Source organism: Nicotiana tabacum, chromosome 1 (assembly GCF_000715075.1).
Source record: "Nicotiana tabacum cultivar K326 chromosome 1, ASM71507v2, whole genome shotgun sequence".
Classification (NCBI taxonomy): Eukaryota; Viridiplantae; Streptophyta; class Magnoliopsida; order Solanales; family Solanaceae; genus Nicotiana; species Nicotiana tabacum.
The window spans coordinates 37,403,350-37,475,438 of record NC_134080.1 but is presented as its reverse complement, the minus strand read 5'-3'; the positions used below and the strand labels follow the sequence as shown (position 1 = coordinate 37,475,438).

The 72,089-nt window shown below is 37.5% G+C and overlaps 3 protein-coding genes across 3 annotated transcripts; 1 reads left to right on the top strand and 2 right to left on the bottom strand.

The window, feature by feature from the left end:
- The first annotated feature begins 3,336 nt into the window (after positions 1-3,336).
- Positions 3,337-5,775, top strand: LOC142162576 (uncharacterized). Its single transcript, XM_075218839.1, has 4 exons — positions 3,337-4,068; positions 4,249-4,488; positions 4,826-4,897; positions 4,957-5,775. The coding sequence occupies exons 1-4, from the start codon at positions 3,337-3,339 to the stop codon at positions 5,773-5,775; spliced, it is 1,863 nt and encodes a 620-aa protein (XP_075074940.1).
- Positions 5,776-32,677: 26,902 nt separating this feature from the next.
- LOC107810034 (cyclin-A2-2-like) lies at positions 32,678-41,380 on the bottom strand (the record flags this gene model as incomplete). Its single annotated transcript, NM_001325849.1, is given in 13 exon segments — positions 32,678-33,109; positions 33,333-33,467; positions 33,556-33,705; positions 33,779-33,812; positions 33,909-33,985; positions 34,419-34,494; positions 34,936-35,069; positions 35,794-35,886; positions 36,885-37,018; positions 37,894-38,173; positions 38,349-38,708; positions 40,090-40,169; positions 41,290-41,380. Coding segments are annotated over 11 exon segments (1,482 nt in total). The 3' UTR covers positions 32,678-33,055.
- Positions 41,381-68,069: 26,689 nt separating this feature from the next.
- Positions 68,070-70,622, bottom strand: LOC107827704 (photosynthetic NDH subunit of subcomplex B 3, chloroplastic-like). Its single transcript, XM_016654887.2, has 6 exons — positions 70,305-70,622; positions 70,085-70,198; positions 69,524-69,577; positions 69,036-69,098; positions 68,685-68,747; positions 68,070-68,412 (listed from the first exon to the last, which is right to left on the bottom strand). The coding sequence occupies exons 1-6, from the start codon at positions 70,503-70,505 to the stop codon at positions 68,377-68,379; spliced, it is 531 nt and encodes a 176-aa protein (XP_016510373.1). The 5' UTR covers positions 70,506-70,622; the 3' UTR covers positions 68,070-68,376.
- Positions 70,623-72,089: the final 1,467 nt, after the last annotated feature.

Here is a 72,089-nt window from a genome sequence, read left to right as displayed (position 1 = left end):
TTTAACCCCTGTGTATTACTGTTTTACCCTAAGCTTCAACAGCCTGAAATTTGAACTTATGGAAGTTCAAACTCAAACTGCCCTAAACTGAGTTCTAGCTATTGCACTGCAGCTACAAACCATTCACAGATAATTTCAAACAATCAGCTAAACGATAATGGTTCGATCAATCATATGAAGCTATACGAATCAGAATATTTGAACATTCAGTCCTGTAAAACTAATCGACGACGTTTATCTAATCGACTATACTAATTATAACATAGAACAATCAGTCGATTAAACAAATAACACGAACAGGGCCCCAAATGGCTTCAGACAGCTTTGCACAAAACAGAGGAACAACATGGATGAAACACTTGACGACACTGATCAAATCGAGTATGTATCTCACCATACGTATTTAACAATAAACAAAAGAATAGTCGACCAAATAAAAAGGTCTTACGAAGATGGAAAAAATTGAAAGAAAAATATCAGTAAAATCCACAAACTAACTAAACATGTTAACAAACTCAAACAACATTCAAACAAGAAACAGAAAAGAAAAGGAAAACTTACTTTGGAAGCTCAACAACAAACGACCCAGGCCTGACTGGATTTGACCATTTGAGGTCGAACGGACTTTAATCGAGGTGTTCTCAACCGAGAACACTTCGATTAAGGTCTATTAGACCCCAACCCTCCGTCTATTAAACTGGCCGGATTCCCAAAGTTCTTGTGTTCTAGGGTTTGAACAGTCCGATTTGGGGCTTGAGGGTTTGTGGGTAGATTCGGACCAAACCAAACTTGATTTGGTCATGAGTGAAGCCAGGGTAGTGACCAGTGTGAATCTAGGGTGGGTTGGTGTAGATCGGGGTTTTGCTCAAACCTTCAAACGAAGATTCGAGACGATGGGGAATGATTCGAGGCAAAGGGCTAATGGATTCGTGTTCAGGGTGGTTGGGTGAATCAGGGGTGTTATTTTGGTGGTCATCGGCGTCGTGGTTGCCGGATTTACGGTGAGAGTGCATAGTGGCGGCTAGGGTTTGGAACGGGGGGTTTGGGTTCGTCTCTGGGACGATGGTGCACAGTAGGCGAATGGGGGGGTTTGGTTTGGGGGCGTGGGTAAAGGGGTAAGGCCTTATATACGGAGGGGAAAAATGGATCCTGGCCATTGGATCAGGTGAAATCGATGGCCAGGATCCCTTCACTTAAAGGGAACGGTGCCGTTCCACTTAAAGGGAGGTCGGGCTAGTCCGGGGCCAAATGGGTCGGGCATCTGGGGGTGGTTTGAGTCCGTTGGATTAAATGAAATGAACGGCTCTAATTAGACGCACCTAAACGGCATCATTTCAATTTAGACGGGAGGTGAACTGGACCGTTAGATCTGTTTGATCAACGGTCCATATCTGATAGACTAGAGCGACGTCGTTTGGGGAGGTCCTGGAGATCTGGTTTGGACTGGGTCATTGTAATTGGTTTGGGCCTGATTTTCAGTTGAATTTCTGGCCCAAATTGGGTATTTTCTTTTCCTTATAATTAAACAAAAATTCCTAATCAAATAAAAACCAAAATTAAACTACACAAATATTAATTAACACCTAACAACAGTTATCACACGAATTAAAACATTTAATAAAATCACCATGACAACAAAATAGAATAAAAATACATATTTTTTGTGATTTTCATTCTTGTAAAACAAACTTAATTACTCCTAATTGTAGAATCAAATTCTAAATGCAAATATGACATATTTTTGTATTTTTAACAAATAAACATGCATGGACAGATACAAATAATTATCCTAAAAATGCTACGAAAATTCTCAAAATTGCACACAAAGAAAAATCATTTTATTTTGAATTTTTGGGAGTGATTCTTATATAGGGCAAAAATCACGTGCTTACAGGTGTCAATTGTTTATGCTAAATGCCAACACCAATTGAGACTACCACTATGGAATACTCTTAGGGGTATTGCAACTTCTTATAACCTTATATAGGCAGTAATTAGTGATTTTAATTGTATTACAGATGTAGTTGAGACGAAAGGTGGTCTTCCCCACAAAGCTTATAAAAGTATTCCTTTCCAGAATTGTATGGTAGACTGCTGCCTTACAGATGCCGGTTATAATAGTTCCACATATACTTGGTGCAATGGTAGGTCTCCAAAGTATAGAATCTGGAAGAGATTGGATAGAGCATTACTGAATCATGAATGGTTGGATATATTTCCTAAGACACAGGTGTCACATTTGAGTAGGGTTGGCTCTGATCATGCCCCCTTACTGGTTACTATTGAAAAACAGCGTAGGCAAGAAAAAAGATACTTCAAATTTTTGAATCTATGGACTAAACATCCTGAGTTCCTAGAGGTGGTAAACAATGCATGGAATAAGGAAGTACAAGGAGGGCCTTTTTAGAGCTTCTATTTGAAGATGAAGAATACCGCTGCAGCTCTGTCTATGTGGTCTAAAGACAGAATAGGGGACATCTTTTCCCGGACTAAAGAGCTGGAGCAACAAGTGCTGATATGTGAAGAGAGATGCTTAAACTTCAATACCATTCAAGATAGGGAAAACCTAAACAAGAAGAATGCTGAGATGATTAGACACTTGAAGTTAGAGGAGTCTTTCTGGAGGCAAAAAGCTGGTTTGAGATGGGCTGCTGAGTGTGATTTCAATAGCAAGTTTTTTCACTCCTCTATCAATAGGAGGAGGAGGAAACTTCTGCTAAATAGAATTCAAAAGGGTGATGGATCTTGGGCAATTGGGGAGGAGAAAATTGCTAAAGAAGCCACAGAATTCTATCAAAACCTTTTCAAGAAGGCCGATCAGAATATAAACCAAACATTATTCAATATTATCCCTAAATTGATTGAAGAGTCAGATAACAAGGCCCTGATTGTTTTACCTACTAAGGAGGAAATTAAAGAAGTAATTTTTTCTATGTATGCTGATTCATCTCTAGGACATGATAGCTTCTCTGTTAAGTTCTACCAAACATGTTGGGATATTATCAAAGAGGACCTTGTTAGGATGATTAGAGCTTTTTTCTCTGGGGATTCCATTCTTAAATCTATCACCCATATATGTCTTGTTCTCCTTCCTAAGATTGATAATCCCAAAACTATGTATGATCTTAGGCCTATTAGTTTAGGAAATGTGTCTTGTAAGATTATTTCTAAGCTTTTAAACAACAGACTTTCTCCACTGCTGCCTAAGCTCATCTCTTCTAACCAGTTTGGTTTTATAAAGGGTAGGTCTATTAGTGAAAATATTATGTTAGCTCAGGAGCTTGTTCATAACATCTCCAAACCTAATCTGGGGGGAATGTGGTTTTCAAATTAGATATGTCGAAAGCTTATGATAGGGTGTCATGGGAATTTTTATGTCTTTTTCTTAGAGCTATGGGATTCGGGGAGGGGTGGATAGATATAATATGGAGATTGGTATCAAATATCTGGTATTCAATCAACATAAATGGAACTAGGTCAGGTTTTTTTAACTCATCTAGAGGGCTGAGACAGGGTGACCCCCTGTCTCCCTCTTTGTTTGTTATTTGTGCAGAGCTTTTGTCAAGATTGATGAATAAGTTGCCTGAAAATGCTGATATCAGGTTGTATGCTGTTGACAAACATAGTCCAATGATAACGCACCTCTCATATGCTGATGATACCATTCTCTTCACATCTGGAGATTTGGAATCTATTAGATTGAAGATGATCAACTTGAAGATTTATGAAGAGACCTCTGGGCAACTCATAAATAAGGAGAAATCTTCTTTTTTGGTTGCTCCAAAGGCATCACAAAATTTCATAGAGGAGATTAAGATGATGAAAGGTTTTCAACATAAACATTTTCCTATGACATTTTTGGGGGCACCAATTAATGTAGGAAGGAAGAAAGTGTATTACTTCAATGATATGATTACCAAAGTGACCAATAGATTGCAGGGATGGAATAATAAACTTATATCTGCTGGAGGAAGAGCTATTTTGGTCAAATTAGTATTATATTCTCTCTCTATGCACATCATGGCTGCAACAGACCCTCCTATGACCACACTCAATCACATTGAAAAGGTGATCAGTAACTTTTTCTAGGGAGAGTTTGAAGGCAGACAAAAGCACCATTGGTTTTCATGGAAGTCATTATGCTACTCACAAGAAGAAGGTGGTGCTGGCTTTAGATCTATACATGATATTTGTATCACTTTTGCTGATAAAAATTGGTGGGGATTGAGAACACAACAATCTTTGTAGAGAGAGTGTATTGAGGCAAAGTACTGCAAAAGGATACATCCGGTGGCTAAGAAGTGGAGGCACGGACAGTCTCACATATGGAGGAGACTTATGGAGATTAAACATGTGGTGGAACCCCTTACCCTTTGGAAGCCCAATGCAGCAGAATGCTCTTTTTGGTGGGATGATTGGTCTGGAATGGGACTGCTAGCTAAATTTGAGGATCAAGGACCCAAGCCAGGCAAAATACAGTTAAAACAGGTCTATGATGGTGAGACATGAAACTTTTAGGAGGTTCGATAAGTTCTACCAAATCACATTTTGGAGCAGATCAAGAAAGTCCCAATTGGTGGAAATAACAAACTAGATAGGCCTATTTGGAAACCATCCAATGATGGTAAATTCTCTTGTAAAACTGCTTTTCATGCGCTGAGACAAATTGGAATCTCTTCTATGTCCTCACAAAGAACATGGCATAAAAAACTCCCCTTTAAAGTATCCTTCTTCATGATGAGGCTTTTAAGAGGGAGATTACCAACTGATGAAGTGATAAGAAGGTTCGACATTCAAGGACCTTCTAAATGTTATTGTTGTACAGATGCACAAGAAGACTATATTGCTCACATCTTTTTCTCGAGCTGGAAAGCTCAATATGTATGGAAACATTTCAGTCAGAGCGTAGGTATTACTATCTCAAGCAACTTAAAACAGACATTGATAAAATGGTAGTTCATTAAGCCTTTGAATGAGGCGCACAGTTTTGTTCTCCAATGTGTTCCTTCAATTATCTGTTGGGAGTTGTGGAAACAAAGGTGTGCAGCTAAATATGAAGGTTCATATGCTTCTGTACAAAGCTTGCTAGATCGAGTGCAATCACTGATAATCATGCTTCTTAAAGTTCACTACAAAGGAATCAAATGGCAAGACGACTGGGTTAAAATTTGCAGGTTCCTGGAAGGTTTTAAACCTCCAATGAAAGCTCTCAAGGTGATGTGGTCACTTCCTCCTTCAGATAGACTGGAGCTTAACACGGATGGGAGTAGTAATGTTATGAAAAGAGTGGTCGGTATTGGGGGTATTGTTAGGGATAGTAGTGGAAAGCTTGTCATGGCATATGCCAAGGCTCTTCACTTCTGCACTAACAATACGGCTGAAACACAAGCTGCACTTTTTGGAATTGAGTGGATTACCTTTAATAGGATTCACAATGTAATTCTAGAAATGGACTCTTTATTGATTGTTAATATACTTAATGGATCTTCTTCACCGTTTTTGGAGATTCATGATGATATTTTAAAGATAAAAAAGAGTATTCAGAGTCATCGAATTGAAGTTCAACATTGCTATAGAAAAGGAAATTCAGTGGCAGACACACTTTCAAAATATGGTGCTACATTGGATATTCTACCTATTGCTACCATCTTCCTCAATGTCCAAGATCTACCTAAGGAGACTGTTGGGGTATATCAAATGAATAGGAGGCAAATGCCTTCATTTAGATTCAGAAGATCAAAAATGAAGAACCTGCGCCTAGATGGAGTAGGATGATTATTGTATTTATGTTTGTGTTTGTACATTTTTGTCATAGCATCACATGTACATGGAAGACTCACTTCCTGCAATCACAGTAGTATTAACATAGCTGGCCTTTTTTGGTGTAAACTTATATTGGATTGGACATGTCCAGTCCTTTCTAATTCACATAGAACATAGGCATTTGGTTCCTTTTGTTGTATGTCTCTCATTTTGGTTATTAATCTACAGGTAGGGGTTTGCCTAACCCCCACCAAAATGGTGGTTTTTATTTATAAAAAAAAAACTAAGCCTAATTTCTTTCTTCTCCACCCATAAGCCCATACCTCTCCCCAACCTGACCCTTCATCTCCACATTAAAAGAAAAATTTAGAGGACCGAGCTAAGGGACATCAGCCGTTTTATTCGTTCACTTGGGAGCTAAGCTTGGTCTTCTTCGAAAACCTAGCAAAAAACACCAGCAGACCCCTAATTTTCTAAAGGAAGCAGTAACCATACACACACACGCACAGTAAGGAGAGGGAACGAAATGGACAAGCTTCTGACTGTCCTCAACACTTGGATTTTGTGTTTTCTTTGAGGAAGAAAAGTAGAAGGGAGGTGCGTAGAATAAGCAGTGTATGGACTCTGCAGTGGTGTAGTTTAAGGGCCTTTTTTGCTGCTTTTCTGGCGATGGCTCTTCTTTGTTTCTAGGCAGAAGCTTCAGGTTGAGAGACACTTAAAAAAGCTCAACAGACCTGCCATCAAAACCATTGAGATGGAGTTTCGTTTAAGTCGAGTTTGATTCCGGTTCGAGTTCGAGACTCCGTTCGCGTCCTTGTCTGTTATTCGAGCTTCAATTCAGTCCTGTAAAGGTCCATTTCTCACATTATTGCTCTGTTAAAATATGATTCATGAATATATACTAATTTATTTTTATTTTTATTTTTTTACTTTTTTTTCTTCTTATTTAACTTCATGAAGATTGAAATGATTTTCTCTGTTAATTGTTGGATCCCGTTAGCCTTGGTTAAATTTGTTAATTTCCTGTTTGGTTGACGTGAAGAGATTACTGAAAACGCGGTCCTTGGGCATATGTAGTGAACGTTTGAACTACAGTAATCATCTCGGCTAATTAAGATTGGAAAACCGTGTGGGGTAAGATATTTTGGATCAAGAAACATCACTTCCTTCAACAAATTTGCATGCTCACTTGATAAATAATTTAAGGGCATGCTTACCAATTTTTATGTAGCTTCCTACTCCTTTTGAACAAATTTTTAGCTTGTTTATAATGACACGGCAAATAATCTGTTCAAGAAGTCCGTGATTGTGTTTGGCCAACTTTACATTTGTTTGTCAAAGTTTTTTTTTCATTTCTTTTCCTCTTCCTTTCTTGAAAATCGATAATGTGATGTATCCCTTGGTTTTTAGCCTGTCAGCGCCTCTATGTTTCTTTTCGCCCCTCCATTATACTCAATTAATGAAATTATCTTGATTCTTTACACGTCTGCGTGACATAATTATGATCCTAAAAATAAAATCGGAGTATGCGTTCGCGCAACTTCGACTAAACGTTCTTAATAACAATAAAGCGTTACTAATTGTGGACACGTCCGCGTGACATGATTTTTGACGTGCCAAGCAAATGGGTACACGTGCGCGTGACTTATTTTAAGATAATTTCTTAATTAAAAGAGGCAAAAGCACATAGGTTCTAAAATAAGTATTCAAGCAAGTTGATTAAACCAAGTATAATCAAAGCGAACCGTGCTAGAACCACGGAACTCGGAAATGCCTAACACCTTCTCCTGGGTTAACATAATTCCTTATCCGGATTTTTGTGTTCGCAGACCGTAAATAGAGTCAACTTTCTCAATTCGGGATTTTAAACCGGTGACTTGGGACACCATAAACTATCCAAGTGGTGACTCTGAATATAATATAAATAATCCCGTTTCGATTATCACTTAAATTGGAAAAAACTCCCCTTTATACCCTTCCGGGTGTAGGAAAAAGGAGGTGTGTCAGTAATAAAGGTAAATAAAGACTGAGCAGTAGTGACGAGCAATAAAACATATACAGGTCATATTATGAAATCTCAATAGAATACAACATGCTTTTAAAATCAGGGTTCTGAATCAATTCAGCTCATTTAAGTCCAGTTTCAGTAAAACCATTTAAAACATCTTTCAATAGTTTTCAAACAAAGTGATGAAAAAGTGAATAAAAATGATGAAAACATAAACAGACCCTCGGATAAATTATCACTGAACAGTCCGTCGGGAAAATCATCACTTGTGAACAGCCCTTCGGGCAAACATGAATCATAAACAACCCCTGAGGCAAACCTCACAGTCACTTATATACAGCCCCTCGGGCATACCTCACAATCGCTCGTAAACAGCCCCTCGGGCACAACATGGATCAAGAACATCCCCTCGGGCAAAGCATCATATCACTCACTCAGGCTACCCACACTCACTGGGGGTGTGCAGACTCCGGAGGGGCTCCTACAGCCCAAACGCTATAATCCGCACTGACAACTCACGTGTTGCATGGACAACTCACCTGCTATAACATCAATATCAAAATCCACACGGACAGCTCACGTGTTGCATGGACCACTCACATGCCATAGTCTCAATATCTCACAATCAGGAACTCGGCCTCACTCAGTCATGAATCAGTAATAACATGTTGTTTCGTGCAACCCAATCCCATAAATATCCTCACAATTCAGGCCCTCAGTCTCATTCAGTCAAAAACCTCTCAAGCCACCCGGGCTCTCAGTAAGAACAGGGTACTCGGCCAAAACAACATTTATATGTATCAAAATAGAGTAATAAAGACTGAGTTATAAAATCAATAAGTATAACATGACTGAGTATAGATTTTCAATCAAAAACAGTGAGGGGATAATAAGAAAAAGGACCCTAAGGGCCCAAACCGCTCTGGCACACGGCCCAAATATGGTATTCATCCGAATTTATAGAAATTCTTTCTAAAACACACAAGTATCATATAGTTTCAACCAAATACACAACTTTTAGTTGCTACGGGACAGACCAAGTCACAATCCCCAACAGTGCACGCCCACATACCTGTCACCTAGCATGTGTGTCACCTCAAAATAGTAAAATAATGTGAAATCCGGGGTTTCATGGACTAGATTTAGAATCATTACTTACCTCAAACCGGTCAAATTCCTACTCTACGACGCTCTTTCCCTCGACTCGGTCTCCAATCACTCTGAGTCTATTCACAACCATAACAATACCATCAATATATGGTAATAGAATGAATTCCACAAGGAAAACTATCAAATTAGGCATAAATCCCAAAATCCACTCAACCCCCCTCTCTCCCGCCCGGGCCCACGGCTCGGAATCCAACAAAAATCACAAAACTAGAGACTCTTTTCACTCATGAGTCTATACATACCAAATTTATCAAAATCCGATATCAAATGATCCCTCAAATCCTCAAAACAAACTCTCCAATGTCCAAGCCCTAACCCCTCAATTTCATCCCTAATTTCTACTAATTACATGCTTAAACAACTGAAAATCACCATAATTATGAGTATTGAGCTCAAGCAACTTACCTCAATGGAAACCCCCTTGATTCCCTCTTCAAAACTCTCCAAAAGCTTCAAAATCCGGATAGAAATGGTGAAAATAACCCAAATTTCGCGAAGTCTCCAATTTATAGGTTCCACCCAGCAAAATCGCATGTGTGGTCGCATTACCGCATCTGCTGGACCGCTCCTGCGAAAACCTCTCCACTTCTGCGGAATTTCATTATAAGACCACTTCCGCTTCTGCGATTGCCTGACTGCATTTGCGGTCATCGTAGATGCGAGGACCAAACCGTACATGCAATCCCAACTGCGCACCTACGCCTCCGACCCGCTTCTGTGGACCTCTCACCTGCGGTTCCCACTCCGCTGGTGCGGTTAAGACAGAATCAGCAGCTTCAGCTGCATTACCAAATTTCCAAACTCTCCGTTAACCATCCGAAATCATCTCGAGGCCCTCGGGACCTCAACCAAAAATATCAAGAAGTCACATACCAACAGACGAACTTAGTCGAACCTTCGAAACACTCAAAACAACATTAAAATACCAAATTCCACTCGGATTCAAGCCTAAGAACTTCTAAATTTTCATATTTCACCAACGGTGCCGAAACCTATCAAACCTCATCCGAATGACCTCAAATTTTTCACACACGTCACTAATAATACCACGAACCTACCCCAACTTCCAAAATTCCATTTTGACCCTGATATCATAATTTCTACCGCCGATCGATAATCGCCAAATTTCCAATTTCGCCAATTCAAGCCTAATTCCACCACGGACCTCCAAATCACATTCCGAACGCGCTCTCAAGTCCAAAATCACCTAACGGAGCTAACCAAATCATAAAAATCTAAATTCGGGATCAAATACTAAAAGTCAAAACTTGGTCAAACCTTTCAAATTTAAAGCTTCAAGCTGAGAATCATTCTTCCATATCTCTTCCGATTAACCTGAAAACCAAAACCGACGATTTACATAAGTCATAATACATCATGTAGACGCGTGATTTTTGATCCTCCCCGGGATTTTCCACATTTTTAGCGTAAATATTTAATTTAGGCCTAATATAGCTATTTTGACTATTTTTACTTTATTTCGTCGCAAAAGAAAAAAATTACAAAAATATATATATAAATTTTAGTTTATGTATTTCTCATAAACTTGAAAAAATACAAAAATTGTACTTTATTTTTGTACTGTATATAATTTCGAAAATTACCAAAAAATATAGTTCTATTAATGTTTTGTAGTCATTTTAATTTTGAAAATATTACTTTATATTTTATCTTTATATAAAAAAACGAAAATTACAAAAATAGTTTTATTAATGTTTTGTAGCTATTTTAATCTTGAAAAAATATTAAAAAAATAAAAATAAAAAATATAGTTTTGTTTTAAATATTAGTCTTATTTTGGTAGCTATTTTGCTTACATAGGAGTAGTTGAGCAACGTCGTGTTCTTAATCTCGGGTCCGGGCAAAAGAATAATATTCGGGTTCAAACTACCCGTTTTTAGGCCTAATTTTCGGGCCTAGCCCATAATAATCCGAGTCCACCACACATGGGGGACACGCGTGGGGAATACGAACGGAACACGACACACGGGGAATCCCACCACGCATGGGGAACACATGTCTTGGACCCCTACACGCGTGGGGTCCATTTTTCTTGGCAAAAAGGGTACAAAATACACGGACAAACAGATTTTTGAGGAGGGACTTTAAAAAAAACGGGGCACTATTCATCATCTTGTTCAAAAGGAAGAACAAAGAGAAACCCTACTGTCAAAAACCCTCGTCAGAACCCCAGTAGCCCACGCCCTCCCGTCCAAACAAAACCAGAAAAACCTACCCAAAACCACCAGCTTCCAACCCCCCCAACGCCTGAACCACCAGCGAACACCTCCGTGAAACCACCATAGTCAGCCCCATCACCCTCGTCCCCAGCTGCTCGTCGCAGTTGCTTCTGCTTCACCTTCCCGTCGTAACCAAAAACCAGTCGCACCACCCTATCCCCCCAGCCAGCGAGCTCCTGCTCGTCGTCATTTTCCAGTCGACAACCAAACAACCCAGCTCCTTCCATCGCGTCTAGCCCCGACGACCACTATTGTTTCGCCTTCTCCATTCGCGACAGTCCCTCGCTGCCCAAACAACCACCCCTTCTCCCCCAATCTTCATCGCAGCTAGTTGTAGAACCAACCCCAGCTCGCCTCCTCCCCCAGCAACGAACCAGTGCGCCATACCAGGCGGTTATCCAGTCGCCATTAGCATGCCCAGTTACCGCTGTTTCTTCACTATCGTCGCGCAGTCCGTCTGAGGTCGTCGTTGGGTTGTGCTCGTGGCTTTCGGTCTGATATCGTTGAGCTTGACATCGAGGTTCCGTTGTTGGAGAGGTTTCCGATAGTCGTCGGTCCAGTTTGGTCGTTGTTCTTGCTTCAAACAGGTGCATACACATTTCCAAACTTGTGATATTTTGTTTAAATGGAATGGAAAAATGAAATGGATTTCCTATGAACTGTTTGTGTGTCGTCTTTGTTGAATTGCTTTCTCATTTTACCATGGATATTATTACCTATTAGAATTGTTTCTTTTGTTTAACCTCGGATGACTTCATTGGTAGAAAATCGTAGTTGTCTTAAGTTTGCCCTTAAATAATAAAATGAGACGAGCCTCGCCAAATAAAAATGTACAGGTTGCGGAGCCCTCACAAAATATATGCATTAAATACTTAGATTCCGGGACGGGCCGTTTAGCAAATTTCACGGCCCTACCCAAAATAATGATACGCTAGTCGCTTTAGGCGCATATTTAATAATGTTATCTCCTTAGACTCGGGTGCACATTTATGTGACCCAAATCCAAATCTCAACGGAATCGAAATGTGTCTCTAATCACGGGTGCATTGATTGTGACGTGGTTTGAGATGCATTTCCATGACGTTGCAAATCCCTTTTAAAATAAAGATGAGACGAGCCTCGACAAACAAAAATGCACAAGATGCGAGGCCCTCGTTAAATGTATATATTAAAGTACTTAGTTTCCAGGACGGGCCGTTTAGCAAATTTCGCGGCCTTCCCAGAATAATAACACGATAGTCGCTTTAGGCGCGTGCTTAATAATTTACTCTCTTAAACTTGGGTGTGCATTTCATGCGACCCAAATCCAAATCCTAAAATATTGAATAAAAATATGTTCCGGATCGCGGGTGCATTTCATGCGACGCAAGCCGAAAGCATGTTTTAAAACTATGTTCTCATTCCTTTAAAAAATATAATAAAAGCGGTAAAGAGTTAAAATTTGCACATAAATTCATATTTGTATAAAATCAGATAATCAAGCCGAATATAACAGTTGAGCGACCGTGCTAGAACCACGGAACGCGGGAATTCCTAACACCTTCTCCCGAGTTAACAGAATTCCTTATCCGGATTTCTGGTACGCAGACTGTAATATGGAGTCACTCTTTTCCTCGATTCGGGATTAAAATTGGTGACTTGGGACACCCTAAATCTCCCAAGTGGCGATTCTGAAATAAACAAATAAATCCCGTTTCGATTGTCCTTTAATTGGAAAAAACTCCTTGTACCCTCGCGGGTATGTAAAAAGGAGGTGTGACAGCTCTGACGACTCTGCTGGGGATTAGACCCAGAACCACTGGTTCAGGGTTAGAAATCGAGCTTAGAATAAATTGTTATGTTCAGCTTTATCTGATTTTGTTACATGATCTGTGCTTAATGTGCTAATTGGTTGCCTTTTACCGCTTTGATATTACGTGAACTGTATATAAACTGTGCCGAAACCCCTATCCTTTCTGAGTCTTCTAAATCATGAAGAAGGGTGTACTTTGTACGACTTCTTTTCTGTATAGTGTCAAATCCCAATTTAGAACGAGGTTCGGACAAGTTGCTAAGCCGGTGAAGCTTCTGTATTCCCGGTACGCTGCCCCCCTTGGCTCGAGCTGTCCGCTCGGGTAAGCCAGGTCTAGAACAAACACCCAGGTTCTGAACCTAGAATAACTCAACTTCATGTTGGATCCCTAGTAGGAACGCTTATTTGCATCATGTGTATTTGACTTAGGGGACTCAACACAGGGGTTGGGTCCGTCTAGGACAAGCAACCTGAAAATAATAGACCATTTTTTGGCATCCTATGTGCTACCTGTTGTATTTATTCAAGGGTGAATGGGTCATATTAGTTGGGGACAAATGACACTCCTTATCATGCTGATCACGTTAAATAAGAAAGTTGCACGATTTTTTAGATAATCATGCTATTATGTTAATTAAGCACATGGGGAACATTGTGGAATTCAAGAAGCCTTGGTATTCCATATGTCCCCCACACTTCATTTTTTGGGAAAAGCACATGGAGAACATTTGTGGAATCCGAGAAGTCTTGGAACTCCCTATGTCCCCCATGCCACATGTTTGAAAATAATAACAAAAATAATAATAGATAAAAAGGAGCATTGAAAATTCAAAAAGATTTTGTATGTTGTCATCATTCTCCACAAATTGGAAAATCGTGAAAAAGAGGAGAAAATAGCAGTGTAGAGATATAACTACTTATTTTTTAGAAAAAAAAAAACCAATGTCCAAGTAGCGTAGAAACTCTACCGAAATTTTGAAAAACAGAGAAAAAGAAGGAGTTTTATGTTTTACGTTAGTTTGTCTGTTGCGAATGAAAATAATAGTTTGTTTGTTTGTTGTGGAAAAAATAGAAAATGAAAAAGGGTCTTCTCAAAAATAGTTTATTTGCCCGAACTACACGGGTTTGATTCTCACCGGATGTGAGATACGTAGGCAACCCTCATCGGGTCCAACCCCACCTTTTGCTAAAAAAGCCAAAAACAAATAAATAAATAAAAAAATGTCAAAATTTTAATTTTGTCATAAAGAAGTCGGGTGACGTTGTTTTATCAAGACATAGCCGAATGTTCTCGAAGGGGACACCGGAAGGCTGACTTTGCATAAACAGCCACCTTTGGGTCATTTTTAAGATTTGGTCCAGTAGACCCACACAGCCTTAAAAATCTTCGTCCCCGAGACGTTGAAAGGGCGTGTTTGCAATATTGAGTTTTCTAATTTGGAAAACGATAAAAAGAGTCATGAATAAGTCAGGTGATGTTGTTTTGTCATAAATAGCCGAATGTTCCCGAAAGGGACGCCGGAAGGCTGACTTTGCATAAACAACCACCTTTTGGGTCATGTTTAGGATTTTGGTCCAGTCGACCCACACAGCCTTAAAAAATCTTCGTCCCCGAGGCGCTGAAGGGCCGTGTTTGCAACACCCGGTTTTTATTGTAATTTGAAAAACAAAGAGTCAACGGTCATGTGAATACCGTTTGGATTTTTGGTCAAAATAAGCCGAGCCAGCTTCAGCCGCGTTTTAAACCGCTCTTGCCGAAATAGCCTTAGAGTATCTTTCAATTGTCAAAAGGTTATTTTCGTAAAAGAATGGACAAGTTTGTAAAGTGTCAAAATAATCCTCCCCGGCCTCAAAATTCATGTAAAATTTGGAAGGGGCCACATTTGCAAAAATAACCATTGGGTTGCATTTGTCAAACGGGAAAAGGAACTGGCCGTTTGTTTTTGAGTTTGTAAATATTTTGATTAGAGTATGCGGGTTGTTTGATTTTTAATTTTGTAGGTCATCTTTAAACCTTCGAAACCCAATTTGTTTTATTATGAAAATTGATAAAGAAAAAATGTTTCATTGCTTTTACTTTTCATTTTGTCCGAACTACGCAAGGTCTGATTCATGTGGGGTCATGATACGTAGGCAATCTCCATAAGATTCGACCACAACAAAAAGCAAAAAGAGAATGAAAAGAAAAAGGAAAAATGAAAAAAAAATGATGAAAAAAAAATCGAAAAAAAGAAAAAAAAAGAAATAAAAAAAAAGATCGAAAAAAAAGAAAAAAAAGAGTTGTTGTCAATAATGAGGACCGACTGAGTCCATTCTAACTTGTTTTGTTTTGAATCACAAAGAAAGAAGGTGGTTGGTTTGTGGTAAGCCGGAAATACAAGATCCAAAAGCACACTTTGCGGGGATCAGGCATGATAGCAGAAGCACTCGAATCCTGTTGGGAACTTGTTGGCGGAGGTTGATGATATTGAAACCGGTAATGGTCTTGGCAGTATTGATGCAAAGCTCAGTGGCTAAGATGTCAGTTTTGATAAGCTTGTGGTGGCTTATTTTGTTGTCATTCCTGTTGTTCGGATTATTAGGATTGTAATTCGGATATTGTTTTGTGTCTATATCTTTCCGCTTATCTTTCCGTTTTGTCATAGCGGTTTGTTTAAGTTTTGTACAAGTTGTTTTAGGATTTTATTCTGGTTTGTTTTTGTTTGTTTTGTTATTCAAACCATTTCACCGGTAGTCTAATGGAAAATCCGGTCTTTGATTATTTCTAGTCATTTTTGTTTAGTCCTTTTTATCATTTTTTGTTCAGCACCGATTCTAGTGACATGACATGTGCACACATTTTGGGCCTAATCTTAAAAGTTAATCATAAGACCCTGGGAAGGTGATCAAAGCATTTAAAGGAAATGAGAACGGTTTTGAGATTATTCAGAGCTCGAGTCATGTGGCACTGGGGCAAGTAAAACATAAAGAAAACCGTTAAAGCCAGATTCACCTTTCATGATAATAAGAGTGAGAGTGTCGTCCAACGGTGCTTTAGAAGTGACAAATGAACAAGCAGATGTTGAATATAATTGTCAAGTCCAGCACCATCAGAAGAGGCTACAAATCTTTGTTGTGTTGTTTGCATTTGGCATGTTTTGAAGACTGGAATGACGAAGGCATTTTGTTCTGCTACCTAAACACTTTATCCTTCGTTAACCCCTTTTGAGCCTTATTGTTTTTCTTTCGTACCCCTCGTTCGGAATCAGTAGAAACGACTAGAAAACGCAAGCATGGCAGGTAAAGAAAAAAAACAACAAAATGAAAAAAACAAAAGAGAAAAGAAGAGAAAAATGATAACAAAAACAAAAAAAAACAAAAGAAAGTCAAATTGAAAAGAGGAATTGGGAACTACGTTTGACCTGATTCCTCAAAGAGGATACGTAGGCGCTTCACGGCTCGGTCATAGTTTTGAAAAATGAAAAAAAATCAATCAATTAAGATATCCCCAAGCAAGAAACTGGGGCAGAGGTTGCGTTTGTTGTAAATAAATCTGGTTCCGAAGGTTGTAATTAATAACCCAAAATCGATGCACTTTTGAGCCTTTAATACCCTTTCTTTCTAGCCCTATCCAAAACCCACATTACGGTCCAAAGAAAGACCTTCTGATCAATCTTCAAAAGATGCCAAGTCAGACAAATGAGAGTCTTACCGGCAAATATAACATTTTGTTCCACAGCAGAAAGGACTCTAATCTCCAGCAGAGAGAGTCATACCGGCAACACTCCAAATCCCCAGCTGGAAAGTGATACAAATGAGAGAGTCTTATCGGTGAAAATCTTTACGGACACCATAAGGCGATGAAAGCTGAGAGAAAAACCAAAATGAGAGAGGCTTGATAGTGAAAACCCTTCGGGCACTACAAGTCGAATAAGATTGAGAATTAGATGGGGAATTGCCAAATGAAGATCTTGAAAGATGATTGACGGTAGAGGATAGGCCACATGTGCGTGTCATGATCATTAGAGTCGGTATCTGCGTTTGATAGGTTTTTATTTATAGTTTCTTTTGTTAAAGAGTCATCTTTTTCCTTTGTCCTTTTATTCTGTTCCCTTTTATCTTTTCCCTTTCATAGAAAAATTCCCCAATAGAGTCTGTTTGGTCAGAACAAGTGAGAATTGACTTCAAAATATGCCATCAGCTTTCCAATTATGCCAGATGAGATCTGACTAGTACATCCAAGTGGTTTAGTCAGCAAGGAACAAGCGCGAGACCAGTGTCAACAAAAATATCCCAAGCAAAAGGGAATTGACAAAAGGATTGACGAGTGTCAAGAGGGATACCCTTGCCGAAATCAAAGGTTATAAACCTCAAGGCCAAGGCCCGTTGAAAAAAGCAAGGAGAGCAGTGAGCATGATTTGGGGAAATTCATACTAGACTAAAAGGTCAGGGAAATGCCAGTTTCCGAGCTATGCCACAAAAGAAGAGGGATATCCCCAGCAGAAAGGGATTATCCCCAGCAAATAATATCATCCCCAACAAGTTGTGGAGCGCAGAGCAAGGAAGGAGAAAAGGAAAAGTCATCCCAGTAGGAGTATCACAACCAACCACCGCATTTTAAACTAACAGATTTTGTTTGATTTGAAGCAGGTAAAGGAAATGGCATTGAGGCCAGAAATGCATGCCACAAGGGATATTATCAAACTGGGGCAGAAAATTTTCCTTCCATTTAGAAAATTTTCTGGAAGTCAGGTATCCATTCGGGGAAGAATAAAGATAACGCCAGTCTCAAGGGAAGTGGTCCTAGAACCAGTGTTGCCCCCAACATAATAAGTTCCAATGGAGGAAGTTGTTCCCCAACGGACAGAACAAAGGGATGAAACTTATGCTCAGAAGAGCAAAAGGCTAGTATCATTCCCAGCAGCCTTCCGAAGAGTGAGGCACCAATTTTGAAGGAATGAAAATCCCCCAGCAGTGTTATCCTCAATAGCGTTATCCCCAGCTGATAACATTTTATCCCCCAACAGGTAAGTAAATAATTCCTCAGCAGTGTTAACCCCAACAAGTTTTGAGGTAAGAAATTTTCAAGTTTTAATGATAGTTGGGTTCATCCGCCCCCGAACAGGATATGTTGGGTTCATCCGCCCTCAAATAGGATAGTTCGGGTTCATCCGCCCTCGAATAGGATATGTGGGGTTCATCCGCCCTCGAATAGGATATTTCGGGTTCATCCGCCCTCAAATAGGATATGTCGGGTTCATCCTCCCTCGAATAGGATATGTCTGGGTTCATCCGCCCTCAAATAGGATATGTCGGGTTCATCCACCCTCAAATAGGATATGTCGGGTTCATCCGCCCTCGAATAGGATATGTCTGGGTTCATCCGCCCTCAAATAGGATATGTCGGGTTCATCCGCTCTCAAATAGGATAGTTCGGGTTCATCCACCCTCAAACAGGATATATCGGGTTCATCCGCCCTCGAATAGGATATGTCGGGTCCATCCGCCCTCGAATAGGATATGTCTGGGTTCATCCGCCCTCAAATAGGATATTTTGGGTTCATCCGCCCTCGAATAGGATATTTTGGGTTCATCCGCCCTCGAATAGGATATTTTGGGTTCATCCGCCCTCGAATAGGATATTTCGGGTTCATCCGCCCTCAAATAGGATATGTTGGGTTCATCCGCCCTCAAACAGGATATGTCGGGTTCATCGGCCCTCAAACAGGATATGTTGGGTTCGTCCGCCCGCAAATAGGATATGTTGGGTTCATCCGCCCTCAAATAGGATAGTTCGGGTTCATCCGCCCTCAAACAGGATATGTCGGGTTCATCCGCCCTCAAACAGGATATGTTGGGTTCGTCCGCCCGCAAATAGGATATGTTGGGTTCATCCGCCCTCAAACAGGATATGTTTGGTTCGTCCGCCCGCAAATAGGATATGTTGGGTTCGTCCGCCCTCAAACAGGATATGTTGGATTCATCCGCCCTCAAATAGGATATGTCGGGTTCATACGCCCTCGAATAGGATATGTCGGGTTCATCCGCCCTCAAATAGGATACGTTGGGTTCATCCGCCCTCAAATAGGATTTTATTTTTCAAAGTTGTTGTTGAAAACAGGCACCCACCTGTATAACAAGAGGAACACATTTCTGTCTTTTCATTTCTGTTCTAGGTCGCCCACCAGTATAATGCGGGAATACATTTTTGTTCTAGGTCGCCCACCAGTATAATGCGGGAATACATTTTTGTTCTAGGTCGCCCACCAGTATAATGCGGGAATACATTTTGTTCTAGGTCGCCCACCAGTATAATGCGGGAATACATTTTTGTTCTAGGTCGCCCACCAGTATAATGCGGGAATACATTTCTGTTCTAGGTCGCCCACCAGTATAATGCGGGAATACATTTTTGTTCTAGGTCGCCCACCAGTATAATGCGGGAATACATTTCTGTTTTAGGTCGCCCACCAGTATAATGCGGGAATACATTTTTGTTCTAGGTTGCCCACCAGTATAATGCGGGAATACATTTCATGTTCTAGGTCGCCCACCAGTATAATGCGAGAATACATTTCTGTTCTAGGTCGCCCACCAGTATAATGCGGGAATACATTTCATGTTCTAGGTCGCCCACCAGTATAATGCGGGAATACATTTCATGTTCTAGGTCGCCCACCAGTATAATGCGGGAATACATTTCATGTTCTAGGTCGCCCACCAGTATAATGCAGGAATACATTTCTGTTCTAGGTCGCCCACCAGTATAATGCGGGAATACATTTCATGTTCTAGGTCGCCCACCAGTATAATGCGGGAATACATTTCATGTTCTAGGTCGCCCACCAGTATAATGCGGGAATACATTTTTGTTCTAGGTCGCCCACCAGTATAATGCGGGAATACATTTCTGTTCTAGGTCGCCCACCTGTATAATGCGGGAATACATTTTTGTTCTAGGTCGCCCACCAGTATAATGCGGGAATACATTTCTGTTCTAGGTCGCCCACCAGTATAATGCGGGCATACATTTTTGTTCTAGGTCGCCCACCAGTATAATGCGGGAATACATTCATGTTCTAGGTCGCCCACCAGTATAACACGGGAATAAATTCATGTTCTAGGTCGCTCACCAGTATAATGCGGGAATACATTCTGTTCTAGGTCGCCCACCAGTATAATGCGGGAATACTTTCTGTCCTTTCATTTTGTTCTAGGTCGCCCACCAGTATAATGCGGGAATACATTCTGTTCTACGTCGTCCACCAGTATAATGCGGGAATACATTCATGTTGTAGGTCGCCCACCAGTATAATGCGGGAATACATTCTGTTCTAGGTCGCCCACCAGTATAATGCGGGAATACTTTCTGTCCTTTCATTTTGTTCTAGGTCGCCCACCAGTATAATGCGGGTATACATATCATATTTTTGCATTCAGGCGCCCACCTGTATAACGAGAGGAATACTTTTGAGTCTTATTTTGAAATCAGTAACCCCATCAGAAGGCAGAAGGTTACAACAGGAGACGCACTTCCTGAGTTTAGTTTTTAACCATAGGAGAGGCATTTCCTCCTAAGTTCATTTTACCCAATAGGAGACGCACTTCCTAAGTTTAGTTTTACCAATAGGAGACGCACTTCCTAAGTTTATTTTATCCTTAGGAGACGCACTTCCTAAGTTTAATTTCATGCATAGGAAATGCACTTCATGAATTAAGTTTTCATTATTAGGAGACGCACTTCCTAGTTCAAAATCATTAAAATTCCACCCATAGGAGACGCACTTCCTAGTCTGGTTCATTCGTAGGAGACGCATTTCCTAGTTTGAGTCATTGAGATTTTACCTATAGGAGGCACACTTCCTGAAATTGATAGTTCATTTATAGGAGACGCACTTCCTAGTTTGGCTTTTTCGGGTTATATTTTATTTCAGGAGACGCACTTCCGGGATTGAGATTTCACCCTTAGGAGATGCACCTCCTAGTTTGATTCATTTTAAGTTCGACCATAGGAGACGCACTTCCTAGTCTAGTTTATTGAAGTTTTACCTATAGGAGACACACTTCCTAATCAAGATCTTTCAAGTTTTTTAGGAGACACACTTCTCAAATTGAGATTTTATTCATAGGAGACGCGCTTCTTAGTTTTAACCACCGAAGTTTTCCCCCTAGGAGACACACTTCCTAGTTTAGTCTTTAGTTTACTCTCATCATTGCATCAGTAGTATCAGTGGGTTACAATTTTGCTAACGACTCACAAATTTTCCCAGTGCAAACTGGGTTAGGAAATTTCATTTGTTTTGTTTGTTTTGGTTGTCAGGAGTCCGCCTGTAGAACAGAGGAACATTTTTCAAGATTAAGCAGTGACCCACTAGAAAGCAGAAGGTTACAACAGAAATCCCCAGCATTCAATCCAAGTTAGAAATAGTAGAAGCTCGCCTCAAGAATGCGAGTCAACAGTCTAGGATGATCAACAGAAGCTGGTCACAAAAACAAAAACAAGAAGAGAAAAAAAAGCAAGCATAGAAAAAAAAAGAACCCAAAGTACGGAAGTGGAGAACAGATGTGGTCTGCTCAAGAACTAGCACCTACAACTAGCAAGTATCAAGGTTCAAATCCAAAGTCTGTATGAAGCACCATTCAAGACTCAAGACCAAGTTTCAGAAGACTTAAAGATAGGAATCCTTGTAACTAGTAGCTGATAGGCTTAGTTAGTCTTTTTCAGTTTTCATTTTTTTTGATGTAATGACAGGACCGCGGATCGGAACCTCAACGGAACGGCACCTCGATCGGCTCTTCACCTCGGTACACTCTACCATCTCTCTCATTTCCGAACTACACGTGGCTTGATTCCTTTATAACCAAGGATATGTAGGCAGCTCAGATACCAAGGTTCGGTCACATTTCCTTCCTTTCCTTAGTGTAGTCCCTCCAAATAATGGTCGGGTCAAAAACATGTCTAGTCGTTCTTTGTCGGAAAACTCTTCGTGTTTCCAGTCAAAGAGGGGCAGCTGTAGACGCGTGATTTTTGACCCTCCCCGGGAATTTCCACATTTTTAGCGTAAATATTTAATTTAGGTCTAATATAGCTATTTTGACTATTTTTACTTTATTTCGTCGCAAAAGAAAAAAATTACAAAAATATATATATAAATTTTAGTTTATATATTTCTCATAAACTTGAAAAAATACAAAAATTGTACTTTATTTTTGTACTGTATATAATTTCGAAAATTACCAAAAAATATAGTTCTATTAATGTTTTGTAGTCATTTTAATTTTGAAAATATTACTTTATATTTTATCTTTATATAAAAAAAACGAAAATTACAAAAATAGTTTTATTAATGTTTTGTAGCTATTTTAATCTTGAAAAAATATTAAAAAAATAAAAATAAAAAATATAGTTTTGTTTTAAATATTAGTCTTATTTTGGTAGCTATTTTGCTTACATAGGAGTAGTTGAGCAACGTCGTGTTCTTAATCTCGGGTCCGGGCAAAAGAATAATATTCGGGTTCAAACTACCCGTTTTTAGGCCTAATTTTTGGACCTGGTCCACCACACATGGGGGACACGCGTGGGGAATACGGACGGAACACGACACACGGGGAACCCCACCATGCATGGGGAACACATGTCTTAGACCCCTACACGCGTGGGGTCCATTTTTCTTGGCAAAAGGGGTACAAAATACACAGACAAACAGATTTTTGAGGAGGGACTTTAAAAAAAACGGGGCACTATTCATCATCTTGTTCAAAAGGAAGAACAAAGAGAAACCCTACTGTCAAAAACCCTCGTCAGAACCCCAGTAGCCCACGCCCTCCCGTCCAAACAAAACCAGAAAAACCTACCCAAAACCACCAGCTTCCAACCCCCCCAACGCCTGAACCACCAGCGAACACCTCCGTGAAACCACCATAGTCAGCCCCATCACCCTCGTCCCCAGCTGCTCGTCGCAGTTGCTTCTGCGTCACCTTCCCGTCGTAACCAAAAACCAGTCGCACCACCCTATCCCCCCAGCCAGCGAGCTCCTGCTCGTCGTCATTTTCCAGTCGACAACCAAACAACCCAGCTCCTTCCATCGCGTCTAGCCCCGACGACTACTATTGTTTCGCCTTCTCCATTCGCAACAGTCCCTCGCTGCCCAAACAACCACCCCTTCTCCCCCAATCTTCATCGCAGCTAGTTGTAGAACCAACCCCAGCTCGCCTCCTCCCCCAGCAACGAACCAGTGCGCCATACCAGGCAGTTATCCAGTCGCCATTAGCATGCCCAGTTACCGCTGTTTCTTCACTATCGTCGCGCAGTCCGTCTGAGGTCGTCGTTGGGTTGTGCTCGTGGCTTTCGGTCTGATATCGTTGAGCTTGACATCGAGGTTCCGTTGTTGGAGAGGTTTCCGATAGTCGTCGGTCCAGTTTGGTCGTTGTTCTTGCTTCAAACAGGTGCATACACATTTCCAAACTTGTGATATTTTGTTTAAATGGAATGGAAAAATGAAATGGATTTCCTATGAACTGTTTGTGTGTCGTCTTTGTTGAATTGCTTTCTCATTTTACCATGGATATTATTACCTATTAGAATTGTTTCTTTTGTTTAACCTCAGATGACTTCATTGGTAGAAAATCGTAGTTGTCTTAAGTTTGCCCTTAAATAATAAAATGAGACGAGCCTCGCCAAATAAAAATGTACAGGTTGCGGAGCCCTCACAAAATATATGCATTAAATACTTAGATTCCGGGACGGGCCGTTTAGCAAATTTCACGGCCCTACCCAAAATAATGATACGCTAGTCGCTTTAGGCGCATATTTAATAATGTTATCTCCTTAGACTCGGGTGCACATTTATGTGACCCAAATCCAAATCTCAACGGAATCGAAATGTGTCTCTAATCACGGGTGCATTGATTGTGACGTGGTTTGAGATGCATTTCCATGACGTTGCAAATCCCTTTTAAAATAAAGATGAGACGAGCCTCGACAAACAAAAATGCACAAGATGCGAGGCCCTCGTTAAATGTATATATTAAAGTACTTAGTTTCCAGGACGGGCCGTTTAGCAAATTTCGCGGCCTTCCCAGAATAATAACACGATAGTCGCTTTAGGCGCGTGCTTAATAATTTACTCTCTTAAACTTGGGTGTGCATTTCATGCGACCCAAATCCAAATCCTAAAATATTGAATAAAAATATGTTCCGGATCGCGGGTGCATTTCATGCGACGCAAGCCGAAAGCATGTTTTAAAACTATGTTCTCATTCCTTTAAAAAATATAATAAAAGCGGTAAAGAGTTAAAATTTGCACATAAATTCATATTTGTATAAAATCAGATAATCAAGCCGAATATAACAGTTGAGTGACCGTGCTAGAACCACGGAATGTGGGAATGCCTAACACCTTCTCCCGGGTTAACAGAATTCCTTATCCGGATTTCTTGTATGCAGACTGTAATATGGAGTCACTCTTTTCCTCGATTCGGGATTAAAATTGGTGACTTGGGACACCCTAAATCTCCCAAGTGGCGACTCTGAAATAAACAAATAAATCCCGTTTCGATTGTCCTTTAATTGGAAAAAACTCCTTATACCCTCGCGGGTATGTAAAAAGGAGGTGTGACACATCATACGGGGCTAGTCATGACCGAGAACTGGCGAGCGAAGTGCAAATGCTCAAAACGACTGATCGGGTCGTTACAATTAGCCTCTTAATAATCTTTGAATCAGTTACTTATAAAGTATTTTCTCTTCTTATGGAGCGGGCCGAACGCCTCGGTAATAGAATAGATGCATCTATGGTTCGCGCCGTTCGACCCTCGGCATTGCACAATTTATATATTTGTATGTTGAATCGGGCCGTCCGACCTCGGCATAATTCGTGCATAATAATTCTTGAAGCCTAACTATAATTGATATTGTTTCATTGGCTTGAGAGATTAATTTGTTAAATGATGGAAATTAATTGGGACTTACTATTAGTGAAAGAATTTTTCATTTATTCTTGTTATTGCATTTTTAGTTGTATTTATATAGTCCATGCTTAGTTATAATTCCATTATTTTATTGTTAGCACATAGTAAGTGTCGGAGTCGACCTCTCGTCACTACTTCTTCGAGGTTAGACTGGATACTTATTGGGTACATGTTGTTTATGTACTCACACTATACTTCTGCACTAATCATGCAGGATCTGAGGCAGGTGCATCTGGCTATCAATCTGGCGCCCATCCTTGATTACTACGAGACTTAGCGGTGAGCTGCCTTCCGAGCTCGTTCTGCAGCAGCCGAAGTCTTCCTTTTGCTTTATTTTCTGTCTATTTCATTTCAGACAGTAGTGTAGTATTCTTTTGTATATTCTACTAGTGGCTCATACACTTGTGACACCAGGTCCTGAAGATTTATGCTAGTAGACATTTTTTGGTTTTTGAGTAATTACTTCATCCCATTGCTTTTAAAATTGTTTACTTTCTCTTTACTAACTTTTTCACTTCTTGAATTCGGAATAATTAAAAATCAACTATTTCAAATTTCTAAAAGAAAAGATCACAGAGTTAGTTCACTATTGGTTTACCTAGCAGAGCGTTGGGCGCCATCTTCTATAGGAGAAATTGGGTCGTGAAAAAATCCCCTTAGGATTTGGTATTTTTGTAACAATTTGAGATATATGAGGTCGTATACGCGAGGTGACGAGTGCGTACACGGGCTAAATATTAAAATTCCGGTCTTTTCTAAGTAGTTTCCTGTTATGTCTTAATTGAGTTATTCTAGCACGTGTAGTCATTATGTTTAGCCTAATTTCACATGTCTATGTGTTACATCTCTTAATTGCAAATTTGTACAACGGGATTAGTTGAATTACCTGCTTCCTTGATTTTCGTATTCGTTCTTTAACTATAGGATTCCTTGCTTGTAATATCATTATTTCATTTATTACATGTTGACTTTCGTGAATCCTGTTGAGATGACTGTTTGGTTGCGGCACGAGGTTTCTTCCGTGCGGAGTGTTATTGGCATGAGGTTTCTTCGGTGCAGAGTGTTATTGGAACGAGATTTCTTCCTTGCGGAGTATTATTGGCACGCGGGTTCTTCCGTGCGGAGTATATTTGGCACGAGGTTTCTTCCGTGCATAGTGTATTTGGCACAAGGTTTCTTTCATACGGGTTGTTATTGTGGTACGAGGTTTCTGCCGTGCGGATTGTTGTTGTGGCACGAGGTTTCTGTCATGCGGTTATTGTTTTCCTCTATTTGATGTATTGTTTGTTGTTGTTGTTCCTTATCTTGTAAGATGTTTGTTCCTTTACATGTTGTAATTGTCTTCTTGTTTTCTCATGTTGTTGCTTTTCCGTACATTCTTATTGTTTCATGAACCTGCCATTTATTTTTATCATTTTCCTTCTGCCTTAATTCTTATATTCCAGTAGGGCCCTGACCTGACCTCGTCACTACTCTACCGAGGTTAGGCTTGGCACTTATTAGGTAATGTTGTGGTGTACTCATACTACACTTCTGCACATATTTTTGTGCAGACCCAGGTACATCCTATCAGCTCGATAGAAGAGCATTGGGCTGCTGCTTGGAGACTTCAAGGTATATATGCATGTATCCGTAGACCTCGGAGTCCCCCTCTATCCATATTATGTTGTCTTTTCTTTATTCTCTTAGACTCTGATGTATAGAGATATTTGGTATTTCTTTAAAGCTTGTGGCTTGTAACTACCGGGTTTTGGGAGTTGTTCTTACTCTGAGTTGCAGATTTACTTGTACATGCCGAGCGACAGTTTTCAGTTATATATATTTCTGTTGATGTTGAGATTTTAGTCCTTATTTCCTTTATACTTCGCATATTGTTAGGCTTACCTAGTCTTAGAGACTAAATTCCGTTACGACATCCTACGGAGTAAAATTGGGGTCGCGATATATTATTAAGTAAATACAAACGCATAAGTATTATGAAAATTAATGTACAAATTATTATATTTATGTTATATAGCACATATAAGTAAATGAGTTATATAAAGTAAAATCTTAACTAATTTTAAAGTTTTAGATTCTAGAACTTCCTACCTAAATCAATAAGAAAATATTTAATAACTAAAATTTTAGTTGATTTTAAAGTCATAATATTAGAAAATTAAATCAAATTATAATTTTATTCGATGTGAAATTTACTTTTAAAGGGTAAAAAAGACGAACGATATTTCGCTAAGAGGCTTCGTTTTTAATATGATATAGATATAGATATAGATAATATAATTAATGACGTAGTTTTCTGATATTTGGAAAAAGAAAAAGACATCGCTTAATTTATGGTCTTCTAACTTTATAGAAATCCTCAATTCCTAATTTCAAAACCCATTTCATACATATAAATAAATAAATAAAAGGCCTCTCCCACCATTTTTTGTGAGTATGTCTGAAGGATTTGTGAATTCGTATAAAAGTCGAGATGTGAGAAGATGCGCTTGTCGACTAATTGCTTTACATTTGACTGCATGAAATAATGCCAATGCTGGGAGGAGGTTCTAGAAATGTCCAAAACCAAAAGTAAGCTGTGTTCATTTTTGTTTTTGGTGGATTAAATAATAACATTTTCTTTTGTTGGGTTTAGGTACCAATTTGCTGGGATTTTTTGAAGTAATATTTGATTATTAGTGAGCTTAGTCGATAATGCCTAATTATTTTCTATTGAATATTTTGATTTTTTCTAGGTTAGTCCATGTGGATTTTAGGAATGGCATGACAAACACTAAGAGCGATGATTATGCTCAAAGACTTAAAAATAAAATTAGATGCTCTCGTCGAGAGCACCTTCACACGCCTTTTTTCTTATTTCTCCCAACCAGTTGTAATGACCGACTGATTGTTTTGAGTTCTGGCACTTTGTTATGTGATTTGAGATACTGGGTAGCTTCATATGATATTTAATGACTTTCGAGTATGATTGGTTGATTTTCGAGAGTTTCAGGAGTGATTTAAAAGAATAATTCTTATTATGGAAGCTTTAATTTGGAAGAGTTGACCAATGTTAGACTTTTGGGTATACGGACTCGGAATCTATTTTGTAGTTCCAATAGGTCATATGATGATTTTGGACTTGTACGTATATTTGAATTTCGTTTTGGAGGTTCCTAGAAGAATTCGACACTATTTATTGAAAGTTGGCAATTTGAAGAACTTAAGAGTTCATAACTTTTACCAAGAGTTTCAATAACAAACTAGATAAGTTGGTACTAAAATATTGTGTATAGTATTATACGTAATATGCTTATAAAGTAAAAATGATATGATCTATAAGAGCTTTCAAGAACAAACTAGATTCGGATTGAATTGCTCAGCTAACTCAATCTACTATGATTGTTTTTATTAGAAGAATTAATTCTTAAAGTAGGATTTTTCCTTTCCCTTTAATCATAAAAGAAAAGGGTCTTAAAGTTTCCGAAACTATGATCATAAAATTGAATCAAATTTTCTCTAAACACGCAATTACTTTACTATAGGAGATAGGAAAACATGCCAAACATTTCCTATTTAATCTAAAAGAGAAGGTCTTCAAATTTCCAAAACAATGGTCGTAAAATTGAATCATATTTTCTCCAACACACACAACTGCATTCCTATGGAAGATCGAAAAGCGTGTCAACCACTTAATCGTTGCCTATATATATTTTTCTATTCACCTAATTAGCTCGACACAAAAGTTGCTCCTCGGTATTAAATTGCTCTTCCTATACTATCCTAGCAAAAACTTATCAATTTATACATCATTCAAGAAGAAGGAGATGCGGAAAGAGGAATTGTGTGAAGAGATAAAACAAGCCAAGTTGAAGTTACAGGATAAAAATGACTTTGGATATAGAAACAGAAAGAGAGATTTCAGTGTTGATGAGTAAAGAATTTGATGAACAAGAAAAACAGACATGGGAAAAGGAATTGTGTGAAGAGATAAAAAAAAAGTCAAGTTGAAGTTACAGGGCCAAAGAGAAAACATAAACAAGATGGATCTGAAAATAGAGAGAGAACTTTCATTGATGATGGGTGAAAATTTTGTGAGCAACAAATCAACAAGAAAAAACAAATCGAAAAAGCCAAGTCGAAGAAACATTTGGCTACTGTCAAGTGTAGTACTTCGCCGAAGATTATGGCCAAGCGACTCGTTGGTCGATCCAGTATTTTTTGGATCAAATCACTAAAGTGTTTATTGATTTCTTGCAGCTTCTCGTCATGACATTATGCATTCCTTAAATTCTTAGTATTCAATTATCGCACTCTAGTTTGATGAATTCTTAGTATTGAATTATCATCAAAGACGTCTCAATAATACTCGTGGCCTAAAGCCAAATTTTAATAAGAGACCTTAATTTATTTATTTTTTTGTTTATGGTATAATTATCTTGCAAAATATAATATTAATATTACATTGGTTTCTTTTTTCTTTCTTTATCTTACAAAATATAATATTAAAATTCACATTGGTAAGAAAATTCAAGTTAGTTATAGGATAGCCAAGTATTTACAATTCGTTACTTTGGATCTTATCATAAAAACGTTATTTATCAATATGAAGGTGTGAGTATCTTAATTCAAAGTTCTAAAATATTTCTATTATTAAAAAATATATAGTCTTTCTTTTCATTTTTATAAGAATTTTGTACTTTTCCTTTTCTTTTTCTATAAACTTCAATATTGTCTAAGCGAAAATAAGATAGTAAATCCGTAACTAAAAATATTTTTGAGGCCCCAAAATTTAGGGGATTTGCTTTAGTAGCCTCCCCTTGAGCCACCTCTAATTATCGTATATTAGTTTGAAGGTGTGTTCTTGTCTTTGTTTGATGTGTATCCGATTTTACTATTGTATTATGGGATTGATCGCCGACTTTTTTTTGTGGTCAAAATAAAAAGAATTTTATTTAACCAATTGTATATATGTACATCCGCTAGTTGTGTTTGGACTCTAAAACTAGCCACCTCTGTTCCTACCTATCTAAGAAGCATCTCTAACTGTGAGAGCTTATATACATGATATTATTAGCTAGGATAACTATTTAAACACTCTAATATCTTCCTCCAATTCTTGTAGTTCTGCTCTCGAGTGTGCAATTGGAATACAATTTAGCTAAGTCAGTGACCACTCTCATGTTTAGGGAAGGAAAGTTATACTAGTGAAATTTGTGATATAGAAGTAGTTGGCTGAAGGAAGTTAAAGAGTTTTATTAACGTTTTCATGGTGATCATCAAGTGTTCCGTGTCATTATAAGTCGGATAATGATATCATAAGTCAAATAGAACTAATGCTGAAGTGGCTGATTCATGATGGAGCCTACATTATCACTTAGCTGGTGCGGTCTGTAAGAGTCTTTCACAGCTTCAAGAACGAATGCATTAATATAGTCAATTGTAAGCAAAAAATGGTCACATTTTGTGGATGTTTACATTGTAGATGTTACTCCCTCCGGTCCTAAATAAGTGATTTTTTGGTTTTTTTCTTGTGGTCCAAAATAAGTGATTTTTCCAGATTTCAAGAATGAATTAATTATTTTTTTCTCACGTTGCCCTTGGAGTAAATAATGTTGGAGTATGTGCTAGGAGTGTTTATGTAAAGAGATAGTAAAGGTTAATAGGGTCAGTTTCATTGCTAATTAATGTTAAAAGGTGAATTTCTTACAATGTGTGAAAACAACCAAAAAAATCACTTATTTTGGACCGGAGGGAGTAGGTGAGGATTTCAAAAATAACCAGATTTACAAGTGGTCATTCAAAAATAGCTACAGTTTCAAAAGTAATCGAAATTTAGCAATTTTTCATATCAAGATAAATCTGAATGAAAACACTGTTCAAAATCCGGAAACTCTAGCATAATATACTGGAATTCCAGTATAATATACTGGTCCAGCATAATATGCTGGAAGTTCACACACAGGTGCTCCAATCTCCAGTATATTATGCTGGTACTTTCCGCGTGTTGGAGTTCCAGCATAATATGTTGGAAGTTCATAAACAGGTGCATCGATCCCCAGTATATTATGCTGGAACTTTCCGTGTTGCAGCAAAATAGTGGTTATTTTTCAATGACTTTGCAAACGCTGGCTATTTTTAAATGATCAGTTCGAAAATTGCCTAGCCCGTGCTATTTTACTGTAAGATCGGATCAACGCAAACAAAAGCTGAGCTAGAAAATCATCAAACTTTTCTTTGGATTTTCTTCTTTTCTCTATTATCTTGTCCAACAACCTCATAATTTTTTTTTATGGCATGCAATTAAATATTAAGGGCTTTAGTTGTTGAGTACGAACTTTAATAAAATAGTTCCCGCAAATAAGGAATCTTGAAAGAGAACCTCAAGTGGTGAAATAGAGATTCAAACTCCAAAAGAATATCCTTAGTTTTGTGTGGCAGTAATAATATTTGTGGGTATGGCATTTACAGAAGTCTCGGCAATTTACGTCTCTGGTCCCATGCTAATATCATCCTTTGAGAATCTTTCCATTATCCACCATTGTTGGGCTTGAAGCTCAATTTTATTTTTGAAGATTTCTTGTTTGATTCAAAGTGGGTGATGTTAAATATTGCTTATAGTACCTTCTAGAAGTTCATACTGAAATTTGATAGCATTTGGAGCTGATTTGAGGTGATTGAGATCGAAATTTTCAGTTGAAAATCGAAGAAGAACACAGCTACAGTATACCGCTACGGTATACAATATGCTGTAGGAGTATATAGCTATACTACAACACTATACTATTATAGTTTACAAAACAGTATACCGCTACAGTATATTAATATACTATAGGAGTATATAGTTATACTGCAACAATATACCATTATAGTATACAATATATTATTATGGTATACTGTAATAATATACAAGATACTGTAACAATATGCTGTAATAGTATACAATATACTATAATAGTATACTTATTACTCGTAAATTCACTTGCCTTTTCCCTTTTAATTTATTTTAAGCTTTGACCCAGCGTGAGAGCAATTTGAAAATGCAAAAAAAAAAAAAAAATTATAGTATGCTATATAACATAACAATATACTCTTACAATTAGATCCTTTTAGAATTTTTTGAATTTTTTATTGACAACTGAAATTATTTTAGTTTAATAATTGAATTGAATTTTTTTTAACTCTTAGCGTACAATTGTATACCCTATTGGTATAGTTATATACTATACTTGTATCATATGTTAGTTAATATTTATTTGATTGTATTAGCTACATTTAATTGGTACACAATTTGATTTTTATTTAGTAATAATATATAAAAAAAAAGAATAACAAAAAATTATGAAAACAGTAAATGAAACTAGATTATGAAGAGAAAAAGAATATAAAAAAAGAAGTTAAATGAAATTAGAAAATGAAAAAAGAAAAAAATAAGAAGAAAATGAGAAAAAAGAAAAGGAGAAAAGAAAAAAAATAAAAAAGAAAAGAAAAGAAGCATAGAAATAAAAAAGAATTGGAGAATAAAGAAAAAAATTCCCTACAAGAACCTACTATGGGCAGGAAATGTAATTAGTTTATGGGTAGGAAAACAAATGAGTAGACAAGAGTAAATAGTTTTGTTTTTGTGGGTAACTTTGTCAAAACCCCAAAAAAAAATCAACAAACGTTTAGGGTCAGGAAGCTAAAAATGGAGTACCACATTTCAACCCAATTTCTTATATTTAAAAGTAGATCCAACAGACCAACACTAGTCAAGTATTTAACATGAACAAATTTATTGACTAAAAGAATAGAAATGTCTGTTTCAGAACGATTTTACAACTGGAGCTTTCAGTAAGCTCGAAAGTCATACTACAAGATAGCAAGTAGCTATCGGTTACTGTTAACTTCTTTTCTACTAATGTTCTGTTAAATTAACAGCTTTACTTCAACTAAGCCTTCACATTTCCACCTAATAATCTATTAGTACCTTGAACTCATTAGAATCTAGAATGATACAGCAGTTAAACCTTGGAAGAGGAATAAACAAAATGAGGGCTCTTTTGGCGATTGACAGATTATGGGATACTTCCATGCAAGTCTGACTTAATATGAGAGATTTAGGATGGATTCACAACATTTGAACTGGCCAAGCAGATGGAATACGAGCTCTTCTTAGAACAGTGATTGGACTGGTTTTGAAGCTGCTAAAGTAGCCACGGACTTGAACTGTCAACATGACAAGAAGTTTAGTTATATGCATAAAACATTGAACAGCTGATATTTGAGGTATAATCCGAAAGGTTGTGTTTGAAATGTATCCTCATAACTATCATGAGGTTTGTTTCTGAATTGGTGCAGACATTCCACTACAGATATCTTGTCCGTTAGGCAGTTTGAATTTCTTAGCATAAGCTGGTGATTAGCAAAATGTGACTTAGTAGTTGTTTACCTTTGGTTGTCTATATTTTTCACGTATGGCATTGAGGGTGCAGCCACTGGTGTTCATCTGTAACTCTTGCAGTGCAAAAACTGTAGTTCTAAGCTCTGATACCTTGTATCTGGTATAGTGTTCCAAAGTTGGATTCTGTGATACATCACCAGAGTCATTTCATGGTTGCATTCAAATGCAGAACGGAAGACGAATAGTATCAAGGAGATTAAAAGATGCATACCCATGGGTGGTTAGATTGATCAAGCGTCCATCTAGCTAGAAATACAGCTGATGCAGCAGTAAGAGATGGAAGAAACTTAAGAAACCCATAGTCAACAAGTGTTAACTCTGCTAAATAATTTGCCATGAATTCCAGTTCGACAGAGGGAACCTGCCGGTTGGAGCAATTATTTACATATAAGCATCCTTATCATGATGTCGGGCAAAATAGTGCTATCTCATACCTTGTAAGAAGCTTGAGCTGCTTGAATGAATCTCCTAAAAGCGAGGATGAACAATGCCAGAATGAAAAGCTTACTTTCAATGTACCATACTAAAGTAAAAATTACTAGCAGATGATACAAATTGTATTACCTCAGGAATTTCTTAGTGGTTGGAGAAGCAAGTTGAAAGCTCAAAAGGTTCAAGACTCTGCTTTCCATTTTTATTACCTGCAATACGATGTAATTATGGCCTTTACACATCCACATGACAAAGTTTATGTCAGTCGACTGAAGATGGACAGCGCAAATAAGCTGAAACCTAGGAAGTTTAAGTCCTTAGGAAGAAGTATATCCAAGTGGGAAAAATCAAGAAGGCAACTAGATAATTTTGCCTTGTGGAAGATCAGCTTAATATGGAAAAATTAAGCAATACAGACAAGTTTAATAGAAAAGAATGTTAGGTTGACTTTGCAAGTAACAACAAACATACTGACAAATGGTTACAATGTTGCATAAGGATCAGCTTTTACTAGGAAACTTGATCAGTACTCAGTAGGACTAACTCTGGAACACAATATCATTGGGTTGTATAAATGACCTGCGCAAATCACAGACCAAAGAGATGATGACGATAAAGTATATTAACATAAAAAATGGATACCTCTTCCTTCGAGTAAGTGTTATCTGTAATGAAGCAAAATTCTTCAACACGAGGTGCACAAATCTCTTCAAATTTGCTGCAACATTAAGTGCAATGACACAGAAAATCTTAGTACTACAGAAAAGAGCCACTGAATAAATGCAGATTCAGTTAGTTTCTCTTTTGCTGAAGGTAGGTACATTTATATGTTGGGACACTATTTATCTTCTTGAGAAAAATGAGAAAAAGAACTCAGTTTAACCACAATCCATGCTCAGAAGTTTGTGGCATGTTTATGAAATCAACTAAGCTCTTGAAAGTAAATCCTATACTTTCTACCCTATAATCTGACAATATTTCAATCATCTTCCACAAGCTAGATAACACAAAAGTGCAGCAAGAATTTACACAGGCAGGCAACCAGAAGATAGCCCATTCCAAGGGCCTACTCTTGATGCCCGGTCATCTTAAATATGAATGTCAGAAGCAAGTGGGGCCAGATGTTCAAATTGTCATAATGTCAGAAACAAGAACTTACGAAGCTATTAGCATGCAGGTAACTCCAAGTAGTTGCAGCTTTTGTTTTTCAATGTAATTTTCAGATAGGAACCGGTCAATAAGATTAACAGTTAGGTAAAGTGTGTCAGGAACCAGCCTATATTCTTCTGAAACCTGCAAATGATATTGATGATCAACATGTAATGATATTGTAAGATAGTGAAAATAAAGTAGAACTGATTTGGACTTGCAAAGGGCAGCCCGGTGCACTAAGCTCCCGCTATGCGCGGGGGGTCCGGTTGTTAATAATAAGATATTTGAATTTATTGTATTGAAGTTGGCAAAAAAGTGCTCAAGAAGTGAGATAGTTGATAAGATGTTATATCATGTCTTTAGACAAAATAAAATTAATACTAGTTATAATAGTTCGAATTGTTGAAGATAGAAAAACTTTGCAATAAAGAAAGAGATCAAGTTTTTTGGGTTGGACCAAATATGAAAGAAAATCAGGGAGGGAGAAACTGATAAAACTATCAAACTATGAATCCCATATGCCAGTCCTACTAAAAACATGCACAAATGATACTGCAGTCTAATTGCATGCTGTTTCTCAAATACTAGAATTTTGGTCAAGGAAAGCTTCTTCTGTAAATATCTCAAAATGGGAAAAAAAAGATGGGTAGTAAAAAGGAAATATTAAACAAAGATGATGAAACTTGGATATGAAGCAAACATTTCAGTTGATAATGCCTGTTCAGTAAAGACTGATCAATCTAAGGCTAGAGAACAAAAAGGTCCAAGAAAAAGTAGTAAACTATTAAAAAAGATAGTGCTTGGTAAGAGATGTGAGAAGAAAATTTTAAATCATTGGTAATACATCCAAAGTAAGTTAACTGACCTCCACAAGCCAATCAATCAGAATACCTCGCATACCCTTGTTAATGTCCAGCTGCAGCTTTTCCAGGTAATCAACAGAAGGCCTACGGTCAAACTGCAGGAAAGAAAAATCCATCAATGCTTTAAAGTGGAGAAGAGAGAATTTGGGCTCACTAGTAAAACGATATAGCTCTTCCTTTGTTTGGCAAAGAAAAGGACAGCTACATCTTTTAAAATTGTTCAAAGTGAAAAATTATTGTTTTTTTTATCCATGATGTGTACAGGGTATGTCATTTTAATCCCTTTAATTATCCATGATATCATTGCACTAGAACCAAGATAAGTTATAGTAACTGATTGTAGGTTACAGAACATTGATTTTATTTGTACCACCAGAGTGGCATGATGCTGTGTATGATCACATATCAGCAGGGACGTACGCAGGATTTTTCATAAGTGGTGTTGACATTTAAAGTAGATAAAGAAACAAATATAGTAACGACATCATATTTAAAAAATAATTACCTTACTACAACTCTCCTCGCCGAGTTTTCATATTTTGGAAGGTATTCATAATAACCGAATTAGCAATAAGACTAAATACATCCTTTTTTATATAAGGCACCAAACAACTACTCAAAAACTCATCATCCATTCGACTCCGCAAATCGGTCTTAATCAACTTCATTGTCGAAAAAGCTCTCTCAACTGTAGCAGTAGCAACGTCCAAAAAAGCTCTCATTGAGTAATTGTATCCTACAATGCATCTAACTCTAATTAATATAAAAAGTACGCTGCTTCTGGAAAAAGAGAAACTTGTTGCTCAAAAATTTAAAGCAAACGTGTTGCTCAAAAATTTAAAAGGAAAGGAACGAAGCTGCTGGGCTTCGTACTCCCGACCCCTGCCTCACATTTCAGGTAATTAACCAGTGAACCAATTAGCTTGCTTTGAGTAAGTGGTGTCATTTTATTTTACTTGTACATGTTTTTTCTTTAGCAAATTACTGCTATATATATATTTAATAAAAAAATTCGACGAAGCGCTTTAACCAGGGTAAATCCGCCCCTGCATATCAGCAGTATAACAGTCATTGAAGAAACATTCGTATGTACCTCAATGGCATGCAAGTTGTTATAAATATCAGGAGCATACAGACTACACATCAGTGGATCCTTGTGTCTTGAATCAATATCAGCAATTCCTAGATTAGCAAAGCCTTCTTGTTTCTGGCAAACTTTGCTTTCATCTGCATGATGCAACAGAAAGAAACTTAGCAGCTTCACAAAAGGATATGATAGAGTAAAGTTTCACCTGATGAACAGATGATTAGAGTTTTTTGGAGGTCATTGCAGAAGATAAGGCAGACTAACAAGTTTCTTTCCCTTTTTTACCAGCTATTCAATCTCTTATTCATCCAAGTGTCATTTTACCATACACTACAGAACAAGTGGGCATGAGAACAGGAAAGTTCAACGAATTAACATATTGAGACTTCAATTCAATGCAAAGGCTAAAAAGGAGCAAACTGGAGGGAAAGTTCTATCTATCTATTGCAAAAAACTCAGTAGCCCAAGGGGAAATATAAATAGCTTCCTACAGCTGGTACACAAAATTTTGGCTTATAATTAGAATCCATCAAATATGATAATGAGATGCCAGAACGAGACCAGGAAGCATAACCCGTTGGATTACTTTGTTACTGAACCTAGTTTTCGCAGGATATGCATGCTTTGTTCACTTTTGGAGAATAGAACCTGATCTAACAAGCTAGTAGGCTTCTCACGATAATAAAAGACTCTAATGCATCAAGGATCAAACATAAATATATTACATATAAACCTGTTGCAGCAGGACAGATAGTGGTAAATTTCCCTATTCAGAATGAGACAATTTCCAGCAAAAGTTGGCTGATTAAGTACTTAACTTCTGATCCATGTCACAGAACAGAGAGCAACTATAATAATTTGAAGACAGCCCAGCATTTGTTAAACTAAAAATAAGCTGGCATTTTAGCCCCACCATGGCTGTATCACATTAATCTATTTAAAAAGCTAAAAGGATAGACAATGTATTAAATTTTCAATGCTTTTATATCTTGCACGATGACAGACAACATCAAACCTTTTTTCATTACATTCTGAAGTGGGAAGGCCTTGCAGGAACTTCTGTTCACAGGCACTAGATGGACTAAACCACATTGTGCTGGAGTGACATATCTACTTAGCTGTGGTAACATATCCTCCTTGCAGTTTGCCCCCGAACTGATTTCTTGTGATCCCTCAACCTTCACTTTCTTTACTTTATCAGCTATATCCTCTTTTCCTTTCTCTTGGAGCTGTGACAATTTTAGAGAAACAGCAGGTTTCGCCTTATTGTTCCTTTTATCGGAGCCTTTCTTAACCTATCACCAATATGAACATATTTGACCACAAGCCGGTGGTAATTTTGAGACAGAGTAAGATTAAGCACAAGATCCAGTCTAAGACGCAGAAAACACCACTTAGATAAGCAATTCATATAACACAATTATTTTTATTTCCAAATGGGGAACATTGTGTGTCAACAAAAATGAAAACCTGAATTTTGCTTCCGTTGATGCAATTCATGTGAGAGTTCTCATGAAGTACATTCTTCATGTCTTTAAGAACAGCCCTTCTCTTAGGCTGAACACCAGTAGCAATACTAGAGGTACCAGGTCTGTTCTCATCTGAGGCAGATCTTTTCGATCTTTTGGACTCTGCTCCCAATGCCTGCTTCTTATCCTGTTTTGTGGATGGGTGTAGGGGTGGTAATCGTCCTGATGAACCCGACACTCTTGCTCGTGCTCGTGTGATTCGCATATTGTGCTCTTCAAGATGAAAAGATCCATGTTTTATATTTGCATGCCTCATCGAGCAGAAAGTGCGTTGAACTCGATGACACACCTAATATCAAAACTACAATTGCAGAATCAACATCCCGTTACCAAAAATACACATGAAATAAATATGGCACAATGAAAAAGAATTTAAGAAAAGAAGACCATCTAGAAGCAAATACAGATACCACGGACCGAAAACATCAAGACCATGGCCAGAAAAACTTGATTAATATAAACATGTACCAGAAAGATTTCCTTTTGGAATTAGCCCCAATAAAGGACCATAAAAGTATGATAGAGATAAGCATTATCTCCTAGCGAATTCAGATACACCAAAGTAAAGCTAAAAGAGTATCATTGACATATAAGAAGAGAACCAGGAATGCATGATCAGTTTAAAATGCTCGACTATTTAATATACCATGGCCACTGTCAACCACAAGCTGAATTTGGGAGCTCGTAATTGAGAAGATCAATCAATGGAAACATAATCGACTGCTTTGATAGATTCAAATAGGAGCTATCATAGTTAGCTAACTATATGCAGCCTATGCTAAATGGAGCAATTGGTATTGAAGCACCAAGTCTACCCTAAAATAGAAACCTGAAATAGAAACCACGATCAGTGCAATTTTTAGAAATTTTAAACCCCAAAATCAGTTCTAATTTAGGATCCATAATCTGATAAAAGGACAATGTTGAAGTTGAGCTAGAAAAGAAGTGAAGAACCAGTGAAATACTTAGAGAAGTTCATCATGAACGAGATTTGGATGCTAATATTCTCAAGAGCACATAATGAAATATGAACCACTTACCAAAAGGCAGTACTGGTAATTAGCTCTCGAACTTTACTCAACTTCTGCCATCATACCACATAGGATGCAATATTTGTTTTTCTTTTTGTAATAAAATGACTTGTTCCAACCGTCATCAAGCAGTCATATGCTGTTTCTTCATAATGATTATATTTTTCCAATATAATGATCAATCACACAATAACAAGGACCAACTAGCAATCTACTTAAGAAGACATTAAGAATACAAAGGTCCAAGCCTGTAACAGAGCTCAAATGGAAAAAAAATTTATATCTCTAGATAGTACCATGGGCTAAATTCACAATCGCATCTGCCAATTAGGCAAAAGAACCCTTTCTTTCTCTCTTTTGATCGACCAGGAGCCAACTAGGAAAGAAATATATTATTATATATCCATATTCAAAACGGAATGGAATTATCTGAAGAGAAGCAATAAAGGGAAAGCGTTACAAACACAACAACCGACATATCCTTTCATCAAAAATACCAACTATACAACAAACTGTCAAGTGAGGTGACGCTATTTCATATCTGCTTTTTCAGTTCTTTATGGCTCAAGATCATCAAAATAGTACGAATATCACAAAAAATGACAGCACATACACAGCATACGTATTCACTTTTGAAAGAGTGGAACTCACCTGTATTACATTCCGATGCAGTTCTAGAGGTATAAATAAATAAGCAGCAATCATGTTCTTCTCGCCAGAGAAAATCAAGCCTGCATTAAACTCTTCATTAAATTAAAATAGAACTCGGATCTTGAGCAGTAAAAGAGCTATGTTTCAAATATACAATGCAAATTATTTAATGATAATTATAGTAGCATATTTAGTTGTGCATAGAGATTTTCTTTTTCTTCACCAGTTGTCATAGAGTTCATTTCAAAAATTAGCATGTTTCCACATCAAGTTGAATGGATCACATATGACATATGGAGACAGACAGTAAGATACCATTATTATTATTTTTATTTTTATTTAAGAATTTTATTAGAATCAAAACAGCACAAAGATTGTGCTGTTGAAAGAGTTTTACAATTCGTGCATTGCACTAATCAAGATGATAATGTCCATCTATGCCTTGTACAAAGACTTGATAACACCAAAAATTCAGAAAGAGAAATGACATACATACTTAACATATTTCATTAATCGTTATCCATAAATCAAATATATTTTCAGATAACTGAATAAAACAAGAGATCTTATTCACCTAAGGTTCTAAGCTGTGTCACCGGGTACAATTTATTAACCTTTGGAACAAAGCTAAAATGATACTAGAAAAATCTTCAGTTAATGTAATATTTGGTGGATTATCTTATAAACCAAAAGTAATTTTTAAATTGGAAAATTTCCTATATTTTTTGACAGTAGCAGGATAAATCTCTCCGAACACAACCGGATAACTCCTCCATCAGAAATGACAATCTCAAAACTAAAACGGAAAATTATGTTTTTTTGGCCAGGATTAAAGAGAACACAAAATTTTCAAGAGAAAACTTGCCTACCTCAAGAAAATGAAAAAAAACAATAAAACTAAACCAAAAAAAATTGAAGTTGCTGAATCCAAAGACTGAAACTCCGAAAAACAAAAACATGAAGAAAAAAAAACTGAATTAAATTGCAAATAAGACAGATCGAAGCAATTCTCGAGGAATCCGCACCTGGAGCTCAAAATTTCAACAAAAAAGAGTACAATGCAAGTGGTACGTTGCACCTAGTCTGCTTGATTATATACATAACAGAATACATGTCCGTATATAAGCACAAGCACATAGGAACATGTAATGTATGTATGTGTTAAATTGCAAATAATGTATGCATGGGAGCTGAGCTTACTTTGCATTAACAAATAAATTATGAGCTCTGAGAGAGCGTTCTAATGGCTGTTCCTCGGTAACAGAGCTAGGGTTTCTCTCAACACCGATCGGCCATTAAAATGAAATTTGCAGCTGTGGTCCAGTGGAGGAGAGTGGAAGTGTGTAGAGTGAGTAATGTTTAGATATATAACACCACTAGGACTGTACACATGTAGGTGGTGTGGTGGGGTAGGGGGTGGGGTTTGGAGCGTGAGAGCGGGATAGAGCCAAGTTTAAACTTCTAAATATCTGCCAAATGACAAAAAATAAAAAAGAAGAAAAAGGCCTTCTTTTACTAATTCCACTCCTGATTAATTTATCCGACAATAGACTTCTTTTTTTTCTTTTTACTTTTTTACCTCTTCCTTTCTTCTTAGCTTTTAATTTTACAGCTCACTTTTTGGTGGGCATTTCGACAAACAAATTGTAAAATTCCGAAAAAAAGTAAAATAAATAAATAAAAAATAAGTGAAAATGGTATTTTAGAATTAGAGTTGTATTTGGACATGATATGAATATAATTTTGGGTTGTTTTTAAATTTTTGTGAGTGCTATGGATGAAAATTTAAAAAAAAAACAACTTTTTGGAGTTTTTCAAGTTTTCAAAAAATTACAAATTCATCTTCAAGTGAAAATTGAAAATTTTATGGCTAAACACTAATTTTCGAAAAAATGTGAAAAAATTTGCATGACCAAACGGGCTCTTAATTTCAAACTTTTTTGTGCTTAGACATTAAAAATTTTATTTTCAAATTTTATTATCATGCTTCGTTGAATTAATACTCTCCTTGAGATGAAATATATCCTAAGTGGCAATGGTTTATAGAAAACTTCACTTTCTAATTTTAATGTTTTTGCGCTTAGATATTAAAATGTTACTTTTAAATTTTATTTTCATGCTTTGTTATATTAACACTCTCTATTTGAGTTGAAACATTTATTTGATAAAATATATACTAGTAGTTTATTGATAATGTTTTTTTGAGATGGAGTAGTTTTTTTATAATCTCACTTTTTAATTTAAACTTTTTTTGTGTTAATGTTCTAATTTTATTTTCGCACGTTATTTAATTAATACTCTCTCTTTTGCGATGAAATGTGCCATAGGGTTGAAAAATGCAATGGTTTACTGATAAGTTCACTTTTGAATTGTAAATTTTTTTTGTGCTTCGAAATTAAATATTATCGTTCAATTTTTTTTATTTATTTTTGGAATTGAGTTATATAGGAGGCTGTGTTTGTTGGTATATACAAATTTAATTAAATAAAGGATCAAGTAGGGAAAAAAACATTTAAGGGATTATTAATGACAACTATAAGTGAAGAGAAAATTGTGTAAGGTCAATGAACCTGTCCAAGCCCCTAAATGGAAATAGGAATAATAATAATAGCAAAATAATAAAAGGAATGGATAGCAAAAAAACGATTGATGTTCCTAATTAAGATTTAAACCTACAAATTTATGACTAAGGTTTTATTACCGCTTTATAATGTTCTAAACTTTAATGTTTTTGCGCTTAGACATTGAAATATTACTTTTAAATTTTATTTTCATGCTTTGTTAAATTAAACACTCTCTCTATCACATGTAAACATGCATTCGATAAAATATAGAGTTATTGATAATCTCACTTTTAAATTTCAAACTTTTTTTTTTTGCGTTAATGTTCTAATTTTATTTTCACGCTTTAATCAGAGGCGAATGCAGCATATTGTTGTCGGGTTCATCTGAACCCAGTACTTTCGAAAATACAATGAGTTTAATGCTAGTAACGTAAAAGTTGAACCCATAGAATTTAAATTTTGTATACGCCTCTCGTTTTAATGAATTAACACTCGCTCATTGAGATGAAATGTGCCATAGGGTTGAAAAAGGCAATGGTTTATTATAAGTTCACTTTCAATTTCATTTTTTTTTTTTTGGGCGATTGACATTAAATATTATTATTCAAATTTTATTTTTCTGTTATATTGAATTATCACTCGCCCTTTGAGATGAAATATACCCCGGGATTCAATGAAAGGCTGTGTTTATTGGTAAATATAAACTTAATTAAATAAATGATGAAATAGAAGAAAAAAAATGTTTAAGGGATTACTAATGACAAACAAGCGAAGAGGAAATTGTGTAAAGTCAATGAACCCATCCAAGCCCCTAAAACTTAAAAGGAAATAGGAGTACTAAAATAATAAAAGGAGTGGATAACAAGAAACGATTGTTGTTCTTAATTAAGAATTAAACCTACAAATTTATGACTCAGGTTCTATTACCAATTTATGAGACCTGCAATATGATCAAACCAACAAAAAAAAAAAAAAAAAAAAAAGAGACCTGCAATATGCCTGGACGCAACGCAATTGAATATTTGAATGACGGCATTTATTTCAAAAACTGGAAAAAAAAATATTTCAGAAATATTTTAATAAATTTTTAGCCCTATAAATGAACATGCATTCTCAGTTTTTTCATAAATTTATTTCAATTTTCTTTTGGAGTTGGGGTGGAAACATTTGTTAGAATGAACGATGATTCCAAATTTCAAGGACATATTGGAAAATAATTGACAATCAATAGAGTAAATTCAACTTGTGCATGAACTGCATAAACAATTTGTGAGGTTTTTTAGGCAATTTTTTATGGAACAGCAAACACTTAGCCCTTACTAATAGGGATTAGTCTCTTTTGAAACTACTAATCACATTCATCTGGACATTCTAAATCACCATTTATGGTCTACTTTGATGGTAAATACCCTCTTGAGTTGTGGTTATCCCATTAATTAAACAAAGAAATCGACCCAAAAATTAGTCAAATATTTAAACAGTTTATGACTATTGCATTCATTCCTTTCTGGACCAATATCGAATGCACAACTTCAAGGTGTCCTTTTAGTTGATTTTAGGTTTGAATTAGCGGACTGTGAATAGTCGATAAGCTTGGAGTGTTGAAAAGTATTTTTAAGTACCGAAACTGATTTGTTAAATAAGTATTTACGTGTTTGAATAGAAGTGTTGAACTGATATTAAGCAATTTGTAGACAATAAATTTGCGTCAAGAAAATAAAATCAAGACCGAAAAATATCGCAACAATCGTAGTATTTTATTTCGAATATTTGAGTGTACAATCTCTACGATTCCTCTGATTCTACTTTTCTAGTATAAATTCAAGGGCCTTTGAGCTTGATCTTGAATTGTAATTTGATTTATCCGTCGCGAACACTTTGATTGTTGCCACGAATTTTATCACAAACAAGTAGCCTTGATCTTGAACGCCTTGTATTTGATTTGACTTCGTTCTTGATTCTTGAATACTTGAATTGTTCTTGGTTCTTGAGCTTGAACTTGATTGCTTGAACTTGAACTTGATTTCTTGAACTTGAACTTGGTTGCTTGAAGCCTGAAACTTGTAGAGAAATTTGCGGCGTTTGATCCACGAGCTCTCTCTTGCTTCTTGTTATAACTTCTGGTCCCTTTTCTGAGTTATGAAGACCCTTATTTATAGTTGTGGAAGGGAGGAGTTATGATAAGAACAAACTCTTTCCGACCAATCAAATTGCAGTGTGACATGGCCGCATTCGATTGGCCAGAACATGTCACTTGCACACGTGGCGTGATTTCATTGGCCTTTTAGTGTGACTTGGTATGCCTTGTCATTTTGACACGTGGCATGATCCTATTGGCTCTTCCATTTGACTTGGCGCGCCACGTCATTTGACATGTGGCACCAAACTGGGCCTCTAGGAAGATGTCATCTTGGGCTTAATGAAGTGGACTCATCACTTTAGCCCAATTAAATGGGCTAGTCCAATGGATTAAGACCTATTTATTTAATCCATATATATTTGATTTATATAATTAATTCAATTATATTAGCCCATAATATTTATTTGGACCAATATTATCTTGAATTTAAAATATAATCCAAATTATTTTATGGATTTAATTTTAAGTAAAATTCATATGCCTACAAATGCCCCTTACTTCAAGACTTGTCGGGCATAAATATGTCGAGTTTCGAAGACCAGACTTGAAGTATCACGAACTAATATATTATATATAATTTAAAGTTCACTGTAGATGTACTCATGCATTACTTCAAAAAATTGAGATAGTAGATTCTGCATGAATGAGCTTTCAATACATATGGCCAAATATCCAAACACTTGGTTCGTTTCTAGAAGGGTTCACGTGGACTTTGGCAGAATGTCAATAAAAGTCATGTTCTGACTTGTAGGCCAACGTAGAAATCGCAATCCATCTAGCCAAAGATATTGCATTCCTTATTTAAGGAAGTATATACTTATAAAGCTATATTCATGCACAGTGTCTCGTGCAAACATGGAAGACCGAATCGTTTGCTAGCAGCAACCAATTAAATTGGAGATAGAGAGCCAAATCCTATTCCAATTGAAATTATAACAAGAAAAGGATTCTACTCTGCCTAGGAAAAGGAGCGCCACCTCAATAGACTTCAAATTCGTTTCGGGGATGGATTACTAATATCCCACATCGAAACAAATCCTTGACTGCCGACCTCCGTCATCTATAAATACCATACACCTTTCATTCCATCAGTATCAATTTCAGCGTTTGCAAATTGGTTTGAGTCTACTTTTGATGATTTAGAGGCACTGACGCGAAGGTAATTTCTTCTTCCTTTTTTGTGCTTTTCTTCCTTTGTTATTCTTTTTTTTTTGTAGGTCAAGCGAGAAAGATATGCTCTTGTTCAACAAGATGATCTACGCATGAAGAAGACAATCTTGGGGTGTGAGGGGATGGGTACTCATCCTTGACCGATTCTTGGAGAGATTACTCTCAATGTGGCCTCAATTCTTGGAGAGATTACTCTCAAAATGGCCCGATTCTTGGAGAGATTACTCTCAATGTGGCCCAATTCTTGGAGAGATTACTCTCAAAATGGCCCGATTCTTGGAGAGATTACTCTCAATGTGGCCCAATTCTTGGAGGAGATTACTCTCAAAATGGCCAGATTCTTGGAGAGATTACTCTCAACGTGGCCCAATTCTTGGAGAGATTACTCTCAAAATGGCCCGATTCTTGGAGAGATTACTCTCAAAATGACCCGATTCTTGGAGAGATTACTCTCAATGTGGCCCAATTTTTGGAGAGATTACTCTCAAAATGGACCGATTCTTGGAGAGATTACTCTCAATGCGACCCAATTCTTGGAGAGATTACTCTCAAAATGGCCTAACTACCGGAGAGATTACTCTCAAAATGGCCCCACTACCGGAGAGATTACTCTCAATGTGGCCCAAACTATCGGCGAGGCCAACTTAAGGTGCAAAGGGACTCATATGTCCACCTTAAGATTGGAATGTTATAGTCCCTTTTAAGGACAAACCCACGAAGAGACCAACTTAAGGTGCAAAGGGACTTATATGTCCACCTTAAGATTGGAAAGTTATAGTTCCTTTTAAGGACAAACCCACGAAGAGGACAACTTAAAGTGCAAAGGGACTTATATGTCCACCTTAAGATTGGAAAGTTATAAAGCTTCAACTTGAAGACGACATCGACTTGAACACTTGGAAAACTTTGAAGATTTGGCAGACTTCGACTCGAAGATTCAGAGGGCTTAAACAATTCAACCTTAAGATCGGCGAATTTGAAGACTGAAACTTGAAGACCGACGAATTTGAAGACTTCAACTTGGGGGGTTAAATATTTTAACTTTAAGACCGGCGAATTTGAAGACTGAAACTTGAAGACCGACGAACTTGAAGACTTCAACTTGGGGGGTTAAATATTTTAACTTTAAGACCGACGAATTTGAAGACTTCAACTTGAAGAGCAACGGACTTGAAGACTTCAACTTTGAGACTTGGAGGGCCTAAATATTTCAACTTGAAGATCAGCGAATTTGAAGACTTCAACTTGAAGATCAACGGAGTTGAAGATTTCAACTTGGGGACTTCAACTTGAGTACCGACGGACTTGAAGATATCAATTTACCATGGAGGGTTGCCCTTTTTAAATCAAATGAGATCAAAGTTCCACAAGAGGATGGCATTTCAGCTTGATTTTGCATTCCTCCATACTTCACTCGGACAACAATTGGGGTAATATGTATCTTTTGAACTTGTGCGACTGAACTTAGAATGAAACTCTAAGCTGCCTACGTACCTCGGTGAAGAGGATCAAGTCATTCCGTAGTTCAGACTGGGTGATTTTTTATGTCCTAACTTTTGCCTAGGCCACCTCTTTCGAAGTTTTCAACCTAGCGGACTCTTTTTTTTTACGTCCTAACTTTTGCCTAGGCCGACTCTTTCGAGATTTTCAACCTAGCGAACTTTTTTTTTTGGGTCGTACACAGTTTATACTCTTGCGGGCCAGGAGTGTAGCAACATACAGTTTAGGCTCGTGTGTCGAGGAGCATCATGACTTGCAGTTTAGGCTCGTACGTCGAGGAGCGTCATGACTTGCAGTTTAGGCTCATACGTCGAGGAGCATCATGACTTGCAGTTTAGGCTTGTACGTCGAGGAGAATCATGACTTGCAGTTTAGGCCCGTACATCAAGGAGCATCATGACTTGCAGTTTAGGCTCGTACGTCGAGGAGCGTCATGACTTGCAGTTTAGGCTCGTACGTCGAGAAATGTCATGACTTGCAGTTTAGGCTCATACATCGAGGAGCGTCATGACTTGCAGTTTACGTTCGTATGTCGAGGAGCGTCATGACTTTCAACTTCATGGATAATACTTCTTCAAAAACTTGCCGTTGATAGGGCCGATTCTCATACCATCTGCATCAACCAGCTTGTAAGCCCCACTTGAATAAGCTTCTTGTACGACATATAGCCCATCCCATTTTGAAGTGAACTTCCCTACAGGTGTATGAGAAGTAATTATGGGTCTTCATACGGCAAGGACTTGATCTCCCACTTGAAAGGATCTCGGACGAACTCTTTTATTGAAGGCGCGAGACAACCGAGCTTGATAACATTCAAGACTTTGTTGAGCTTCCAATCTCTTTTCATCAAGAGCTTCCAACTCTGCTATTCGAAGTCGAGCATTTTCTTCATCAGTGATCCCTTTTTGAATAGCCAGTCGTAATGAAGGTATTTGACGCTCAAGTGACAAGACGACTTTAACTCCATAAATAAGTGAATAAGGAGTTGTCTGTGTTGGCGTGCAGTGAGTCGTCCTATATGCCCATAAAGCTTCTTCCATACGTTCATTCCAATCTCGTTTGGATTTGGAGATGACTTTCTTTAACAAGTTGCATAGAGTCTTGTTGAATGCCTCAGCTAGACCATTGGCGGCAGCATTGTACATCGAAGAGTTACGTTGCTTGAAGCCAAAGAGCTCACAAATCTTATTCATTAGCCTGTTGTCGAACGACTTGTCATTATCCGTTATTATGTAACGGGGAATGCCAAAGCGATAGATGATGTTTACTCGGATGAAACTTGCAACATTTTCCTTCTTTACCTTTTTAAGAGCAACAGCTTCAGCCCATTTTGAGAAGTAATCAGTTGCAGCCAAGATGTATAGGTGGCCACCAGAGGACTTTGGCAGTGGTCCAACAACATTCAATCCCCAAGCGTCAAATGGCCAGGATGCAACAGTCGGGTATAACACTTCAGGAGGTTAATGAATAAAATTCGCATGGAATTGACAAGCCTTGCATCTTCGGGCGTAGTCCAAGCAATCTTTTACCATCGTTGGCCAATAATATCCCATCCTTTTTATATGGAAGTGGAGCTTTGGTCCAGACTGGTGTGACCCACATACTCCAGAATGTGCCTCTTGCAAAGCTTGGAGTGCTTCTTCTTCTCCTAGGCATCGCAAGAGTACTCCCTCGAATGACCTTATGTATAGAGTATCCTTGTAGTGAAGGAAGCGAGGTGCGCGACGACGGATTTCAGTTCTTTTCCTCGAATTTTCTGGAAGTATCCCACAGCATAAGTAGTCGATAATGGGTTGTCGCCATTCTTCTTTCTCAACTTTAGAAATAGCAACAAGATGCTTGAGTTCGTTTTCTTCACCTTCAGCCTCATTTGGCGGCGGTACTACCCATTTTTGGCAGACGGTAACTTGCGCTTGGTCAGGCAGGGGTAATGATGAAGCTAGAGTAGCTAAAGCATCAGCCTTCTTATTTTCTTTCCTTGGCACATGCTGAATAGTCACATCGCTAAGCCACCCCATCAACTTTTTTGCGTAATCATGATATGGGCGTAGTTCAGGCTTCTTGACCTCATAACTACCCAAAAGCTGATTGACCACTAACTGGGAGTCACCAAAGACTTGCAATTGCAATTGCTTCATATCAACAGCCATTTCAAGCCCAAGTATTAATGCTTGATATTCAGCAACATTGTTGGAACAGAGTTATGTCAAGGTGAAGGAGTAGGGCAAGACTTCACCTTGAGGAGTGACAAATACTACGCCAGCCCCGACTCCCCCATGATGCGCAGCACCATCAAAGTATATCTTCCATGGAGGTTGAACTTCAACGACCATTGTGTCCTCATCAGGTAGTTCATCAGTTAACTCCCAGTCATCAGGTATCGGATGATCTGCTAAGAAGTCCGCTAACGCTTGTCCTTTTATAGCCTTTTGAGGAATGTACACGATTTCAAATTGTTGAAACTGGAGGTACCACCTTGCTAGTCGATCACTAAGGACAGGTTTTAACATCACGAACTTGATGGGATTTGCTCTAGAAACCAAACGAACGACATGAGCTTGAAAGTAGTGCTTCAACTTTTTGAATTGAGAATACTAGCGCCAAACATAACTTTTCAATTGGCGAATAATTCAGCTCATTTGGTGTCATCATCCTGCTCAAGTAGTAAAGAGAGTTTTCTTTCCCCTCACTATTTTCTTGGGCCAATAGTGCTCCAACAGACCTTTCATGCGCCGCAATGTATAGTATCAACGACTTTCCAGGTATAGGAGCTGCTAAAATTGGAGGCTTCATCAAGTAGGTTTTGATACTTTCGAAGGCATTGCTACAAGCTTGGTCCCACTTGAAAGGAACGCCTTTCTTCATGAGGTGACTAAACGGTTGGCACCTCCCAGCTAGGTTTGATATGAATCTTCTAAGGTATGCTAGCTTTCCTTGCAGACTTTTCAATTCATGGATATCTCGAGGCTCAGGCATTTTCAAAATGGCATCCACTTTGGCTTGATCAACTTCGATCCCTCGATGTCGGACAATGAAACCAAGGAACTTTCAGAAGTAACTCCAAAGGCACATTTCAACGGATTCATCCTAAGTTGGTACCTCCGGAGCAATTCAAATATCATCCTCAAGTCTTTCATGTGGTAGCCCTTCTCTCTTGATTTCACCACCAAGTCGTCAACATAGCATTCGACATTCTTGTGGATAAGATCGTCGAAAATATTCTGCATAGCCTTTTGGTAAGTAGCACCAGCATGCTTCAAGCCAAAAGGCATTATCTTGTAGCAATAAATACCCTTGGGGGTGCGAAACGCAGTAAGCTCTTCATCTTTTGGTGCCATGCGAATTTGGTTATAGCCCGACGAACCGTCCATGAAAGACATTGCCTCGTAACCAGTAGTAGCATCGATCATTAGCTCTGGAATAGGAAGCGGGAATTCATCTTTGGGACATGCATTATTGAGGTCCCTGAAATTAACGCATACTCGAATCTGGCCATTCTTCTTCCTTACAGGGACAATACTTGAAACCCATGTCGGGTATTTAACTTCCCGAATAAATCTAGCTTCAATGAGCTTGTTAACTTCAGTTTCAATCAGGGGAACCAAGTCCGGCCTAAAATGCCTTTGAGCTTGTTTAACAGGGCAAGCACCATTTTTGACTGCGAGGTGATGGACTGCTACTTTCGGGTCCAAGCCAGGCATCTCTTTGTAACTCCAAGCAAAGACATCCCTGAATTCTTTGAGTAACTCAATATAAGTGCTCTCTTCATCCGCTTCTAGTAAAGCACTTAGGTAGGTGGGTCTTGGTTCCTCATCGGTGCCAAGGTTAACTTCTTTTAAGGCATCAACTGTCATCTTCACTCCTTCTTCAAGTTCAGGTGGAACATCTTTCGCATCTTCATCTTCTTGAGGGTCCCCATCATTGAAGGATATGTGATAACACGGCGAAACATCCTCCAATTCCGCATTATCTTCCATCAAAGACGAAACACCATTCTCGCCTTGTACAGTGACATGATACGAAGAACTTACACTTTCTTCATCTTCGTCACGTTCCTTAGTATAGACCACAGTATATGGCTTTACCTTCAGTACTTCTTCACATGAAACCACCAGTTTTGTTTATTGCCTCATTCTAGAAGGAACCAAACTTTGGAAATCCTTAGAGATCTCCTGGATTTTGGGTGAAGTGGGTGTTCTTATGCTTTGAAAGTTTCTCCGGAACTTGTTCCCTTTCTTTAGTGGACCCAATCTTTCAAACACAGAGGTCCTCACAGGTGATTTTCCAAGTCGATCAAAGACAGAAGGCTTGTTAGAAGTGGCTGATTCATCTTCTACAGTGATATAATTGTTGCTCGCCCTTCTTATTGAGATGCGCACTGGTGACGGTTGCTTGTATCCCAAACCTTCACGTGGTTACCTCGTTGCAGCTTCTGATGGGAGCTTCCCTAACTTTAATGGCTCATTGGGATTGTATCCAGATTTTGCAAATAGCTTGTAAGCGTTATGGTCAAAACCTTCATCTGTTCGCTTTGTAGGGAGTGCCACATTCTGCAAACGATTTTGGGCTACAAACCCTGAAAGCGGCATTGAGGACGACTTTACTGCCTCAATTCGTTTGACCGGAAGCGTTAACTCCTTTAGCATGTTGGATTGGCGATTAGATGATACTTTCATCTTTCTTCCTTTTAGGGATATATTGGAGTGCCGGACTCACTTTCTTGCTATAAGACGTAACATTCCCTCTATAAGACTTATTCACGTTGGGTTGTACCTCCTTACTAGCAGCTTTGGCTTCACCAGTAGTCACCTCTTCTATTTTAGTTGAGGGCTCTTTATTCTTGCTTTTCATGCCATCATCAGCTTTCAGCTCCTTCACAATACAGTTCTTCAAGTAGAACTTTGCATCGGCGAAGTGTGACTCAGCCTCGGTGAATGGCTCATCATCAGCAACTACCGTCTTCTCGACTTTACCCTCGTAGTATTTTAAACATTGATGGTAGGTAGATGGAACTACTTTATTCTCATGTATACAAGGCCTCCCAAGCAAAACATTGTATGAAGTCTTCGTGTCGATCACATGCAGCCATGCACTTGATTGCATATCTTCAATAGTGATTCCCAGCCTGATCGCACCTATGGCTCTTTGCCCCCCTTGGTTGAATCCTTGGATCATCACACGACTTTCTGAGAGTTCGTTCATGGGAATACCAAGTTCTTTCACAGTGTGGATTGACAAAAATGTTCACTGAGGATCCTCCATCAACCAAAATCTGATTTACCCTTTCATCGCACATATAGCCAACCAGGTACAATGGGCGGTTATGAGGAGTGTCACCTAGCAAAAGATCGTCATTTGTGAACGTGACCTTTTCCTTACAAGCATTAATTTCTTGAGGAGTGGACTCGATGGGCTTTTCCGAAGATGGTGCCAACGGTAGGTCATCACTCTTTTCTTCCCTTTTGTCAGCATGGCAACAAGAGGCATCAATGCCCTCATGGGAAATCTTCGTGCGGAACCAACTTGGTAAAAACTCCTCCAAGGTCACTGGATTTCGTGGCTTTTAAGAATGGTGCATCTCCACTTTTGCTTTCTTCAAATGCCTAACTGGATTTTTTTTCGTTGGTCTTTTTACCATCATCTTCCTTGTCGGTTGTTCTATTGATTCTTTTCATGGGCTCCTTTTGTGGTGCCTACGACGAGTCACCAGTGTCAAACCTTTATCATCATCAGGTTGATTGACTTCAGCTTTGTCGCTCTCCAGTAATTCTTCATCTTTACTTTCTTTAAAACCATATAAGTCATCCTGACTGAATGAGCCAAAGGTGATAGAGACTTGGTTTGTGCTTGCTTTCTCATCTTCAAGCACGATCTTCTTTTCGCGAGCCAAATCCATGACTTTATCCTTGAAAACAAAGCACTTCTCCAGAGGGTGACTTACAAGTCGGTGATATTTGCAGTAGTTTGGATCATTTGTTTTCCCATCTTTATTTGGTCGCTTCATCTCCGGAAGCTCAATGAGATTTAACTCGAGGAGTTCTTCGAAAATGGCTGGCACATCAGAATCCAGGAATGGGTACTCTTTTTCCTGCATTTCTTTTAAAGTCAACTTTCCACTTGGCTTGTCTTGAAAATAAGTGGATTTCATACTCTGATTCTTGATCACCTTCGTCGTGAACTTCATAGGTGACATATTGACATTCATAGCTTCTTTGCTTTCAGACTTGGGTACGAACTTGTTCCACTTCCTGACTTCTTGCTTGTCATTCGCATTGCGAGGTTCATAGATGGGTAGTCTTTCATTTCCAGCGGAGGCCATGCTCAATTCCATGTCATGGGCACGAGTTGCAAGTTCTTCAAAGGCGCTAGTCTTGATACCTTGCAAGATGTAGCGCAATCCCCAATGCATGCCTTGGATGCACATCTCTATGCCTGAAGCTCCACTAAGCCTGTCTTTGCAGTTGAGGCTTGCGTTCCTCCAACGATTGATAAAGTCGATGACTGGTTCCCCCTTTCGTTGACGAGTATTTGTAAGCTCTATCATACTCACCATGCGTCTTGTGCTATAAAAGCGATTGAGGAATTCTTGCTCTAGTTGATCCCAGCTGTCGATAGATCTAGCCTCGAGGTCCGTGTACCAGTCAAAAGCATTTCATTTTAGCGAGCGGACAAACTGCTTGATGAGGTAATCTCCATAAGTCCCAGCATTGTTGCACGTCTCCATGAAGTGTGCAATATATTGCTTTGGATTACCTTTACCATCAAACTGTTGAAACTTCGGATGTTGATAGCCAACATGCATCTTCAACATATCGATCCTTGCAGTGTACGACTTTGCATACGTAAGGGAGGATTTGGCAGCAACTTCATATTTGTTCTTAATGGTTCCTTCGATGAACTCCTTCAGTTGATCGATTGGAATCATCCCTTCAGATGAGACAGGGATAGCCTTAGTGGATGCTGCTTGTCTTGGGGGAGAGTCACTCTCTAGAACTTCTGGGAGCTTGTCGGGTGCATGGGTAGATTCTTCTTCCATCAAGATTCCCACCCTGTCTGTTAGCTTGTCAATTCTGGCCTCTTGATTTTGCATGCATTTGGTCAAGCCAGCGATTGCTTCCGTCAAGTTTGCCAACTGCTCCTCTACGGATGAAGTATTTGTTACCATAGCTTGCATGATTGTCGTGGACGACGGAGAGTAGCATGGATTTTCACACAGATTGATCCTTGATCGGCTTACGCTATGTGGTGTAAGTGGGGAGGATCCATCACTTGAAGCATCATCATCTTCCTTCATAGCAGAGTGCTTGGATCCGGAGAGTTCAAGCAGAGCAAGAATTTTCTTGATCTTTTCAGCAACATCGCTTCCTCCTTCAGATGCGTTTGTGGAAGATCTTGCTCCTTTTAAGGATGAAAATCCGAAAACAGGGGTTGATGCGGACGACACTTGGGGTGCTTGTTGTCCTAAAGAGCTTGCTTTGCTCCTCGTAACTGGTCCGAAGCTTCCAAAGGTGACATCGAGGATGTTTTCCACTTCAACATAGAACCTGAAGTTAGCAGCCTTGGTGGATGTTGATCTGGAGTTGATTTTCTTCGAAGCCATTTCAATGTTCTTGAACTTTGGTGATTGAAAAGTTGAGATGAGAGGTAGAGATTGTCCCATTGGGCGTGCCAGAATTTGTAAACAATAAATTTGCGTCAAGAAAATAAAATCAAGACCGAAAAATATCGCAACAATCGTAGTATTTTATTTCGAATATTTGAGTGTACAATCTCTACGATTCCTCTGATTCTACTTTTCTAGTATAAATTCAAGGGCCTTTGAGCTTGATCTTGAATTGTAATTTGATTTATCCGTCGCGAACACTTTGATTGTTGCCACGAATTTTATCACAAACAAGTAGCCTTGATCTTGAACGCCTTGTATTTGATTTGACTTCGTTCTTGATTCTTGAATACTTGAATTGTTCTTGGTTCTTGAGCTTGAACTTGATTGCTTGAACTTGAACTTGATTTCTTGAACTTGAACTTGGTTGAAGCCTGAAACTTGTAGAGAAATTTGCGGCGTTTGATCCACGAGCTCTCTCTTGCTTCTTGTTATAACTTCTGGTCCCTTTTCTGAGTTATGAAGACCCTTATTTATAGTTGTGGAAGGGAGGAGTTATGATAAGAAAAAACTCTTTCCGACCAATCAAATTGCAGTGTGACATGGCCGCATTCGATTGGCCAGAACATGTCACTTGCACACGTGGCGCGATTTCGTTGGCCTTTTAGTGTGACTTGGTATGCCTTGTCATTTTGACACGTGGCATGATTCTATTGGCTCTTCCATTTGACTTGGCGCGCCACGTCATTTGACATGTGGCACCAAACTGGGCCTCTAGGAAGATGTCATCTTGGGCTTAATAAAGTGGATTCATCACTTTAGCCCAATTAAATGGGCTAGTCCAATGGATTAAGACCTATTTATTTAATCCATATATATTTGATTTATATAATTAATTCAATTATATTAGCCCATAATATTTATTTGGACCAATATTATCTTGAATTTAAAATATAATCCAAATTATTTTATGGATTTAATTTTAAGTAAAATTCATATGCCTACACAATTGATGTGTTTGGTAACAGTACTAGAAATTCGGCAAACCGACCAAGTTGGTCGGTAAAAAAACAGGCCAAAAAACCGATCAAAATCGGTCGGTTTTTTAAAATATTTTTTTTAAAATTTTTTTGTAGGTTTTCTTTGGCGCAAAAATAGGGGAAACTATTTTTGAGTCTCGTGAAATTTATTTTACAAGAAACCGACCAACTTTGGTCGTTTTTTCTTTTAAAATAAATTAAAATTAATATTAAAAAATCGACCGAAATCGGTTGGTTAATTCGGCTGGTCATTTTAAATAAATCGACCAAATTCGGTCGGTAATTTTATTTTTTAATAAAATTGACCGATACTAGTCGGTTATTTTCGTGTAAAAATACGATTAAAAAGTATAAATGAAATAAAAGACAGTCTTAAAACAAAATGCACCAATGGTCGGTTTTTTGGCAATTTTTTTTGAATTTAATTGACCGACCAAAATTGGTCGGTATGACCTTCCGACCTTCAAAATACCGACCACACATTAATGGTCGCATTTTGGACGGTTATTGGCCATTACCGACGTACTTTGATCGGATTTTTTGGATGATTTTTCTCGAATTTCTAGTAGTGTGAAAAAGTGATAATAAGTTATTCATTTATTAAAATGACTAAAATACATTTAAAAACTTTACAAGAGAATATAAATTAAAAAGTTTCTTTGTAAAAAAAAGGATGAACAACAAATATGGAACGAGGAGAAAGTTAGTAAATTTATTTTGGAAAAAGTATTCCGTGATTACAAATTATTATTAAGGATAAACTAGTAAACGTCTTTGTCAAACTAAAAGTGTTTATAAGCTGAAAAGCTATAAGTTGGGGGATGACCAACTTATGCCTTATGGCTGATTTTAATAACTTATATAAGTACTTGGCTTATAAGTATTTTAGGCGTTTATCAAACATGTAAATAAGCCAAAACATACTTATAAGTCAATTTGACTACTTATAAGCTTAGCCAAACACCCTCTACATCTCGAAAACGTATTCTATTTTATTAGTGAGTTGGTTTTAAACCATTAGAAGTTAGACGACTATATTTTTATCAAATGTAAATACAAGCTTGGGACCATAATCAGCCACTCGCTTTGATGGGCTTATTAACATTGTCTTTGGTTTTTGAATTCATACCTAACAAACCCCTCCTTAACTAATGCGCAGACGTGCGACAAATTGAAAAAAAAAATATATGGACCCCAATGTCAAATTTGTATCCATAAAACTTTTGAGTTTGAAGATATTTTCTCTTGCCTCCTTGAGTATTTATCACCCCTTGGCTACTAATTATAATAATAATAATATTAGTAGCAATTATTTTATCAGTTCGAAAATAGTGTATACATCAAGTAAGCTAGCCTTCAAATCGTGCCACGCATAAATTCAACTAGGGGCGGCAAATAGACGGGTTGGGTCGAATATGTGTGCGTCAAAATGGATAATGAAAAAACGGATAAATTATCCGACCCGACTCATATTTAATACCGATAAAAAACGGATTAATCGACGAAACTTGTTGAATATAATTACTTTTGGGAGAATTTCTAATTTACCAAACTTGAGGAACCCCCAATTTGAGGTTTTACAAATATAAAGTTAAATCCATTAGTTATCAATTGGTTATCCATTTTCTAAGTGGATAATATAGTTATTATCCATATTTGACCCGTTCTAAATTTTTCATTATCCAACTTTTTTTTTTATTAATAGTATGGGTGAATAACTGTTGTCATTTAACTATTTTGCCACCACTATTTTCAACAATATTCAAATGAATTGATTTAACTACAATGACATTTCGCACATGGAAATCTAAGAGGGAAAACAGTTTCAAATCTTTACGTGCTTTGACGCATATGTTATCTAGGCATGCCCCGTTCACAAACTTAACTCTCCTCTATATATTTAAAGTTTTAAACATTCAACATTTTGCACTTAGAAATACAGGAAAATAAAAATAAAAATTATTACCTTTAGTCGTTTTTAAAGACAAGCTCTTTTATTTGAAAAGAGGATTCGTAATATTATTTGTTTAAAGGTAAAAGGTGAAAAAGACAAAATACTTAGCAGAGAAAGTGATATTTCTAGCATGGAATAATAGTTGGAGTGCTACTAATAACTTCACTTTCTTTTCACTTTTACTGCAAGTAATTTAAAAGTCAACTAAATCTTAAGGTCTGAACAATAGTGTTGAAATTTTCAATTTTTAAATTTTGGGGCCAATGGCGCGGACTTTTTGGAACGTTGTTGACCAAAAGGTTGAGAATAAACAAATATAAAAACGCCTCTGCAAATTCAATTCTTCTGTTCAGTGAAGGTTTGTTTGCTACTGGAACTTGAGAAGAATAGATGAGTTCTTTCTTGTGACCACACTATCTTCTAAGACTTTAAAAACAGCAGGATCTTGTCCCCAGCGTGTCGGTAATCACATGTATTTTTTTTATTTTTTTTTAATTTCTCTTTCCTCTTATACTATGATATTCCCTCCATCTCATTTTGTGTGATATACATATACTTTGGCATAAGGGTGTCTAACGGGTGGGCCGGGCCGGGTTGGGTAAGCAAATTTTAGAACCGGGCTAGTTACAGGTTAGGACTTACCGGGTTTAACGGATTTGGGTTTATCCGAGGTAAAAAATGAACCGTACGGGTTACGGGTACAAGGGGCCGGGTCGGGTCAGATTAGTATAATTTTAATTATTTTTTTTTGTATTATGTATAACTATTATAAGGTATATTAATATAAAGTAAAAATATAAAGAATACAATGACGATGAGAAAAAATTGCACTTATACGTGTAATAATACTTCAAATTAATCTAACAAACTAAAACATTAAGCATAAATACGTCTAATAATTTTAAAATAACACAAATTGTCTCAAATCAACTTAAATACGAATTTCTAGAGGACACTTAAGACAACTCTTCATATGCCTCCTTAAACTGCATGTGTCACACTTTGGATGAAGATTTAAGACTCGACCACAGTTCTTGCACTTTACTTTCTAAACTTCTTCATTTTCTTCTACCACCTCAAAGTGTTCCCAAACATATGAGTGTACCCTAGAAGTACAGGGCATGATTTAACTTGAATTGAGAATTTGAGTTTGAGAAATGAGAGATGAGTGAAGAAATGAAGAGGGGGGGGTATTTTAGTTTTTCAAAAGGCTAAATTAGTAATTACAAAAAGTATTAAATTTAAAAAATATTGGCCCAAAAAAGGGCTAATGTGCAAAACAGTCGTTGGGCCAACGGTCAGAAAGTAGAAATATTTTAAAAAAATAAAAAATAAAATTGAAAGTTGCCGTTATATCGGTCCGGGTCGGGCCGATTAACCAGTTCTACAGTAAAAATCGTTGAGCGGGTTTGACCGGGCCGGTTAACCGGTAGACCCAATGTAAACAGACTAACCCCATTAACCCAGTCCCACCCGCCCCCTTGTACTGGTCCGGGCTGGTTCCGGTTTTAATCGATCTGGGCTGGTACGATTACGATTAAACCCGGCCCGTAGACATCCTTACTTTGACATAGCATAAAATTTAAGATTTTTTTTAAAATTATGGTCTAAAACAAGCTATAGGTATTTATGTTATTATAAATCATCTCATTAAGAGTAAAATAAAAAGTTTAAAATTAAATTATTTTTAAATATAAAAATATTTTTTTAAAACATATTAAAAAGAAAGTGTATCACATCAATTCTGAATTGCTTATTTCACTTTAAAATGTCATACCTAAGATTTTTCAGCCCACTTTGCCACTTTACTGGAAAATTTTCTCGTGTCAAGAGGATTGTTGTTTATAGATGACCAAAAGAACTATTGTACCCTATTTCACAGAATAATTTTCAGTGAAGGGGATTCAATTTAAGCATGCAATTGAGCTTGCATCGTGACTGGTCCTCTTGATGATACAGAAAGATCTATACAGAGGTAAGTTAGGAGATTGAATTACGTCCTCACAGTAACCTATTAAGATTTATTTTTTTATTTTTTTGCTAAAAAATGAATACTTTATATTAAAAGCATAAGAAGTTTAGTTAATACATAATATAGGGGTAGATCACATCGCTATTGTCTCCGATCTATCTTTATTAAAAGCATATAAAACAAAGTCCGAACGAGTTTTCCAGTATATTGTATTGTCTCCCTCCGTTGATGGTTGCATAGAACTTCTATACTTTGCTAGAGCGTCAGTCACATAGTTGTCTTCCCGATATATATGAGTTATAGCCTCCAATCCAACAACATCAAAAAGAAGATTGCAACCGTCAAAAAGATGTGAGTATCGATGTTGTTTATCCTTAAATAAATTACATAATACTTGCGAATATGTTTCCACTATTGGGAAGAGATTTTTTGTGAATGAGAGTTCCAGGACAGTCCTGCTAGTAGTGGTAGCAGCTCAGCATGAAGGGCGAAAATTGCAGTCGGCTTCTGTGCAAAACCCACGACCCATAAACTATTGTGGTCTCTGATGAGTCCCCCGGTACCACTGGTTTGGTTATTTGGATCATAAGCACCATCAATGTTTAACTTGTAATGGCTCGTAGGTAGTGGTAACCATTTAATTGGTACTTGTAGCGTGGGGTTTGAGGTTGTTGTAATCGAATTGAGTGATATGAATTCTGCTACTTGTAGTATGATTTTTTTGTGGCATGTAGTGCTTGAAGTATGGTTAAAGAGGTTTGAGTTCTTGTTAATCCATATATTCCGGAGGATGAAAAGCAATAGGGTGGAGTATGGAGTTCTAAAGGAGGCATTTGGTGTGTGGATGGTAGTGTCTTTGTTGCACCTGTCCTCCAACCAATTGGCAAAGTTGTGTGCTTGAGGTATGCGTAAGTTGAACAAAAGCCATAAATGACAGGAGTGTTTGCATGCAAAGAAGATGTGGTTTATGTTTTCTATTATATTTGGGCAGAATTGGCAAAAGTTTGATTGGAGTATTTTTTTTCTTGTACAGAAAATTTCTAGTAGGGAGTTTGTGGTGTACAAGTAGCCATAAGAAAAATTTCAGTTTATTCAAACACTTGAAATGCCAAATCCAAGAGTTATTTGCAGGGGTGGGCGATGAAAGTTGGTTGGTGATCTGGAGTTGGAGCAGATAGGCCGACTTGATAGTAAAATTGCCAAGGGATATTTGGTTCCAGAATGATTGGTCGGGTTTGTTGGTTGAGAATGGGATGTAAGTGCGGTTAATTTATTCTACCGTATCAAGGTGTAAGGACAAGGATAGTCTGTCCAGAAACCACGAATGATTAACTATAATTGATGATATTATCAATTATTCCTCCATGTGGTGTATGTGGCCCTAGATCGTGTTGCACAGACAGTTATGATTTGGAAGACAATTGCCATTCCAGAGGTTGATATTTGTTCCATCCCCTATGTTCCAAGAAAGTCCTGCTTGGAAGAGGGCATTGGTGTTGGTCATATTTTTTTATATGTATGAATCAGATGGCTTGACCTAGTATGTCCCTGCTCGTCTATGTCGAACATTTTTTTCTTGAATAATTTTAACCCATAAGGAGTTTGCACTCCTATGGAAGCGCCATAGTAATCCTGCTAGCATTGCATGATTTTTATCAATTATTTTATAAAGTCCCAGCAGCCAAGTGATTTTGGTGTGTTTACAGTCTACCAGTTAGAAGGGTGTACTTTTCTTCTTTTTTTTTTTCCCGGGGTTGATCCCCAAAGAAAATTTTGTTGGATACGGTCTATGTGATTCCTAGTGGAGGTTAGTAGTAGATTGTTTTGCATGAAGTAATTAGGGATGGTGGCCAAGACCGAGTGTATGAGGGTGGTTCTTCTTGCCATGTTGAGAGATTTTGCTTTCCAGCCTGAAAGTTTGTTGTTTATTTTATCGATGATGAATTGATTAATCCTTGCCTTTGGGGGAGTGGTTTGTTGGGTGAAAGCCAAAGTATTTACCAAAATTAGTGGACTGGCGGATGTTTAGAGCAGTAGTTAAATAACCTTGTGTGGTGATGGGAACATTTTTGGAGAAGAATACCTTGAATTTTGAGAAGTTAATTTTTTGTCCTAAGCGGAGGTAAAGTGAAATATATTTATAATAGTGTTGGCGTTATGTAGGTAAGCACGTGAGAATATATAAGGTCATCTGCAAATAGTAGGTGCGAGACGGGTGGTCCAGATCTGCTAATCTTGACTGGTGTCCAGTCATTGTTGATTGTTGCTTAGTCAATTTGGTGAGATAATGACAGCATACAAATGATAAAGATGTAGGGGGAGATGAGATCTCCTTGGCGTATTCCTTTCGATGGTTCAAAGAACTTTGTTAATTTGCCATTTATCATGATAGAATTAGAGGAAGAGGAGATACAATTCATGATTATGTTAATAAGGTTGGTAGGGAAGCCTAACTTGTGTAGTGATTTACGGATGAAAGACCATTCAAGTATGTCAAAAGTTATTTCTGGGTCTAGTTTAAGCATCATGTTGTTCGTGTGTCCGGACATGCGTTGGAAAGAATGGATTGCTTCTTGCATTATGATTGCGTTATTAACAACCTTTCTGCCTGAAAGGAAACTGCACTTATTAGGACTAATTAGGTGTTTACGTAAGGGACGAATCCTATCAACAATAATCTTAGTTATGGTTTTATAAACAGTGTTGCAGAGGCTGATTGGTCTATATTAAGATATGTGTCAGGGTTCTTAACTTTTGGGATGAGCGTGATAAATGTGGTATTTATCTTATTTGGGATAGCTGAAGATTCAAAAGCATCTTTGCAAATTTGAATTACTAACGCACCTAGTAGAATTCAAGTGTTTTTGAAAGAAAATTGGATGTAGCCCATCCGACCTAGGGGTTTTAAGAGGTTTGAAGGACTTAATTGCCCGATTTATTTGTATTTCAGAGATGGGCTTGGATAGTTGGACTCTGTCCTCTTCTGATAGAGCGTATTTATACCGTTCATGGTTTGTATTGTTGCTATACGTAAGCACAGTTGAGTAAATAACATTGTAGCGATTTAAGATAATTGAAAAGATTTCTTTGTAATCGTAGGTCTAGTTACCTACATAATCATTTAAGCCTAGTATCCTATTACGTTTCCTCCGTTGGATAGTAGAAGTACGGAAGAACTTAGTATTTGCGTCGCCCTCATTTAGCCATTGCACTCCAGATTTTAAGTTCCAAAGATCTTCTTCATTCTTCGGGACTAAATTATATTGGGCACAAAGGTTATTTTCTAGGTTTTGGTGAAAGAATGATTTGGTGGAATTGTCCATTTTTTGAAGACCTGCTAGTCTTGCTAGTAGGACTTTTGTGTGTGGAATATATTGCCAAAAGTAGACTTGTTCCATTTCTTGACGTGGGTTGCAAATTTTTTTAGAGTGTTATGATATATGGATAAAAATGGTGCCAATGGTGGCTAACAATGTTGTTAAAATCCGGGTGGCTAAACCACATAGTTTCCAACCTAAATAAATTGTTAAGACTGGTTGTTTTTTAAAGGGATAACAAAAGTGAACAATGGCCCGAATGGGTTCGAGGGAGGTGCATGATTGTGGAGTCGGGGTGTAGACTAAGCCATGATGGGTTTGCATAGAAGCGATCTAGTATTTTCATAATTAAGTTGCTTCTAATACTCATTTTATTTGACCATGTGAATTTGGATCCCGTAAAGACCAGACCAACCATGTTGATATTTTGGAGGCACGTTAGTAGTACATTGGCATGATTATTATAGGGATTCCACCGAATTTATCAGCAGCAGAAGTAATTTCATTAAAGTCCCCATAAAGGATCCAAGGTTGTGCATGGGACGCAGAAAGCTGCTTTAAATTGTCCCACAATATTTTCCTATTATTAAACCTAGTACTAGCATAAACCATTGAAAAAATTTCACGGTTGGCTAGATGGACTTACCTGGACATTTGCATATATCTTCTGATTGGTGACAACAATGCGTTCCACCTGAGAAATTTCATGTTCCCTCAATAGCATAATTATTTCACCTGAATAGCCAATAGCATAATCATTTCACCTGAATAGCCAATAGCATCTACACGTAGCATGTTTGCGAACCCTAACTCCATCATTAGTGCCTCGTGGGTTGGCTCCTTCATTTTAGTCTCTGTGAGACAGATAATAGTGGGGTTGTTCCATGAGAGGACTGCTTTGAGGTTCCTCCGAAAATCTTCTCAATTGGCTCCCTTACAATTCCATATTTTGTGTTGATCTCTCTCGATGATCCCTCGTGGGGTTTAGAGCAAGAGACAACTGATGTTAGTTGGTCTTCTAGTGGCTGTGCTTTCTCCCTCATAGTTGAAACCTTGCGAGCCTCCGCCAGCAAAGGTACCGAAGTAATTCTACCTATCAAAACTTAGATAGATGGGAAGAAATCACAATAAAAAATTTTCTTTTTGAGTTTGAACCCTAATCTCCCGGACACTTTTCCATTTCATTGGTCGAGGATGCTTACCTGAAAGGGGCCTATATTCACTGTCCCCGCTGGTGGTGGTGGTGTTTCTAAATGTTGTAACTCCTGTAGGAGAAACTATGGTAAGAGTTGTACAACTTGTTTTTCCATCTGTGGTTCTAGCGAAGTGCTGGGGGAGCCATAGTTGGTGATGATCTCTATGAGTTGGGTGATGGGGGTGTATTCCATTGCGGAGGTGGATTTGTTGCCTGTTGGGTGGTCGTCGCTGCTTGCATGTCCAAAATCTGGTTGTTGAGTTTCGGGGCAATAATTTCTTGGACTTGCAGTAGTTGGTGTGTATGTTGCATCCTCATGTTGGAATGCAGCCCTTGGGATACATAGTGGGATAGGATGGTCGTGTTCTCCATTAACAGTGTTACTTGTTGTATCATGAAGTCGTAGTTCAAGTGTCATTGGAGGTTTTGAGGTGAGGCTTCCTCCAGTGGTTGTGGTAGTGGTGCTTGAAGTGTTTGGCTGTAGTATTGCTGGTGGTGTAAGTGGAGATTGTTTTCGTAGGCCAGTGGAAACTGGTAAGGATTGTAGTATCGGCTCAAGGGTAGTTGTATCCCATCGGAACAAATGGGGCTTAAAGGTAAAAAGTTTGAATGATAGAGTGGATTTGAGTGTCTGTAGGAGGGAGGAATGAGTTGGGAAGGGGGCCTATTGGTAACGAGCATCGTTCCCTAAACTTCTCCTATTGGGTTCCCTGCAGCTCCGTCTTGCGTTGTTTCTCAGAGGTGATCGAGTCATTTTTCTGGTTAAGTGTTTGAGAGATTTCTGGTTTGGGTTGTGGATTGAGGTGGTTTGATGTGGTGTTGATATAGTGGAGGTGGGATGAGGGTCTGAGTATAGGCAGTGGTAGGGGGTCATCATTTTGATAGGTGTTGACGGGATTTGACAGGTCGACGTTTGAGTGCTCTGAATCCAAATCGGACAGAGGTAGATTTGGAGTTGTAGGCACCTATTGTGCATTTAATGCACTGATGGTGGTGACCATTGATACCCTAGTAGGGGTAGGATTAGGGGTGTTCATAAAAACCCGAAAAATCGAACCAAATCGAAAACCAAACCAAACCGACAAAAAAATCGATACCTTTTGGTTTGGTATGGTTTTGGTTTTGAATTTAAAAACCGATCAAATTTGGTTTAGTTTTGGTTTTAATTAAAAAATAACCGAAAAAACCGAACCAAACCGACTATATGAGTAACTATTTCAAATTTATTATTACACCTATATATATGTATATTTTTATACAAAGTTTTAAAAAATTTATGGTGAATGTTAATCGTTTGCACTTTTAGTACAGTTTTTACCTTTATATTCTAGTTTGATTGGTAGTTTTCTTTTGTTAAGTGTAAGAATCCATTTCATGTTAAAAAAAATATATTTTTAATCGAGTCCTTAAATTATTCATCACTATTTCATTCAATTATCATCAATATATTTTAGTAATTAATAGATTTCTCAAAGGGCAATTGATTTGATAGTGTTACGTTGAAAATGTGGTCGCCGGAATATGTGTTTGGTAGTGTATGCCTTGTATTTAAGAAAAAACCGACAAATAATCGAAAAAACCAACAAATAACCGAAAAACCCAACAAATAACCGAAAAACCCGGAAAACCGACATAAACCGACTTAATTGGTTTAGTTTGGTTCTAATATTTGAAAAACCGACTTACTTAGTTTGGTTTCTTTTTAGGGAAAAACCGATCCAAACCGAACAATGAACACCCCTAGGTAGGATAGTAGTTAATATCGAGGGTTTAATTATTTGGGTAGATATATCCGGGTCGGATATATTTGAAGTTGTTTCTTCATTAATAACCTGTGGGCCTGTGTGTACTTTTTTGGATAAAATTTTGGTGAAACATTTGTTTCAGTAGGGATATTTACTAGGATATTTATTTCAGGTGGTATAGTAATAATAGTGGGGTTATTAGAAAATTGTTTACTGGAAAGGTTGTTTTTGGATTGTAGAGGGCCAGTGGTGATTGGATTGTTTGGGGTGGGGTGGGCGTGGGGGTGGGGGTGAGGGGGTAATAGGTGTTCTGGTAGGGATTACTTATCAAGATGTTGCATATGCAATCAACATTATCAGTCAATTATGTTCACAACTATCGTCAAAACTGGGCAATGTTGGATAACATCTAGTGTTACGTACTTGAAAGGAACTCATGAACTTGCCATATTGTTTTGCAATCATGGCATACATGTATCGAGCGTTTTGCAGGTGCCTATTGGGTAATGTTGGTATTAGTGCATTTTAATATTAAAAATATAATATTAAAGTATATTATTTCTTGTGAGATAGTGATTATAAATTGACAAGAAAGTGATCATTATTTTGGTGTAACTCTTGAAACCACTAATGTCATGATCTAGCACTAATTACTCAATAAAGATTAAATTTTGTAACCACCAAACCCATGTTCTACTATTTTATTATCCCACTATCTTATTATTATTTATTTCAAGGAAGAGATTCTACACCTATAAATTATGGTGTTTCTTCCTTGTGTTGTAGATAAAAAAATATGGTAGTGTGTATGAAAAAAGTGAACTTGGTTTAGTGAAAAGAGAGGAGAAAGGAGAAAATCTAAGTCTCCGACTTATTCTCTATAAGAGAATATTATTTTGTTGAAGGAAGATGTTCATTTTGGTGGAGCTTTGGACTCAACAACTTGTCCAGAGTTCGTTCGAGTCATACGGCATTGTCGGGCTATTGTATTTTGGAAGGGACAAGTCAAGAATATTACTACTGGACCGGCGAAGATGCTACCGCAGTTGGCTTGAATTTCCTTAAAAAAAACGAGATATCCGCGCTTGAAGAATATTTATTTATTTTTCTTCATCTTATTTTTCAACTGTAATTACTTGTAATTTCACTAACAATTGGGTTGGATCCAAATTTGATAGAAGATCCACTACATGTTATTGCATCTCTATTTGGCGGGACGAGTATGGTCATGGCATAGTGATAACATGGTAAGGCAATGAATTAAACTTCTATTCTCAAATTCGTTATTTTTCTTTTCCATTTTTTCCTACTTTCAATCTGTTTTTATTGCTTCTGTCATCTTTGAATAGTTTCCTCTCAAACATGACACTCCTTCCTATGTAGTTTTCCCCCTTGATATGTACGTCTATTATGTCACTAGCATAAACCAAACAAGCAGCTTAATGTAGAGCAATCACAGGACCTCAGGATCAGTTCAGTTCCAGCAAGAGAACTTAACCTCGACTAATTGTAACAATGACTGTGGTTGCATAAAGGTGTGGAGAATAGATCGTCACCAAAATCAGCACAATAAGAATACATATTTCTATTCCACATTTTAAAGGCTCGATATGATGTCAGAATAAGTAAAGAGGAAACAAGAAATACATAACGTAAAGAATGTGAGGTGTGTTGAAACACAAACTTAAACGAATGAATGACTGGCATTGTAAATGAGAGAAACACTCGTCTCAAATTCTAATAGACTTTTTACCAATTTTTGAAGAAGACAACGTTCTTATTTAAAGAATATAATACTAGTGGAGGAGAAAAGCAGTGTCATTCTAGAGATGGAAACAGCTAAGTAAACCAAGAATGTTTTGCAGCGGCCTGTTGCTGAGTTCAACCCTTATAATTTGAAAACATCCTTTCTAGTGCAAAATGCCGGAGCAGGAAAAAACTTGCTGTCAATTAGTGAATGAATAAAATACATATTTCTCTAGCTACTGAAGCATTCTAGTTTTAAGTGATTTATCCTCTGTTCAAAGTAGTACATGTATATTCTTCTATTTCTTGCTGAATTACCTGTTCAATATACACATATGCGGTCACTTCTTCCATTGAGGCAACCTCTGCACCACTACCTGTACATATCATCGAAATACTACTGTATGAGAGAGCGCTACAAGTGCAGACAGTCACAGTTGTTCATTTTTAGTTGTTTACCCACATGTTTAGGACCTTGAGGTGATAATAACGTCTGACTTGAATTTTCTTGCAGCGAAGAGGTATTAAGTTTTATTCTATAAAAGAATTCATAATTATCTGGAATACGTAAAAATTTACGTTGAATGATTTTGAAAACATTGAAATTCGAGGAATGCGGCTAAACAAGTTCATAATATAATTGTGATACCTTTCCAGAGTTTTCCTTATTTCCAACTATAGTTTGGCAAGCCAATCTCCATGACTCGGGTTTCTGCACAGTTATGAAAACTGAATGAGCCAGTCTTTGTGAAGATTAAGAAAGATAAGTACCATCATAACCATCTTCATAAGATAAAAAAAAAGTCTACTCGACCTGAAACGAGTTGGTCCCAAAAAAAAGAAAAAAATGGAACTCTCTGAAACAGCCTTAAAGACTTGATCGTTCAAAATCGAGTGATTCAACATTTGGGAAGAAAAGTTTAATGTGCTTAATAATGTGAAAAGAATGTGATAGAAGAGAAGCTGAAAGCATATAAGAGAGGCATGTAGAGCCCAATACCTTCTTTAGGTATCGGAGTTCTGTATTTGTTCTCTCATTCAGTAGATCCTTTCCATCTATGATCTGCATCACAGGGAGATTTGGGAAGTGATATAGACAATATCTTCAAAATTAAGAAGCTTTCCAGCAATAGCTCATAAAAGAAGCAAAAGGTATTGTCACAATTAGGTAACGTAAAGCTCACTACCAATGGTTCAGCAGCAAACTATCAATCTGCTAATTCAGATATGCAAATGAAAAGACCAACTTTTGTCCAAAATGTAATTAAAATGTGTAGCACTATAAACTAATGCACCATTCATCTATAATGTAAGAGCAAAAATGAGCGGTACGTTTCAACTACAATATAACCAGCAAACAATCTTGTTTGGATATTTAGACGCCTTAATTAATTTCCATATACATATGAATGTCATACACAGAAAAATTCCTAGACTGCTAATTAAGACCCATTACTAACAAAAATGTGGAGAACCATAGACTTATACCTCCACAATACAAGTACCACAGCTTCCACCGCCTCCACAATTCATCACCTTTCCCTGCCAAAAAGTAGATATCATGTTCAAGATCAAAATGAGGTGCAACAATAAAACGTCTAGACAGAGTACTGAAAAAGCTGCAGTCTTTGATTCACTTGAAATTTCACTGCATTTAATTTTCTATATGCTCAAATTTCATCCCACAAATGATTTCCAGCAGTGCAGATATCGTTGCTGCAACATTATTGTGTAGCGCCTACTTATGCAATATGATCTTCAATGATATTGCCAAAGCATCATCACATTCTTATAAACAGTTTTAACGATGACGATTGGTAATCGATTGTTGTTTGAATCCTGTCTAAACAAGAACAAAGCTTGTAACAAATTAAATAGATTTTCAATCCTCTTTACTGCCCACATGTAAACTCTCACTAAATACTTTACACGACATTTCTTTTCTTTTTTTCCCTCGAACTGATAGTCCTGATTGGTCATTTTGATGTTAATTACGAAAATACAAAAAAATAATAAGTGGTAATTAAGCCAATTAAGTATATTACTCACATAAGCAGCATACAACTCGATATTATTCTCCGACATAATGTTCCTCAGGAGCTTTTCACCACTCACTGCTTTTGCTTTATCCATTGGAAAATTCCCATTTTCATCTGGTTTTGGCTGCATATTAGTTACTCCATAATTAAAACACCAGCAGATATCAATTACAAAACAAAGAACTAATTAAAAACAATTAGAAAAATATTGAGAACCCTCTCGCACTTACCCCGACGAACTCAAGCTCAATTTCAGGTTTTGTGGTAGTTGATGAGGAGGAGGCAGCTTCCGGTGAGCTGCTGCTGGTAGCGCAACAAATAGAAATGGGTATTCTTTTAGTAGGAAGATAAACGACGGGTTTAATATGGCGGTTTTGGGTGAACTCCGGTGGCCGGACTGTTATAGAAGCGGACAGGTTCGTTGCAGCCATGCTCTATACCAATTGGGACATGCAGTAAGCAAAATCTGCTCCCATACTTTACTTGTTCCCTTTTTACTGGGGCCACTCTTCTTTCTCTAGAATCTCTTATTAGCCTTGTGGTTGCAAATTTTTTGACATTTTGTTTCATTATAATTTATTTGCGACTGAGATAGGGGCGGATCTACCTGCTTCGATAAATTTTTTAGAATGTATAAAAGATAGTTGTGAGAAAAGGAATATATTGATAGAATGGCACTCGGGTGCCACTGGTTAGGTGTCCAGTCCTAAGTCCTTGGTGACCTGACCTCGCGGATGCGAGTTCGAGTCTTGATGGAGCATGCTTCTTTGGTTTTTCCTTTTACTCTACTTATTAAGATTTTTGTATTCTTAGTTTATCTCTGGGGCCCCCACCTGTTCTTTTTTCTTTTTCCTTCGTTCTCTTCCTTTTATTATATGCTAATCTCTCTTCTTCGTTTTTTAAACTTCCTTATACAGTCCTCTGTATCTATTATTATGCTTTACTTCATGAGCTTCCTTTTTTGTTAGGTAACTTAAATTGATTTTATTTAGCATATAAATTCTATCTTTTTAATGATACAAAATTTGTTTCTATATTGGGGTATAATTTGAACACTATCTTCTTTGGGTTTTAAAAAATTTAAACTAGCTTGATCAATATTTGTTTTGAGTTTATTATCATAGATTAAACGTTAAAGGTTTTGCTTTGAAAATAATTATTTAATAACACGACAATTAAGATGGAAATATTAACCCACGAATAATAAAGGTAAATTAATTTAGTCAAACTAAAAATATATAGTAATTAAGCTACTTTTTGAGAATTTTTTTTAGTTGGAGACGCTCTTTCATAAAAAAAAATTCGTTTGCAAAAATTTTAGAATATATTTAAATTTGTTTTGTGAGTGAAAAATCTAATTCGAATTAACCAAAGACTAGCTGAATCGACCAATCTTTCCTATATGCATAAAATAGTGGCACCCGCAATCTTCGAATTTTAGATCCGCCTCTGTGTATTAATAATATTGAGATTAGTAATGCTGAAATTAATTATAGTGGGATTACTTCTTATCAATAATTTGGTTCGATATGCATTGTATAATTTAAAAAAGAAATATTTGTTTACAAAAATACCCTCTATATTCTTTAGCTTTGTATTTGGAAAAGATTCCGAAAGGACAGTTCTATCTTTATACATGCTTATTCATGTGTTAAAAAATATGGTACTGCTAATGCTATAGTTTACTATGTATAAAAATAGTATTTAATAAGGTGTATAACTAAATCATACAGTTAAAAAATACTACTATCAAATAAGGTATTAATACTCTATTTTTGTATTTCCGCTAGCCGAGATAGTTAAGTAAATTTACTTCTACCCAAAAGCGAGGGAGGTCACCTTTCAAAATGTGCTCCTTGAAATATTCAACAAAAAATGACTTATCTTTCAAAAAAGACAGAATACATAACTGCACCCTTAAATTTGACCTTTTTTGTCACTTGGACACCTAAATATAGAGTTGTTCCTATCATGCCCTTCAACTAAATCACATATGTACCATTTAGACACTTTGT

Bases quoted from the DNA above. Each gene is read 5' to 3' on its own strand.
- LOC142162576 (XM_075218839.1), top strand. From the start codon at position 3,337: ATGTCGAAAGCTTATGATAGGGTGTCATGGGAATTTTTATGTCTTTTT. The intron at 4,489-4,825 runs GTCTATGATGGT...ATTGTTGTACAG, and splicing joins GCAAAATACAGTTAAAACAG to ATGCACAAGAAGACTATATT. The intron at 4,898-4,956 runs GTCAGAGCGTAG...ATAAAATGGTAG, and splicing joins ATATGTATGGAAACATTTCA to TTCATTAAGCCTTTGAATGA.
- LOC107827704 (XM_016654887.2), bottom strand. From the start codon at position 70,505: ATGGCTGCAACGAACCTGTCCGCTTCTATAACAGTCCGGCCACCGGAG. The intron at 68,748-69,035 runs GTATTGGGCTCT...ATAACTGTGCAG, and splicing joins AACTCCGATACCTAAAGAAG to AAACCCGAGTCATGGAGATT. The intron at 68,413-68,684 runs GTATCACAATTA...TGATATGTACAG, and splicing joins ATAAGGAAAACTCTGGAAAG to GTAGTGGTGCAGAGGTTGCC.